Source organism: Lonchura striata, chromosome 5 (assembly GCF_050655825.1).
Source record: "Lonchura striata isolate lonStrDom1 chromosome 5, ASM5065582v1, whole genome shotgun sequence".
Taxonomy (NCBI): Eukaryota; Metazoa; Chordata; class Aves; order Passeriformes; family Estrildidae; genus Lonchura; species Lonchura striata.
Window position 1 is genome coordinate 11,787,438 of NC_140707.1, and position 51,166 is coordinate 11,838,603.

At 40.3% G+C, this 51,166-nt stretch overlaps 1 protein-coding gene and 1 long non-coding RNA gene across 6 annotated transcripts; one reads left to right on the top strand and one right to left on the bottom strand.

Annotated features, from left to right (window-relative positions):
- Positions 1-3,409: 3,409 nt before the first annotated feature.
- On the bottom strand, positions 3,410-37,880 carry FAR1 (fatty acyl-CoA reductase 1). Of its 5 annotated transcripts, none has more exons than XM_085579705.1 (12): positions 37,830-37,880; positions 27,173-27,367; positions 23,506-23,681; positions 22,002-22,181; positions 20,143-20,320; positions 19,559-19,603; positions 19,337-19,455; positions 18,801-18,868; positions 17,098-17,269; positions 10,482-10,611; positions 9,099-9,226; positions 3,410-6,377 (listed from the first exon to the last, which is right to left on the bottom strand). In XM_085579705.1, exons 2-12 carry the CDS (start codon positions 27,359-27,361, stop codon positions 6,215-6,217), a joined length of 1,548 nt encoding a protein of 515 aa, XP_085435831.1. In that variant the 5' UTR covers positions 27,362-27,367; positions 37,830-37,880; the 3' UTR covers positions 3,410-6,214. The 5 variants fall into 5 exon arrangements, with proteins under 5 accessions (XP_085435831.1, XP_085435832.1, XP_021383238.1 ...); XM_085579706.1 differs by having other exon boundaries at positions 37,814-37,880; XM_021527563.3 differs by having other exon boundaries at positions 37,798-37,880.
- Positions 32,625-50,572, top strand: LOC146767237 (uncharacterized). The gene is made up of 3 exons (XR_014955336.1): positions 32,625-33,506; positions 41,590-41,724; positions 43,378-50,572. It is a non-coding gene; the product is annotated as an uncharacterized LOC146767237 (long non-coding RNA).
- Positions 50,573-51,166: the final 594 nt, after the last annotated feature.

Here is a 51,166-nt window from a genome sequence, read left to right on the forward strand (position 1 = left end):
CCTGCTCTTTAAACTCCTATACTGATGCTAAGCATCCACTGAAATGCAGGAACCACGTGGAATGCAGGAACCAGCAAAGCAGCAGCTGCTCTGTGCAGAAGGTGACTTACTGGGCTAAGTGCAGCACATTCCTATTAAAAATGGATAGACTTGGTTTTCAATTAGAATCACCAAGAGTGGGAGTTACCTTGCATGCTTTTCTTTCCAAATCAAATATTTATCAGAGGAAAACCACAGGTGTCACTGACAAGGAGAGATTAGCTGTGACTTAAAACCACACACCTGGATTGAAAAGTGGTGAGACATGCTCTGCTTGCTAAGTAACCTTAAAAGTGGATGTGTTAGCCCAGGCAAATTAGAAGCCTTTCATTTGTGTCCAAGAAGTAGAATTTAGTAGTATTAAAACTCCAAAGTGGCATTTTCCCTACAGTGCCTGGCATCAATGAAGTTTTTACAGCCAAAAGCATCCAATCTTTTTGTCTCAAGTCAGCTGAGTGGGTGGCAAGAGCAGAGGCACCAATGGCAGCATCTGGGTTGGGGAAGGAATACAAAGGAGCCAAGAGTTTTGAAGAGTTAGTTCATTCCATAAAATACTCCAGTATCAGAATTTACTGAAGCATATTTAAATCCAGAGTCCAGGTCTTCCTTTTTAAAAACTTTTTCAGCAAGAAGACATGGAACGCAAGGCTTGAACATGGAAGCTGCCTACTGGATTGCCACTGTTGCAAAGTGACACAGAGGAAAAAGGTGATTATTGTGAGTCCTACATTAAATCTGGCCTGAAGTTCCCTTGAACCCTTCCCCTAGTTACCAAGCACAAGATTCTGCAGGTACATGCTGTGTGCAACAAATAGCAGATTTCTGACCTAAATTGGGAGAGCCTTTATGAAACAGGAAAGGTAAGATGGGTTTGAAAGATAGAGGCAAAAAACCCCAACCAGTCTCTCTCAAAGTAAAGGTGATTTCACACAGTTGGAGAATACATGAGAAAAAATATTAGCCATACTCAGCCTCCTTCAGCCTTAATTTAACTATTTCCTTTTGTTTCCACAGGTCTCTCCCACCCCACAATGTGACTGCTTTTGCAGTCTCTGCTTATTTTAAGCATTTGCCTTATGATTCTGAATCATACTGAGAAAGCTGTATACTAGAGGAAGTCAAGTCTCCTGGCTTTAGATTCTTGAATTCCACCCAAGCAGGTGCCTAAAACAGCAAGCACAACTATTTGTGTCCTGGACATCGAGTTCTGGGATAATTTCATCAGGAATGAAGGAAAGGATGAGCAGCTGAGTTTCATAAAGATAAAAATAATTGAATTATATTATGCCATTTTGAATGTGGATTAAGGCTGACATACAAAAGTTAACAGTGTCTAAGTACTGAATCATTTTCACTGAGGTGGCAAATCAAATGCTGGCTGATGAACACAAGAATAGCACAGCTCCTTTCTGCTGCTGGTGACTGGACTGCTGTTTCTACACAGAGGACACAACAGAAACTTCTAGCATAAGGGGCAAGGGCAGTTTAAGATTTAATGCTCATTCTACACCCCAGAACATTGTAATTGACTGTGGTTTTCATTTTTTAACTTCTAGAGATCTGTGGCAAGTTTCCTTTTTTTGCATATGCTCGTTAAGAAGAAAAAGAGGCCTTGCTTCTCCACGTCAGGCCACAAATTTTCCAGAAGTGAGAGTGGCTAGAGAACCACAATCCTCAAAGGTCTAACAGTTCAATTAGAATGATATTAAAGGCTTATGGTAACAATCCCAGCATTTGAGGTTAATGCCTGTAACTGAATCAAGAATTAAAAAGTCCCATTCACCCTACCTAGGGCCCATGGCTGTGAGCATTCCAGTGCATTAATGTGTTGGAACTTGTGCCCTCCCCAATTAGTCACGGTTCCTCCTGCTTCTCATAGTAAGAATAAAAGCTGCTCAGAGCTGTCATTGTTCCATATTCCAGAAGAGACAGTTGCATAATTACTAATTACCTATCAGTGAGTCACAATAGCTGTGGAGCAGGGAAAGCCAAAGCTCCTTCACTGAAGAAAAGCACTGGGGTAACAAGAAGGAGAAAAGCATTTATAAATATCTTGGAAGTGCAGTGGGGTTAAATTTAGTTTGAGATGGCAGAGCAGCAGCTCGGTTACACAACCTTTAACTGGAAGTGCTCTGCAGGCAGAAAGGAGGCCAGAGCTGCCTGAGGGGCTCAGCAATGCTCCACAAGAGAGGAAGGAAACCTGCAACTGCAAGTGCTAAGTGAGACCTGTCAACCTGTGCTGCTACATTTATGATGGTAGGACACATCTTGAAAATCAGAGCTCACAATTGCAATCCCACTGCTTCTGGAGATTTACTCAAACACACAGCAAATGTCTCCAGGCCAGACAAAAACTGCTTGTGCTTCAGCACAAAGACTGACAAACAAAAACACACTTCAATACATTTCTCCAGAGCAGGGATTCTTTGGTGGCTTGTCTTCATTTCTGTTTTCATCTCTGCTCAACAGGCTGGGAAATATGTACAATTATGGGAAGTTTTACTTCCTAGCTCGGTGCTGGGTGCTTCTCAATCCAAGTTACCTTTACAAACCTGTTCTTTGCTTCTCAACAACACAGGATTTAATACTGTATTATGAAGAAAGGGCAAAATGTTCAACAGCACAAGACATAGGAGACAGCATCTTAAAACCTTTCTGCTCTTTGCTTCCAAGTTTGAATTTGAGACCAGCAAAAACCATCTTGGTTTGGTTTTTTAGTCATAAAGGAAAAGTTAAGTTTAAAGTTGGCAGACCTCAAACCACAGCATGCAGATCTTTAGGATTGTGTTCCTGACCAAAAAAAGGAGGAATCTGTGAAAAGTGAACATTCCATGAAATAAAAACCAAAAACTCACAGCATTTTGGTGATGCACTAACTTAATGCTACCTTTCCCTCCCTCAGCACGAAATGCAGATGCCATAAATAACTGGAGCTCCTTGAAACGTTAATCCTAAAGCTCCTGCAAAACCACAGTACCTTTTCTAAACCATATGAAAATGCAGATGGGTTCATGCTATTTAAATAAATGTGAACGCAATAGTACAAATGAAGCATTGACAGTGAGGGAAAAAGAGGTTGACACACAAAAAGCAGTCACCATGACCAGGGATACCTCACCATGTGTTCTGATATCAGTTCATGAGGGTTTAGATTCTGGGGTTTAGTGGGCTTTCTGGGGTTTATGGTTTGGTTTGTGATTGTGAAGTTTTTCTGGTTTGCTTTTTTCAAAATGCACATGAATCAGTAATGTGATTTTCAGTTTCTCACAAAGGAAAAGATCATGTTAATGTATATCAAGATGGCATTTAAATTATCAGGTTATTTTCCACAAATTAGACTAAACAACATAAAAATGAACACTAACAACACTTTCAAGGGATTTGTTTATTTTTGGTTTACAAACAAAGGCACCCAATATTTCTGTTTATGTCTTATAAAAGCTCACAGATCTAGCATTTGTTTCCAAACATCTGTTCCTACAGCAGAGAAAAACATTATAGGAAAATGTCTTTATTTTTCCTGGTCCCCAATTTAAAAACCAGTAACAGTTCAGTGATAATATTGTTTCAGTCTGCTCCTCTTCCTATTAACCAGCTGATAACCCTCCTGTAACTTGCTAATCAAAACACTGAGTCTGCCTTCCTGGACCAAAATATAGTTCCAGTATATTTCTAACCAACATCCTTTATGTGCAATCACTGGTGTGAAGAACTGCAGGAGGACAGGACTCCCATATGGAAAAAATCCAATAGTTCCAGGTAGAATTTCACAGACCGTGCACAGGAAGTGACAAAACCAGCAGAATAAATGTGACATTGACTCTACTGTCAGTTCAATAGGATGACTGATGAATTGGTGTAAAATACCAACAGGGCACAGAACAGCAGTCTCCAAAGAGGGGAAAAAATGGGTCTCTAAATTGGCAAATGTTTAGTGTAGAGGTTAAATAAGCTTATGCTTAAAGTAATCCCTCTCCTTATTATTCATCCAAAATACTAAATTTCTAAGCAGTGTCTTGGACCAGAAGTATTGGGTTCATTGGCTTCATAGTTTATCTCGGTGTTAACAAATCAGCATTAGAAGTATCATGTTAAAATGTTCATGTATTATGTTTATAGTTAGAAACAACCAAAATTCCTAAGTGGATTGTTTCACAGAACAACTTTCAGAGTATGATGTACTTATCTTTAGCAAACTTCAGCCACGTGCCAACATGGGACAAGGGGTCTCACTGGGCAGGAGGCCCCTCTGAATAAAGTCTATAATTCAAGAATGCTTAAGCATACTTTCAGGTCTAGTGAGATACTTGGGGAGGCAGCTAAAAATGTCATACACCTACTGCATCTGTTAAAGTGTAATATCTCCAAGCACAGAAGCCTTAATTGATTTCAGCCACAGTCAGAGGTCTCTCACACAAGGTGTGGTCCTAGACCATTTAGGCTTTTCAGCACTAGCTTTATATATACACCAGGAATTTTAAAAAGGAATTACAGCTGAACTACTTACTACAGAATATTTAGCTTCAACAAGGAAGCCATTATAATTTCAAAATGAGATATACACCTGCAGGAAAGGTGCTCTCTTTAAAGTAAGAGTTTTAGAAGAATAGCAAAATAAGTTCTTTACAAATTTAATTCAACAGGACAAAAAACTACCAAGGGCAAGTAAAATGTAGTTCTTGTGTAATTAAGTCATTATTTGCCTTTCCAGGCAGATTTAAGAACAAACTCATCAGTACACACTGATTTGAATGAACAAGCACTGGGCAAGAGTGCTGGTCAGTGCATGAATTAGAGGAACACTACAGTGTTTTCAAATCTGTGCAACCAAAATTTAAAGGGATCTTCATGTATTGCCTTGGATTAAAGAAATAAGGATTTAGTCTTTTCTTACAACTTGCCATTTTTACAAATGTCTTCCCTACTGAAACAAAGTAACATGCAGGAAAAAATCCAGATTTCTTCAGGTTTAAACCTAACAATTTAAGTCAAAAGACAGGTGGAAGAGCTGTTAACATCTTTTCATTTTGGAGCAAGCTGCATCTTACTCTGCTTACCCAGTGAAATGAGGCTTTACTAGGGCAGGGATGAGAAAGTGTGCTTGTGCATTGGTGTTGCCCATGCATCAAATTTAACAGCTCAGATTTTGAAAAAAATTAATTCTTGAAGTATTTGCTAACATTGCTTACAACTTCAAAACAGGTGTATCTCTTAATGAAAGTCTACAGATCTTCCAGCTACTACTACCAGCAATATAAATAGCAACCAAGCATAATAAATTCCTTTTCATTACATTTACCCTTTGAAGTCAGAAGAAGTGCTGGCTCTGTGTTCTCAATAAAAAAAAAAAATAAATCATTAAAAAGAAAACAGTCAATGCCTTTATTTACCCCTCTCTGGGTAACACTTCCTTTTATCTGCTCAATGCAAGGATCAGTTCTGCTTTCAGAGTAGCAAATTGTTCACGCCAACGCAAATGCAAGTTGGACACAGCCAGGTTCAAGCACAGAACCGAATCACAAAGTGCATTCTGAAGCCCAGATATACAAACAGCCTTTCAGTAAATAAGGAAGGTTGGTTCATTTTTTAATTTTTTTTTTTCTTTTATGCAAAGGAGGCACCATTGATGCATCCCTACTTTGAGGGCAAGGGAAGAAGTGGTAAAGCCTAAAGACAAATTACAAAAGTTCTCAATTATTTTATTTCAGGAGATCCAGAGTCATTTGTACACTTCTGCAACTTGCAAAACCCTTTGTAATTTAGAAGAACATCAAATAAATAGGTCTACAGCAACTAGTATCTACTATGCCAATATTTATCTTGCTCAATGTGGAGTAAAACTCAAAAGAAAAAAAAATAATGTTAAGGCAGATTCCAATCAAACATGTTCCAAATTGCACAGTTATGTTGGTCAGTGGTCTAATATGTCTTCCCCACGTCAAAGAGTTAAAGTTATCTAAATGCTTTTCTAAGCCAATTCAGCATGGCACTTGCTCTTTAGATTTGCTCCATTTCCAGAAGATACACAGCTAACGTTACCAATACCATCCCGCTTATTTCTCACCTCAGTTAAAAATGAAATGATGCTTCACGAAATGTGAGATGATTACAAGTTAAAGGGTTTGTGCAGTTAGACCACCATATGCATAGATGTCCTAATGCTAAATCCTCTTCCTCAGTATCTCATTGTGCTGGAGGCTCTGAAGTAGGAGAGGAACTTGTAGCACAGACTAACCACGAAGTACCAGATGTTTCTGGCCATCTGAGACCTTGCAATGAAGACGCGCCAGATCAGGATCACGAGGATCGTGTTGAAGCCGTAGCGAATGTTCCTTAACCTGGGCAAAAACAAAAGCAATCACTAAGTGTCAACATACAAAGAACACTAAAAATTAACTTCTGGAGTAGAACACAATTTATTTATTCATCTCGCAATACCTTATGAGTAATGACAAAAGTGAGTAACAAACAGAGAAGACGTTTTGCTGGAGCTCACCCCTAGGTCAGGGGTGGCTCCGTGTGGTGGAAAAAACTTCTCCTCCAGCCCGTGCTTCCAAAGAAAGGCTCAGCAGTCTCTGTTGTCTGGTCTCAAGGCAGTTTATTGCAAGTTATCTAAAAGATTTTCTTCTGGGGCTGCTGTGGTTTGCTCACAGCTCAGGCAGAGGCACACACACACCCTGACATCCTCTCTGACTCCCGACTGCTTCTTCTCTCCCCGCCCAGGGCTGCTGCTGTCTTTTATATGGGACATTGCATGTTCCATGGTTACAGTTTTTCCCAATGCCTATTACCTATATTAAATGGTGCTTTTCTACTTTAAACCAATCTGTGAGTGCCAACATCACCAAGAACATGAAGGTGAGGAAGAAGAGAGAGGAAGGACAGGACAGGCACAAATCCCAAATCCATCTTAAAACCTCTGACCCCCATGTACAAAACCAAAACCCCCCTGTACAGCACTCAAAAATTCTTCCCTTTACTTTGTAACTACTTCTACTTTAATATCTAAAGTTTTGTGACTTCTTGTTATTCCTGCAAGGTTGGTAAATCGTTCCATGGTTCAAACCCAAAATCACAGCTGTTTCCAGCTGCCTGCCAGGGTCTCAAATGCTTCTGACCTGGACCTGGAACATCCAAAAATGTCTGAGGGACGTTTTGAGTTCCGACAGCTTTTCACTGCTGAAAAGCAGAATGAAAAACCAAGGAGCAGAGTCAGCCCTGTTGCTCAGCACATGTACTTCTGCTTTAGAGCTGCTTGATGGAAACGTCCTCAAGCCAACAACACAGTGATAACTTACCTATAGGAGGCTGCCAACCAGAAAATATTTAACACTGAACTTCCCTTCTCCCCACCATATATTTAAAACTTCTTAAATACGTCAAAGTAACTCTAACTGCCACTGATGACAGTAACAAGGAAAAAAACCAAACCACCTCACCCTATCGTAAGAACTCATTAGATTTTCCAGACATTTCCAGCCAAGGAACCCAGCCTCTTCACTGCAATTTTAAGCTCCTTCCTTCTCAAGGAACTGTATTTAAAGTGCAGGATAAACTAAGTGACCTTTTAGAGCAACTGTGCTTTTTAACAATCTTCTGGCATGTAGAGATGGAAATGTTAAGAAAAACAACAAGAATTTTCTCTGATTTCTTAGAAACAGAGCAATCTTTTTGCCTCAGTAGATTGTGACAATTTATATTTTAAAGGCAGCTCTTTTTAGGGAACTACTGCCTTTATCTTGTTTACAGGTAAGGCTGTACAAATCTTATTTGCAGAGAAAAACAGTTTAAATGTGTGCGTTACAAAAGCAATACTTTTTTATACACTTGAGGAACAAATCTACCCAGTGGTTCCCTAGAGAAAAATGTCCCCTGGGCTGCCAAATCTGGGTAATACTAAGGCAGTGGACTCCAAGTTCAGATTAGAGTTAAGAACTAGATGGTAATAAAAGAGACCAAATTAATACCTCAGAGTAAATGTAAGTCAGAATCTAAACCTCTTGCTGAACAATCCACTTACAAACTTTAGAGCTGGGGCAACTAAGGCTGCTCCAATACAAGATTATTTCTTGAGTCATTTTCATTATGAACCTTTACACAAAGAATAGCAACTATGTGATCATTTCTATTCACTTTTTAATGGCATCTAAATAGAAATTTAAAAAAACACCCCAACAAGACAACCCTGAAGGGATACTTGTTTAGCTATTTCTACAATTATCATTTAGAAAAACACCCCAACAAAACAACCCTGAAGGGACACTTGTTTAGCTTTTTCTACAATTGTCACAGATACCATCTCTCAAAAATGTGTTTGTCATTTCAATATATACCAAACCCCTCCACAGCTGCAAATCCTTTTCTTTAGAAGGACAACACAAGTCACAACTTGGATTGTTTCTCTTTGCACTATCAGGATTGAAGATATGATGTAGCATTGCAGAAAAAGACAATTTTTATTTCACTATTAAAAGAGACAAATCAGAAAGTCTACAGTTGCCTTGATGAATCAGCCAAGAACAAAACAAGGGCAACTGTGCTAATAAAATTTTAGACAGTACCAGTCCATCCAAATGGCAGGAATTAAGAGAATTAAGAGAAAAAGCTAAAGGAGGTCATCCTAGAGCACCAACATCAAAGTGTCCTGCTCTGAAGTGCAGAGCCTCTGCTTATTTACCTGCCTCAGAAGCTCACATTCCCAGAGCAGCTATTGTTCTCATAAACCTCCCAAAGAAACCATTATGACCTGTGTAGCCACTTACCTCTGACCTTCCAAAAGACACTTGGCTAAAATCAAAAACCTGGATTACAGTATGCACACTAGTGATCCCAGACTGAAACTGTAACTATTAATTCTTGGGGCAACTCAGGAACAACAACTACTTTAGAAAATGCTTCAGACCACTGGATTGGAACAGAATTGTGGAGAACCTAAACAGTTGCTATTAAAAACAATTTAGTCATTACATGGAAAAGCAAAAGCAAAATGAACAAATGCAGAGCATAGAAAATATAAAATTACACATAAAATAAATTTAAAAAATTAAGATTATACTTACTTATTTAAGTGTTTCCTAGCTGCAGGGAGGCCTGACATTTCTTCATTCAGCACATATTTCTTCGTCCCCAGGCAGTAATTTTCCATATATTCTGCCCAGTGTAGTTGTCGAACATCAAAATTAAATGTCTGCATAAGAAAAAGCTTTCACTGTTAGTTTCCTAAAAATTCACCTCTATATATTTAAATGAAAATAAATGTCTTTATTCCAGATAAATCCAATTTGCCTTTGACACAAGAAGGTTATCCTATCCTTAATCCTAGAAACAGTCCAGATTAAGGTTCAATTTCTGATTCAACCACCTGCTCGTGACATAATCTCTTCCAAATTCCAGTCACTTCATGCCTTATTTTCCCTCCTCAGCAGTAATACTCTCTTCTCCACTTCTCAGTTTTCCCACTTCAACTGTCTGTAAGGAATTCTGTTCTAAAAATAACTATTTTCTAGTATGTTATTTATTTTTAAGCAACAAAATAATTCTAATATGCTCTAAAATAAACACTGCTCTGTGCCAAGTACAGTTTGGCAAGTGCAGGTTGCTGTTAGCTGTGCTTGGAGTTGTACATTTATATTTTAAGTACAATCATCTGAATGCCTTCTGCAGGAGAGAAGATCACTATAATGAACTTGATGCACAAGTTTTTTACTGATGTATTGATTTCCTCATCTCAAGATTCTACAGTGACAGTGTTTAAATCCCAACAAAAAGCAGCAATTTGAAAATACTAACATTCAGACTGTCTGGCATTTTGTTTTTCAAGTTATTCCTGAACTTAAGTTGCTAGGGAGGCAAGAGGACAGGAAGGGGTGGAAATACCATCCACACAAAAATCACCAGAAGTTATTTTATTTCCTACATTTAGACAGCTTATTTAGGAATTTGGCAGATTTTCTAGAATGTAACTACTGAACTGATTCTGGAAAACACTTCAGTAGCAAAGACATCTTAAGAATGACAAAGCTGTTCCAAAGGAATAAGGGAATCTGAGTTTTTAGAACTGTAACTGTTAATTTTTATTCTGCTGAATACTAACCAAAGTCATAGCAGAAGGGAAGTTTAAATTCAATTGGGGCACCTGAGTCATTATTGGTGGAAGAGGTAGGGAAAATTTGGAGTAAAGTTAAACCTGGGAAGAAACAACTTTTCTTTCTCTGTCAACAAACTGTCATCCTTGTTTCACTTCTCCCTGCCCTTCTTCATCTCCTCACGTCCCTGATGTAGCTTTTCACACAGCCCTGGCCCATCTGAAAGCATCTCCCAGGAGCCTGCAGTGCTGAGCTCCTCCTAGCTTAGCTGCACATTGGATCAGGTCCTTATTCTATCTTGAATTGCTGAGCTGCTGCTCCCCTCAGTCTCCATGGCCACAACACAGAGCCACTTGCCTTTTTGTCTTCAGGGGTTAGCTGGTTCATCAGCATGGTCATGTTCTCAGTGCTCCAGGTCCAAGAATTGCTGGTAAAGTACTCTAAAAACATCATGGACTTATGAAGACGTGTTATTGTCTTCATCATCCTGCAATCCAAGGCATGGAATGGACAGGTACAGGGATAAAGATTAGTTCAAATGAGTGAAATAGACAATAACATTTTTTACCCTCCAACCCCCTACCACCCTCTCCAAAAATCCCATCTTGTTCTGTACCTAAAGCATATTATATTACATCAATAGGATATTTCTGCATAGTATTGAAGTGAACTTTGGCTATCTGATCTCTGCATAAACCAGAAATTATCACAGTCCTTTTTTTTCCTAATCCTACTTCCTGGTGGAATTGTAAATTACCATTTTTTCTTTTATATTAGGGGGAACAATATGTTGTCTTCTGTTGGTAACTCTTAGTTTGGGACAGGAAGATGGAACCCTTTTCCCTTCAGCATGCTGGAATATTCACTTGATACTCAAGAGTCTGACTTGACAGAAGTCACAAATTGCACACAGCAGAATGTCTGTGCAGAACCTCCCCTTAAACAAGGGAGGAAGTTGCCCTGATCTTCCTGCACATTGTGCAAGACCAGATCTCTGTGATAAAACAGAAGTTTTCATCATGCTTACTAAGAGATCAAGGCTTAAAACCACTAGCAACAAAAGCCAGAAAAATATCTAAGGGCACAGACAGATCATAACATATCATGTTCTATGCTGCTTCAAAATATGCAGAAATACCTTCCATCATCCTTTATTATGCAGAGGAAAAAACTATATAAAATCACCACTTGGAATACAGAGAAATTATGTTATAAGGATCAATTTGGGCAAGTTTCTTTTTGATCATACCATCCAAAGTGGCCCAAAAAATAAAAGTATGAGTCATCCAGCCTCTCAGATGCAAAGCTTCCACATTTGTGACAAGCAAATTGTTTCCAGTGTCTCAGTGCTAGAGATGGCCACTCAATTTCAGTAAGTACTAACTAGTACCACATGGCCTAATGCTATTAAATTCCTACTTTGGGTGCTCAAGGTATTTCCATCTCACAGAAATGGAAAACTGCTTCCAATTTGATCCTTATAGCAGGACACTGATAATTTCAAGCACAATGACAAGGGGGAAGGCAAAGAAAGCAGAACCCAGTACTACCAGGAAATGGTCTGAAGGTAAATTTTGCCAAGAAATATCACAGAATCAATAAAAACAAACTTATTTTTCTCCAAAAGCTGTAATGCATTTGAATGCATCTTGATGCCCTCATACTTGTAGAAGGGATATAGTACATTGTCCCAGCAACGCTTCTAAAGAAAGTATTTTGCATTACATTAGCGTCCTTTACTAGCAGCTAGCATCTTAGTATCTAAAACATTAAAATTTCCTCTTTTTCTTCTCACAGAATGGAGCAACACAAACCACAGAGACCACTGAAAAATGTAATTTCTAAAGCACAAAAAACATAAATATTTTTTCTTAAACCTCATAGGAATATATCTACTAATTCAGAACTGACTTCAAATGTTAGACCAGCAGCTGATTTTATTACTAAGCACTCTAGGAGCTTTCAAACATCTGTTTAGAGTTTCACCAGTTGGGCAAGGTGAGGGCTGAGTTGAACTGGAGCTCCTCTGATGCAGAAATAATTGGGAATATAGATTCTGCATCCAAAACATATCCTGTGCAACAAGACTAAACTGAACTGAAAAAAAATGGATGTTAGTTATGTCAAAACATTAGGAAAATAACTCCAAACTTGGAAAGTAAAGATCTCACTGGTTAGACAAGCCAAAAAGACCCCAGAGCTAAAACGCCTGAATAAAATTAGTGGCAAAGAGCATTTAAGCCTTTTTGCAGAGCTCTGTCCACTGACAGTCTGAAGATTATTTAACCTGACTTGCCCTTTTGAACCTTTCCAGTCTGTGTCCTTATGCTAAGCTGGAAAAGCAGATGAATTTTACAGTGCTTTGACTGCTACAGTTTAAAACCCTTATGCCTCTGCAAAACACTAACTGAGCAAATGAATATCGGATCAGATAAGTGTATATTTTGAACTTGTTTCTGGACACTGACATTGGTTTTCATTCTTTTCTAAAAAAGAAACAAACTAAATTTAAACTAATGCAAAGACTCTGCTGGGATTCTTTTTGTCTCTGCTTATGGATATGATTTTGGAGCTTAGCTAAGCTGATTACAGAAAAAAAAAAAAGCTGAAAAGAGGGTTTTTTCCCTCCCTCCAACTCAAATTGGATTTAGCAGCTGATCACAGAACCAGCTGATTCAACTCATCAAGGGTTGTTTTTCTTTGTAGGGTTAGTTTCTTTCTCTACCAGCCCAAAGAATCCAATTCTCCACATTATCTCAGCTGCTCGATCCATGACAGAGTTGGCAGAAGTGGAGCAAGTTTTTCTGTGACACTTTGCTGGTTTGCACTGAATCAACAGGAAACTGCACTTCTCTTTGAGGGGAGGAAAAAGCAGCCTGGTGACATTGAGAGATGTCAGGATTGAGTGTCCTTTTGTGGACACTGGTGTAGCTATGGCAGACTAACCCTTAACTTCAAGTGAAGTTAAGTGAAGTTTTGAAGGTTAGTTATTCCAAAGACAGCCATTGGCTATGAGTCAGAAATACCAACACCAAATATAACTTGTCAGTACAAGACCAAGCGTGGCATCACACCTTCCTCATCAGAAGACAGAAAAAGGCCAGCCCTGCTGAGCATCTCCCAGACCTGAGCATTAGTGGCAGCCAGCCAGCCTGGGTGACTTTCACCCAGATTCAAGGTAGAATTTTGTCTCCTGCTTTTGCACTCCTAACTGTCATCAAGACCAAGCACATTACAACAGTTTGAGAAGCACATAACAGGAATTAAAGTTTAAAAAAGTTAATTAAATTATCAATAAGTTAGGTGGGCTTGTTTCTATACCAGGCAATTGAAAGTGACCTGGCTTAAGGCTGTAACTGCAATTTGAAGAAGTTTTACACACAACCTATTGTCTCCAGCTTAAAAACAGTCCTAATGCCAAATACGGACTGATCCCTCAGTGGATCTATAGGCTGCCAGTCTGCAAGTCTCTGCAGAAGCATTACAGATAATTACTTTTTTTCTAAAGACTCCTCTAAAAAACACAGAACAAGCTTTTAGATTTTTCTTTGTTCAGATTTTCATCTGGCTGTAAGTTTTGGACTATAAAACACAGTACTGAATTCTTTTCTTTCCAGCAGCTCTGTGGTTGCTTTAAGAACACAATTTAAGCACTGTGAAGATATAAAAATGTATTGATCTATTTAACATGATTATGCTCCTAATTCATTTCTGATTTGTAAGACAGTAACTACATGAAAGGTGCTTCCAGTTTTAAGATTTAAATTGAAATGACAGATGTAGAAGACCTAATTTCATACCTCCCTCCATACATCAGCCACACCTTTCCCTTAGCTTTCTAAGAAGCAGTAACAGAAGAATTGCTGCAGAAATCTCTGAACTACAACTTGAAATATTTCATGTCACATGCTATTTTCTCAGAGCAACTGGGAAGATCTGCTTGGTGTGCACTTTTAAAGGCTTTAACATTTCAAATATACCAAACGGTTTTTAAATAACACACACTTCTGTCATGCTAAGCACTATGCAAAGTTACAGGAGCAAACTATGCCTTGTATTAAAGATAATGAGACAACTAATAAGCTTTGCTATGCAACAAGGTATATATGGCAAGCTACCAACAACACTACCTTTAAACTTGAATGCTAAGGTTTATCATCACTATTTACGTAATTGCACAATGCTAGAGCATTATTTAGTATAAAACATTAAATCTTCATTATGCCAGTCCTTTTTGTACATGTTCTTTCTGTACAAATTTGGAAGAAATATTATATAGGTTATTTCTTCCTTCCCTTTCCTTACCTTTTAATACTATCAGAGAATCGTTAAATTCAAGAACCTTCAACTAGATGCAAAAATAGCAAAAAGATTTCCATTTTATCAAAAGCATTGCTTCCACAAGTGAGGTGCAAAAATATGACTTCCCATTGCAGAAAGATTACAACAGATAAGTGCTTGGAAAATAGGAAATTTTTTTGGTTTAATTTTTATTAACATAATAATTTCATTCTGAAGGATCACAGACCTCATCTATTTCTAGTTTCTTCCTTTTCTTCTACTTGATAAAAATTTTCATTCAATTGCAGCACAATATCCAGATGAGTGCAGTTAAACCTGCACAGTGATTACTTATTTTTCTTGTACAGACTTCAGTGTACTCAGCACAGAGAGGGCAAGCACCCAGCTATATTAGCAGAGTATTTGTATTTTCTTGTGCTGATTTTATTATGTTTTTACTATACTGTTGTTCTGCTAAATCACAGTGGAAAAGGTCACATGTTTAATTATGCCAGCCCTTCTTCACTCAGAACAGTGTTATATTGAGTTTAAGACTATCCAATAGTGTTTCCATGTCTTTAGTAGTTTCTGAGTACATGCTACCTGGTAATTAATAACATTCTATCAACTGACAGAATGACCACAGCAACAGCAGTACACACCTCCAGCCCATCAGTTAAAGCAGCTTCAAAGTACTTGAAAAAAGTGCAAGAGCAAAGATCTGTCTCAAAATTCTTGTATTATTAAACACTAGCTTGTTCCATTAGGATTTAACACTGCGTATCTTCCTTGCATCTAGGTATTCATTTGCTTTTACTGCTTCTCTTGCAGGCCCCCATTTTTAAATTATTTACAAAAAGAGAGGAATGCTGTCTAATGAAAGCTGCATTCCTGTAAGTGAGCTGTGTAGCCAACTTAGAAGCTGTGACTGAACAATAGCTCGTTTAGGTTTAGTTCAATCTGCCATCTTTTCTCCAAACTGGAATCTTGTGCATCATAGGAAACCCATATCAGTAAATATTTCTTTTCTATTCTGTAAAGTATTCATGTCACCAATTATACCAGTACTGATAAAAGTCCCAAATTCCATCTTTCACCATCAAGTGAGAACTCCAGGAAAAGCAATAACAAGATTCAACAATCCCAGTGTTAGAATATAAAACTAAATTAAATATTCTAAACTGCATGATTATTCAGAGCCTCATTTTACTTCCACTGGTCAAATACTCAGCAGACCAGCTGCCTTTCAAAGCCTGACAAGATTCTGGCAGCACTCCTTCCCAACCATGTGGAAGACAGGACGTTGGCATTTATAGTGTAACTATTTTAGTGAGGGATGAAAGTCTTCGTACCTGTCAGGGAATTTCTATCAATTTTTATTAAAAATAACTTGAAAAATGCAAGAGAACCTAGAAGCTAGGAAGTTTCATGTACAACATCTTCTTTAGAGTTGATAATCTTAAAACATTTCAATGTGGGAGGATTATTACACAGGCACAGCCAAGTGCACTGCTGCTACTCTAAGTATTACACTCTTGCAGCTGAGAGGTTTTCCCCTACAAACCATTTACACAGCCCCTTTCTACTCATCCACTGCTGTGTTACAGAGCTTCTACCCTCCTTTTAAGACAGACCTGGACTATAAAACAATATATGAATACCATTTGTGTCAATACACTGTCACCACAGTGGAGGTTTTATAATCTGAAGGCAAATGCTTGTGAAAATGTAACATAAGCAATGAATTAAGGCCACACGGCTTGGCAAGTCTGACACAAATTGAAGTGTTGGCTTATATACCTTCTACATGATTTAGTTTAGCCTATTATTTTCACCACTTAGTTAGCCAAATACTATATCCTAAATATTATAAACTGAATGGAATGTTGAGATGATACAAACCAGCATACCAGGAATTTGTATCATCTACAGGAACAATCTGCAATTAAAAGCTCAGTCCCCCATTCCATTTTCAGTTTATAAAAGCAACAACCTTAACACAAGCCACTTCTGAGAGTTTAATGACTGATTAGGATTCTAATCCAAGACATCCCTTGGGCAGCATTGTTAGGCCAGTCATTAAACTCTTCAAAATGCAGCCACTGGATTCTTATTGCTCAGTTAGTAACCTAGATAGTGCCCATGCCATGTCTTCTTTACAAGTCTCCACCACCTTATGGGCAAGATATTTTCAGCCCTTCCCTCTTACCATGGTTTCCGACCTGTCAATATGAGCAAAACATCAAGGAAGAAAAACACTAAAAAGGCCTCTGCACACCGACAGTAATACAAGAGGAGGTTGTAGAACTTAAACTCAGGTATTCTTGCTAGATTTTCTAATGGATATATCCTGTAAATATTCACGCAGTATTCTGTAGGAAAAAGTAAGGATCAACATATTTTTAGTATTTATTACCAAAGAACAAACATAACTTCTTCTATATCATTTAATTCTCCTGACTACTAAAAGCCCCAAACTATCCAACATAAAACATCCTCATTTTTGCTAGAATGTTCAGAGTCACTTTGAATTTGAGGACCTGTTCTCAGGAAAAAACATTAGAGTTTTAGTCACAAAACATTCAGGGAAAGAAAAAAATACCAAAAACTTAAAATCAACATACATCACAGTGTAAGCATAGCTTCATTTAAAAGTCAGAGGAACAAACAAGGCAGAGGCAGACACCATTACCTTGGGCTTCTTCCAGTAATCCTGAGGTAGGTATCATACAGGAATGCTGGGGCCTTATGGCTTACAGCAATCCAGTAATGATATAAAAGGTGATTGGAAGTTAGATTTACATTGGGCCGTCTGAAGGCCTGTTCGAGAGGGTTTCTCTTGAAAGTGGAAATTACATGGTATTCTGGGAAAGAAAAGTTGCACAACAGCTTCAATAATCACCATGTAAAATGGAATGCTTTTCAAAATACATTACAGGGTACAGCATCAACAGCAATGTTTTTTTTAAATAACCACCCTAACTCTTCTACAATGCAAAGAAACTAAACCAGTTGTAAGTTTTTAACTTAAAATACTGTTGAACTGGTTCTTATTATTATAATCAAGAGGTGGTTTATGCCTTCATCATTTTATTGCAGCTTCTCTTTCGATTCTCTACCTTAGAAGTTGGTGGTTTTAAACACTGACAGCAATTGCAGTTTATAAAGCAAGTAAAGCTATTTAAATAGTCATCTATATTTCATGAAGAGGGTTATTCCGCTCACTTGTGTGAAGAACTTTAGAACAGACTGAGGACTCTGCAGTCATCTGAAGTGATTTTAGATTTTATTTTCAAATAATTTATCCATATTTAGGCTTTAAGAAAAAAGCAAGTAGAGAGGGACTCCATGAAAAATTCTTGGTAACACCTGTAAATTCAATACGTAACAGATATTACAGGATCAGGAACTTTAGAAGTTATGCAGAAATTCACCTCTACTTTTAACCTTCTCTTATAACTTTAGGCTGTTGTTTATAGACAGTACTTAAATACCCTGATTCAAACTGGGATATAAGTGAAGTCAGCAATTTTCTAAGTTTAATTGAAGCAATAATGTTTGCAACTACAAATCCACGTAAAATGGGCAAAAGCAAGTAAAATAGATTTAAGCACTGAGGTTAACTGAAAGAAAAAAAAAAAATCTGAGTTTCAGGACTCGATTTCTAAAAAAACTGAAAACTAATAAATGGTTTTACTCTGCCAAACAGCTTGTATTGTTCTTCACATTAACTATTACAAAGCTGTTGGCCTGTGGGTTACCTCCTAGGCAGGCTATCTCAGAGTTGAAAATATGCAGTCAGATTTCCTTAAAGGCTACTCTTCCCTGTACATGAATTGTTCAAGTGTCATGCAACAATCTGAATATTAAAAACACCACCTCAACCAAGAATCAGCTTAAACCAAACACAAAGAGCTACAAAAGGGCAAAAGTATTACCAGACTTCTCAATTATGCAGAAGTACACAATATTTAATTGTGGGCTGCTTATTCATATGTTTTTTCTTATGTATTTGATGTTGGCATTACACTCAGCATCACCACTGCTCCTCTGAGCAACACTTCTCTCCACACACTACCTACACTGTGTATTATGTCATGCCAGCAGCAAACAGAAAAATCAGCTCTCTCACAGTTTAAGTTAATAATGGAATAAGAGTAACAAAAAAAAAAAATACCAATAAGAATCAAACGAGATTGAAGCAATGTTGCAGAGGAAGGGGGAGGGAGAGAATTAACAGTGGAAGCTAATGAGAATGCACAATTCACTGCAAAATTGAGAGGTGTGGCTAAAATACCAGTTTCAAAAATAGAAATGCATTATGGTTTACCGATTATAAGCTGTTTGATTTTCTTTTTGTATTAAGGCTAATGAGAAAAAAGAAACATGGCATACCAACTTCACTCCAGTGGAAAGGATTGGTGCCACCTGTTGTACAGTTATACACCATGACTTTTCTTGGTCTGAGAGAAAAAAAGTCAACAGAGCAAGTTAGAAGAAAAACAGCCTTTTAAAAACACAAACAACAGAAGAGATGCCCAAAGTTATTCTTTCCCTCAACAGCATAATTTATATAAAGCATCAGTCCCATGGTCAGTGTTTTTCTTTAGCAACTTTCAGATTTTTCTCCTTTTTTAATTATCTTTTTTTTTTATTATTTTAGAGAAGTCATCACCCACACTACTGGAGGTTGTATTGATTACAAACAAGACCCAGGAAAGAATTTGCTGACATAGCTTCACAATATCAGTAGGTGATGTCTTCCTCTGGCATAAGCAAGTTACTCTTTGAGACCAACCTGCCAGAACCTTAGATTCCTTTGTCCTGAAGGAACAGCAGGACACTGATGAGGATTTCAATACAAGACTGGTTTACTAAATACACAATATCATTTCCAAATATTCAGTACTCTCTTTTGTCACTATTTATACCTATTAATTGCAGAATACCAGGCTGCAGCAAGTGTGGTATTGACAACAACATCTATTGGGACAAGATCTGCTAACGCATCGTTGGAAGCTCTCATTGTTCGAAGAATTCCTTTTCCTGCCTTGAAGAACAAAACAACAGAGACAGAAGACCCAGCAGTGAAACATATGAAGCTTTTCTGCCTCCCAAAAGGAGGGGGCAAATTAAGTATATTCATTACTTACAGCAATGAAGATACCACTAGGTCCATTGAAGTTATCAATCCAGCCCTGTTAGGAAGGGGAAGAGGGAAAGGATTTGGTTAGAGCATACTGAAGTCAGCAGCTTCAAGAGAAAATCTGAGCAGTTTTTACATATGTAATGGGTGGAGGAAAAGGAGACCTAAGAGGAGAAGGATTTTTAACTCCATGTTGCTAAATAAAGTTTTGGTGATGTAACAAGCTCCTATGACTCAGACAAGATATCTACACATAGGACACCATGGTTCTTCAGAGAGAGAGGTTTATTTATTTCTTAGTGAATGAATTGCAATTATCCACAAAAATATTTTATGCTCAAAGTATTCAGGTTTACAAGTATTTTTAGGCTAGGAACTTAGGTGTTTTTCATTTTTCAACCAAAATATATTCTTGCTCAGCTTTGATGACAGTATTTAGACTCTATATACTGTTATCAGTCATCCAGAAGCAACCAAGACACAACTTCATGGTGCAAGACATTTTCTTCTACAAAGGTCACTTGATAAAGAGGCTCACAGCAAGTACTACAGTCTACAGCAAGATGGTCAGGTGACAGCTCAGGGACTTACAGGAAAAGGCTCCTTCCAGCTGGCACCAATGATGGACGGCCTTACAATGGCAATGTTTAAATTTGCACCCTCCTGCTGCACCACAGATTCAGCTAAGGCTTTCGTGTATGTGTAAGTATTAGGTCTTTTGCCTAACAGTTTAGGAGTAATATCATTCACTAGATCATCATCCATCCACCTAAAGAAACAAAACAAAAAGCAAGTGTAAATTACTGCATGCTGTTTCACTGGGTGGGGGGGAGGGTGAGGTGTGAAATGATGAAGTTACCATGACTATTTTTTTCTCATTTAAAGAAAAAGGGATACACACCTAAACAAAAACAAGTTCCTCAGAAAAACAAAGGATTGCACGTTCGGTGTCCATCAAACAAAGCATTTATTTTTTGCCCTGGTAATTCATTGATAACACGCCATTTACAATAATTCAAATTCTGCCAACCAAGTTCTCAAAGATGGAGTGCAGACACAGCAAATTAGTCTTTGGAACACGGGTTCCCTGCATTATGATCTACAAAGTGATACCACTGTAATGGAGTCACAGCTATATTACTAGCATCCCCTCCACCTTTGTGGTGGTGAGCAATCACATACCACCCCTGAAGCAAGCAGGTCACAGTGTTTCTCCCTTTAAATTAGTTAAATCTTGCCATTTTGTCTTGCTTCTCAATTCATATTAAAAATGTAATAACCTTTAGGCATAGCACACTAGTAAGAAAGATGTGGCTCTTCAACTGTTGCTACTTTGGTATTTTCACTGCAAAAAAGGACTTGAATTTTATTTGCTTTGGTCTCTTAGTCACAAAAAAAGAATTTATTGTTTTTCACCAATGTCATGTTACAAAGCGGACACTTATCAGACTCCTTTCATGATATGAACAGGGTAGGAAGAAGGGTAGTGAAGGCTAGAGATCACTCTTTTGTAACTTAACAAAAGCCTCCCCTCAGGAGTTCGAAAGTACACACAGCTGTCTCAGCCCATACCAAACAGTTTAAGTTACATTTGTCTCTCCACAAGTCAGATATTCAAAAATATGTTTTGCAATCTCTCATTTTTTAAGTGTACTTGAAGTCAATGCTATAAAAAAGGCTGGCTCAATGTGCATTCTAGGTGGTAGCTCACTTGGTTTTAATGTTCACACTCTTCCACATAAAATAACAAGTTAAAGTAGGTATTTTACTTTTCAATTAGTTTTTTTCTGTTTCATATTTCTCTTCCAAGAAGAGAAGAAGGCAAGAAGGAAGAGAGATTGATGATGAATTGTCAGCAGTTTCAGAGTTTGACAGCTACTAAATAAAACCTCAGGGCAATTAATATACACCAAAAAAATACAAAATGTAAGTCATTTTTCCAACCCATAATGCCCAATTCAAGACTTAAAGCTACAGAAAACAGATTTTTAATGTCTGGGCACTCAGGATACATAACAGAACCAGTAAGTAGCATTTAAGCATCTCAGTCTCATCTTGCAATGGCATTTAGGTGGATGTAGTAGAGGCAGCTGTTCAAGGCACCTCAGTTTTATCCTCTCCTTCACAGTGCTAGTAGCAGCACAAGTTAGCAGCATCTCCTGCTTCAGCCAGTCGTACAGCTGAAAGACTGGCACTCTCAGCACAGATGAGGCATCATGAGTAGATGTAAGCATCCCTGTCCTTCAGTACCCCTCCACTTAGCTCAACTCAGCTTAAGGGAAGCATAAACCTTAACCCTCTGTCCCTTATAGAGAAGGGGAGTGTCAGTTGTGCTGTCAGACCTATGGGACAGCGTAAGATAATGCCTCATCTTTACAGCTCCTAACCTCAACAGCAGGAAGAAAAAGGATACAGATTACCCAAGTAAATTCATAAAACATAACACGTACTCAAGGGAATCTATCAGTTTCTTGGGATCCACGGGAGGTGGGTACACCACTTCCTCAATCTGTTTCCGATTGCAATATGCATAGGCGGTGGAAACGTGCATGAACACCTCCAGATTCTTCATTCGCTGTGCCAAGGAGAGGAGCTGTTGTGTGGCAACCACATTCAACTGCACAGCATCTCTATTGATTAAACAGAAATGTCATTAGTAGAAAGCAAGACAAAAACAAGAAATTTATTCCTAAATGCCTCAGTGCTGGGTATATAAAGTATCCCTGAATTCTCCACCCTACCCAAAAAAAGCAGCATGGAGACTGCCCTAATTTTCTGCTTAGAATAATATACCACAGTCCTAATCTAGAACATCTCTCAATGTTCAGGATAATTCTCCCTTTCTTATCAGCATCCTTTGATTTCTTCTAGATCCCAATTATACGCTTTCCATAACACAGAAAGGAAATAATGCAACACAACACCAAGCTTTCATAAGATGCACCTCTGAACTTCCAAGTACAAGCTGAGTTAGGTCAACAACTTGGAAGCTTAGTGGGCCAGTAACTTGGAGACTGGCATCTTCTTGTAGGAAAGCAAAAAGGCTCCATAAAGGATGGAAGGAAGGGGGAAAAAAAGGCAAACCACCAAGAACCACACCTCCACTCCAGGTTCACTGCTGCTCATTACCATGTTTAAGGACACTATAGCAGAGTAGGTGTCTATCTACAGCTCACAGCAGGTAACAGCTTGCTGACTAACTCCTATGATTATTTTATAGTTTACATCTTCTCTCCAGCCTACAGGCTTGCTGTGGGCACCAGTTTCCTTGTACAGAGTGTACTATCAAGTTTCAAGAGTACAGCTAAGCAGCACTTCTTTGTAATAAAAGTGTTACATTAACAACAACAACATCAGCATCCCCCAAACAATTACTAAGTTCCAGAATGCTTTATCTCACATTATTACTGAAGTGGGGGACAGGAAAGGGGAGCATTACCCCAAAGCAATTAACATCAATGGTAACTAATTAGTTTGCTACCTCCTTCAACAAGTCAAAGGAGATGATAATCCCAGCTGCATGCACCACTTCTTCCACTTCTTGTTTTCATCTCTCTCCCAATGCATCTACTTCTCCCCACTTCCACTGCAAACCTCCTTTATTAATAAGGGACTTTTAAAAGACAAGAAGAAAAGCTGAGCCATATTTCATCTCCTGTTTTTCTTATCAGGTAAGAGAGCAAGCACTAGAGCCTCTCACACCCAACTTTTCTCACAAAACTCTATCCTCTGAAAATGCACATTCCCTTTCTAGGCAGGCCAAAGGACTAGTTTGCACTGCCCTTTGTACACCAGGATAAAAATCAGCATTACTAGGGAGCACAATAGGTGTAGCTACAGCTTATTTGTAGTCTTTCTACCCATATTTGCAGTATTGGGCAGACACCTGATTCACCCCCTCCCTTTGAGCACCATTGCTTTACCAGACTAGGGTCAAAAAAAATTTAGACTCACCTTAGTGTTTCATTGAATCTGACTGTAGCAGCACAATGAAATATAATATTAATGCATTCTATAAGTTCTTCCTTGATTGGTTTACTAAGGTTCAGTTCAGGCTGTGTAAGTTCGCTCACAACTACTATTATTTTTTCTTTGAAGTCTGGTTGTTCTTCTCTCAATCTGTCAAAGAGCTGTCAAAAATAACAGGATTATAAACTCAGTGAAGGTAAGAGAAACATTTCACTTAAGTGAAGAAAAATCTCACATTCTTTGTCTATATCTTTTACCTTCTCAAGATCATCAGCAAGTTAGGACAGTGCATTAGCAATACCATAAGAATGTGTTACAGACTTCCCAAGAAGTAAACTATATTTTTTCCAACATAAGGAAACAGTTTACCCACTTCCCAAGCTTGATAACAGCTATTCAAATTATTATAAAAGTCATGCTAGATTTTAAGTTTAGAAATCTTGCATTAAGATTCACAAATTTCCAGTAATTTAAAAAATACTATCCTCAAATTATGTTAGTCTTGGAGAACATCCAGATTATTAAAAAAATAAATAGTTTATCTGGCTAGTTAAACAAAAAAAGGCATACGACATTAGAACATCTGATTAAGTTTTATCAAATTGGTGTTCAACAGTTCCCCCCAAAAAAGATCTCACCAAAATTATATTTTATCACAAATTCTCCTCATAAATAGCTGGGTTCTAACCAGGTTGCTTAACACACAGATCAAAATTCTTACCTCATCTTATTTACACTCATTAGTATGCAAGCTTTCCTGAGCCACACAGTACTGTGGCAATAAAACACCCTTGAAAATTGCAGAAGAGCAGACACTTCTTTACTGTCCAGAGGACAATATCTTTCAACTGCTTCAATACCAGTCAGTATAATTGAAAATCACAGCAGTACTTTCTTTTACTCACACAAGCATGAGGTTATACCAAACACAAATAGTCAAAAGACATTCCCTTACAGAATGACAATTAATTTTAAACTATAAATTAAGTCATCTAAAGGTGCAGTTTCACAACACTTCAGGCAATCTAAGTTTATATTTCTACCACAGAGACTGGTCCTTCTAATTTCTTCATTCCTGTTGCTTCTCTGACACTGGAAGAGCAAGAAGCCCCAGAGCTGTGTGAGCAGCTGCTCAGTCCAGCTCCTTTTTTAGAGATGTTTTTTCAGCCCAAACATGAGCTAATGCAGCTCATTGTGTGGCCACCCAAAGTACCAGTGCTAACTCCACAGTGAGAACACAGGACATCTCCACTCCACTCAACTGGACTTTGCAAGCATAAAGCTTCACCTTATAAGACAAAGCTGCCAAGACAGCATTTAAAGCCTCTGCAACTTTTCTGGGTACAGCAAACAGTTCTTACCTAATGGCAGAAACTCTGTATGATTTTTAAAAATAAGCCTGCTATGTTTTTAGTTGGAATGATGGCACCTTCCTCCAGGGAGCTGAAGCAACTACCTGTTAACCATATTAATGTGTGATATTACATTGTAACAGAAAAGCAGGACCGTGGACGAGCTCTTAAAGAGACAATTTTTATTTTTCATGCATCTATTACATCTGTTATATCCCTTTTCACATCCATAGTCATGCACTATTCCTACACACCTCTCACTAGCACTGACTCCAGTACTAAGGAGAAGAAATACCTAGACTGTATGCAATACATATGGCAAATCAGCAGAGGAATTAGATATCTGAAGTCCAAAGAAAGTAGGAAACTCAACACTGTTTTGCTATTTGTAGCCCAGTTTATTTCACATTTATTTTACTTATTACCATATTCACCCATTTAGATTTCAAACATTTCAAGAAACAGAATGTTGAAACATCTGCAGAACACTTAATGAGTCCACCTAAATTGTGAAGAATTACTGGCAGTGGCCTTGCAACTCGACAGCTTAAGACAGTAGATCTTGTAGAAATTTTCATAGACTTTCAGAAGAATCTTGATGACATTAAAGCCATTTAAACAATAACTTTCAATCTCTTCTAATCATTTGATGAAGACAGAACAAACATCTGTCCCTATTCTATCATCTCTACATACATGAGCAACTCCATCCCTGCAGGTTCCTGCCTCAAGCAATAACTCTGCTTACCAGGACTTCTGCTGTAAACCTGCTCCAGCAATAAGTGCTCACCAAGATTCAAATCACATCAGATTTTTATCTCAACGGGAGCTGGTACAGACTACAAGCAGACTTTGACTCAAATTTAAAAGCCTTTTATAACAGGTTTCCTAAAAGCCATACTGAGCCTTACAGCTTACCAAAGTTTAAGTCCACACCAGGGCTACTTCTCTGCCCAAACACTCCCCACCTTTCTTTGGGTAATGCTGTATATAAAAAGTGGATTGAGAATTTTTTCCTTTTGCATCTCAGAGCTTAGTCTAGACAGAGATATTTTCCTTGTTTCAGGGCAGTGATCAACTGAAGGTTTTATGTAGAGAGAATGTGCAACTGAATTTTAAGATAAAACCCCACTGTAACTCATTCTGTTGTGTTTTATGACATTGCACAAGACTACAGGAAGATGATTTTGAGGAACGAGACAGTTTTTTGACTGGTTACAGAAAATAATTAACTAGGGAACAGCCATCCTCACATCTGCTATAATCCCAGCTAGCCAGAGTTGTAGAAATCCATTGCTGTACTTTTAACAACCTAGCCCTAAGTGCATTCATAGTTCCTTATTGATTCCCCTTCAGCTCCTTCTAAGAACACCCTTTGTACAGACTACATTGTATCTCATTGTAATAGAAAATTATAGTGCTGATACCTGTGTTTCATAAGGGAAAGGCCTAGATAGAAATAAACAAACTCTGCTTTAACAAAGTTCAAGTGATTTCTAATCACTCCTCATCCTGTTCATCCTTCCCATTATCAACAGGATACTCTCCAAGGAGAAAGGTGGGCAACAGAGATGGATGATTCTACACTTAGAAGGGCCAGCATAGCTCACCAGAATATCAAGGTAATGAGTCTTTTCAGGAGCAAAGTATTCGACCCAGCTTGCACTGAAAATCATTTAGAGAGCCACTTGGATAACTCCACAGCACAGACCTTCAGTGCCTTTCTAGCTGTCACAGGCTGACCAACAGAAATCTGTAACAATCTGCTTAGCCAAACATTTCTGTTCCACTTACAAATGTAAGTTTCTGTTGAGATGACACATTCTTATTTACTGCTTAATTACAGCACATTCCAGAAAAAAACAGAAGGCACAAGGTGAAAGAGTGACTTGTTTGAGATCTTTAAGAGTCTCAATCCATCTTATAAGTCCCAGTCCACTACCTCTTGCACTTGATTTTATATTCTCTTAACAAGCTCTAAAATAGATTTTTACTTCTCATTTCTGCATTACAGCTGAACATCCTCCTCCTGAGGAGGATTCTGAATTATATACAGGAATTATATATTATTCTGAATTATATACAGGATAATTTTCAACTACTGGCCTTGCTAGAGACTAACATCTTGAAGCAGCTATAGAAGCACTGCCAGGTCTTAGATTTTGTATTTCTGTTAGAATTAAAAAGAAGAAAAATTAACAACAGCATTTTGCTTTAGACAAACTGAAGCTGTTCTCAAAATGAAATGAGAGCATCGTAATGAAGGACAAAAATGAACTTTGTGAGCATATGACACATACCTTAGAGCTGGTAATTTCTTCTATTCGTGCTTCAGGTGTCTGCTTTGCTTTTTTCCTTACCAGCACATACACTGCTTTCACTTTAGGACAGGATCTAAGCAGCTTTTCCAAAAGCACTTTTCCCACAAATCCTGTAGCTCCTGTCAGGAGGATGTTTTTTCCTTCGTAGAATTCAGGAATGGAAACCATTGTGACCTTTATGAAAGATAAAAACAAAAAGTATGCTAAAGAACTTACTAAGGAGTGCAGATTTGCAGAAGATTAAATAATTATATCTGTGCTGTTTATACCCGAAAGAAATGCTTAATAGGTTTTTTCACCATAACCAGCTTTTTTCACAACATTCTGAAAGACTGCTGTGGGTCACTACAATCATTCCAGATCTTTTTCTAAACTGCCCCTCTTCACAGTGTTTTAAAGACTGAGACATCCACTCAGACAGGAAAATAACCCAACTTCAGTCTGTTTTTGCCTCTGTGTGCATGGTCCTTTACCACTCCAAGGGACTGCTCCATGTAAACTACAGGTTGCATCATTAAAATATACTCACAAGTGGATTCTTCAAACCCACTGACAGAAGTCAGGGAGCCAAGCATCCCAATTGCTGGTCCTGGAATTTAGACTGTGCCAGCAGAGCCCCCTGTCACTGTTAGGATGAGCCTCCCTACCAATTAAACTAAACCAGAGAGAAGGCTGAGTCAGTTGTTTGGAATGGGATCTAATAGTTTTACATTTACTACAAAAAACCCATTTAGATCCACAGATAAAAGAGTTTTCCAACTTCTTCATCCATTAAGTCATTTGGCAGGAAAAAAAAACAAAGTCATTAGAATTCTCAACAAACCAAGATGCTCCATTACAAATACACCTCCTAATAAAATGAAGGGTAAGGGATTATTACTCAAATTAAGCACAAAGCTAGAAAGTGCTTTAGCTTTTGCTTCAGTTAGTAAAGTTAACCTTGAGAATCATGATTCTTTCCACTCCCTTCATCAACCTCTTGGAAATGATGTCATTCTTGCTAAGAGAAACTGAAACTCTTTTTAAAGACAAATGTGGTATGTCTCATAATAAAGTGAGAACCTGGCCTTTAGAATCCCTAGGACTCAACCACAGTGCTGCCATTCTTTTAAGTCAGCTATAGCAACATCTTTACTGTGACCCTTTAACCAGCTGACTTTCACTAGATAAGAATGTAGCATTATGGACACACTTCCACATTTTACCAATCTCTTTGATTAAACTCATAAAAATCCTGAGCTGATGTAGTGGATATCTAATTACAGTCCTCTACGACAGTTCCACACAAACTGCTACAAACAAAACACTCCCAAAAAGGGACCACAGAGTCACAGAACATTCTGAGTTGGAAGGGACCCACAAGAATCATCCAGCTCTCAAGTGAATGGCCCTTAAGGGGATTGACAAGCCTTGGTGTTATCAGCACCATGCTCTGACCAACTGAGCTCATCTCAGGGATAGAATCATAAAACTACAGTAATAAAAAAACCCCGACATAACTGAGAATCTTTAAACACAGATGGAATGCTATTTAGGCAAATATGGATTACAACACTGAACACCTTAACAGGGTGGGAACCTTTCTTCACCTGCCACCCAGGAATAAAGGTGCAACTTCTAAATATGCTCAGTTCTTTCAAGACAGCAAGATACTGCAAGCAAGCACTTAGCAGGGGATGCACAGAAGGTATGTTAGGAGTGAACAGCTAATTTGTCCTTTTTGCCTGAAAAATTCCAAATGTTTTTGGAACACCTATTTGTCAGATACCCACCATATCAAAGCATTGTGCTGTTTTTCATGCACTCATATCTCAACTGTCTCTGAACAAGTTCCAAATGATTACTCACTAAAAAGGAGTTACTATTTGCACAAGTCCTGTTTTCACAAGTCTGGGTACCAAGTATTACATCAGATACTCCAAATCCTTATTTTGACTCCCCTCTTTGAGAAGGGAAGCATCTAACAACAGACAGTAGGATACAGCAGCAAGTTTAGAGCAGAACAAGCACAACTATTTCCACTGGCCACAGTACATCATCTGGAATTGTTTCTTTGAAGGTCAAGAGAAAAAGCTATTGACATTACTCCACTTTCACCACACAGTTAAGAGACTCTAATGCAAATTTGAAAGCACAGCTCCTGCCATGAAGCATGGAGTGCAAGACACAGCATGCTTGTGAGTCATTTTTCCCTGTTCAGTTAAGATACAGGCCTGTTGTTTTTACCATGGCTCAAAGTCACAGTTAATGCTCTTCAGGTATGTCTTCCTCATAACTTTTGTTTTCCTGGTCTTTGTGTACACCATTCACCTCCTCCTAAAGATCTGCATGATCACTCCCATATTTAGGACAGCATTTCAGTTCCCTCAAAGAGGGAGGCAAAACTCTTGCAATCATTAGTTCTGCAATTTTGTCACCAAGATTCAGGTGTGTCATGGTTCCTACATACCCTTCTTACTAATTTACCTAAGTAGCCATAATTTCTACTTTTCATGCTTTGAGACTCTATAAGAGTATCTAATACTATCCATTCATCTGTCCTTCCTCAAAGAAAGGTTTAATCCTGCTTCTGACACAATGCCACAACCTCAGCATGCAAACCTGCTAACACGGGCAGAGTCTTTGGATACAACCACACAGGAGCCTTGGACAACATCCAATACATGGCTATGGTCCAACATCTGTTTCTGAAAGCTAAAGCACTGAAAAGTTATGCTGTCAGTGGAAATACCTGTGTTGCTGTAGTCCAGCTTTTTAAGTGACTGCAAAATCTGACCATATTTAGGCTCATGTGGTGTAAAGAAAACTGGCACAAAATAGATCAAAGTTTCCTGCCTCAGACATTTCTGACCATATTCCTTTGTGCAACAGGCTGAAATCAGAATTCCAGACCTACAAAACATCGACATCCAGAGCTATGATGAACCATAATGATTAAATGGGTTCAATTAAAAAGCCAGAACATCCACAAATACTCACATTCACACTTAGGAGGCAGCAACACTTATATGTTTGCAGGCTAATTTTATTTATTTAGTTAATTATTTTTAGGACTGATAAATGTTTCCTTTAAGAAACTCTCAATCCAATTTCTCTTTACCCTGTTCTCCAAAAACCAGACTTTAGTAGACTTTATTCATAGCAACTTCCCACACTGAGATTGTCTTCTACTTCCATTACTCTGGGAAGATTCCAGCTCGAAAACATAATTGGTGACTTTTTCAGAAGCACACATTGCTATCAACATTTCAGCAAGAAACACAGGGATTGTGAGGGAACTGCCTAAGAGCACCAAATTAGATTTAAAGGGTAAAAACCATGTATGGAATCTAGGTGTGAATGATCAAAGTCTGAATCCAGCAGCCTATGCTTTGCTCTGCTAGAAAGAAAGGCTGTCTCAAGCACAGGGAAAGGAAAGAATGTTCCCATTCTCCACCTACCTTTCCCTGCCTTCTCCAAGAATGCATCTCCACATGCCAGTTAGCATAGCACTGCTGGCAACTCCTCATCTCAAACTCAGAAGGGTCTTCCCTCACAGATATAATATATTACTTTTTAAAGTTGTTTACAGCAGCAAATTACTGAAGAATCACAGAATTTATAGGTTGGAAGAACTATTTTATAATTCTGTTTGTAAATAAAACTATCAAGAAATACACATAGTTCCTATCAGAAATTTAGTTTAGTCTCTAACACATAACAAGCTGGTGCAGGTGCAAAAAAAATCTACCTTGCAAGACACCACAGCAAAACCAAATTGAACATGTTAAGGTTGTTAAGTGTCAGCAATCACTTTATCTTGTATGTTTACAATAGCTGTTAACCAGCAATACATAATTGTCACCATTATCCAATCATCTGTCACCAGCTACCTCTTCAAACACACACAGAGAACTCCTCCCAAACACAAAGTTGTCTAATGCACACTGTGGGATATCTAAAACCCTGTATCAGACACCTTTTTGAGCTAAAAAGCAAAAACAGCCTAGAATAAAGAAATCTGACACTTGAAAGGCTTAATAAGAATTCTGTAAAGAACTCTCTAGAACAGAAATATTCAAAATTCCCACATTACCCATAGGTACAAACAGCCTTTGCTAGGGGAATCTTACGTGAAGCTGCTGCTGGGATCCTTCTGAATTCACAGGCTCAGGGCTAAGCCCACGGTGATGCTTCGCAGAGATGCTTGTGCAAAGGGTGCTGTCCTCTGGTAAGCCAAGAGTTCATAAGCACTTCAGGAAAAAAAAGAAAAACCACCACCAAGCCAACACTCCAGGATCCTAGCCAACATTCCCCATCTTGTAAAAAATTCTCGTGTCCGAGGCTGAGCAAGTGCTATTATGGAGCAAACAACAGCAGCTCTGTTTGCCTCCAGAGCTACTGCAGCAATATTTAACTCACTGCTTCAGAGGGCTCTGACTCTCAAAACAAGGACAATTCTGTTTTTAACAGGAAAATTATCAGTTCCCAGATTTGTCCAAACACAGATCAAGATGCTTAAAGATGTGCTTTCCAAGTGCCAGGAAAGCCTGCTGCAGCTCTATTGAATGTTTAAATGCTAAATCCAGCAACTAGAGTGTGTGCATGTGTGTCCTTGCTAGAGATTAAATGCTCTGTCTTCTAGTTATCACTGACAAACATTAGGTCAACAGCACACTCCCTCCAAATTCAATCCTATCAAGATTATCGCTCATCACAGGAAATGGAAAATGTGCATTTCCCAACCTCTCAAACACCAGCAGCAAGCCACAAAGTTGTGCAAAAACACAGCCCAACAAATTAATTTCCTCCTTCCCTCTGACAGCTTGAGCCCAGCACTAGCAGGAGAAAAAAGCAGAAAAAGGTGGTAGGAGCATTTTGTTTCAGTATATTCAGACAATGAAATTTGTCCAGACATCAAATCTGAGTGCACCAAGAGTCTTGAAACACCACACACACTCCCCACTGCATCCACACCTGACAAAAAATCATTACATAAGTCACTCATACAGGGCTCAAATTGCCACATTGCAAGGACACCATCACAAGCTCAAAAAAAAAAAAAAAAAAAAAAAATATCTGGGAACTGGAGAGATTAGAGAGACTCAGCAACAAAGGAAGTAATATTTAACTCACCTAAACAAGGTTATTGCCAGAAAGACAAGTCTGGGTCATGTCATATTATATCATATCATCATGTCTCATTTAATCTGTGCCTTGTTTCCACAAAAGCAAATCAATGAATGCTATCAGCAGAATGCCCACATTTTCAAGCACCACAAGGGCCAATGACCTACCCTATGTGGCCAACACCTAGCCAGCATATCTCCAAAGGATACAGTCTGTTTGCTTTTGTGGTCCAAGGTTATAGCCATTGGGAAACCTTATCTGTGAAAGATACTGCTTCAAAAGATGAGTAGAGACTGTAAACTGCTTTGGGTGCAAGTTAACCTTAAAGCATATCTACTCCAAACTTCCCAGTCATGTGGAAGATTTGGGATTCTTCCCTCAGATCGCAAAAACAGGCATATCCATGTTTTAGACTTCACCAGCATTCTTATCTACTCTCTGCAAGTTCATTTTCTTTACTAGATGTAAGCCAGGGACCAAGAAAATGTAACACACCTCCAGGAGCTGAAAAACATACTGGCAGGCTTGGAAGCTAATTAGAACAACTAAGTTTTGAAGACTCATCAAAATGGGCCCGCTAATCCAACATCAACTAGCCAGTCTCTGGCTTGGCCCTGGTAATATGCCAGACCTCAAGTTTCTCACTACACTTTCCACACAATAGTGGGGATGGACTCAGGGTAATACTGTGTTCTCTACACGTGAAATACAACAAAACTAAATCAATCTGAAGGACCAGGCCCGAGTCACAGCTGCAGCATAGGTAAATGCTACCAGAAGACCCAAAACTCTATGGCAAAGAACATGGCAAACTTGTGGCTGACCCTCAGTGATTTAAGAGACTTTCTGAAAAATAACAAGGCATTTCAAATTAGTTTAACATCTTCAGGACTGAAGATTAGAAAAAAAACTTCCCAACTACCAATGAAGAGATTTGTCCTCTTTAAATCATTTACCTAATGAAACACAATACCAGTTCAAGTAACCAATCTAGTTAGGTCAAAGTTTACATAGCTGAGTGTATAGCTCTGTGTACAAAAATAAAGTAGACCTGCTTTTCAAACAGTTCTCCTCACTATTCTTAATCACTGAAATATGCTAGATACTGAAAGCCTGCCCTCGAGTGTGTGCTCCTCAAGCTCCTGGATATATTCTGGATCTCCTCCTGGATATATTACTACTGCTGGCAGCACATGCATTCAAGGTAAGGAGCATTATTAAATTGATTTAGGTGAGACTTAGCTAATACTGCATATCATCTCTTTAACAGCACTAGATCACATTAATATCAAAATTCAGGTTGATACCAGACATGGAAATTGTTCTGTCACTTTCTTTTAGATGACAATGACAAAACCCAAGTCCAGTATTCACTCAATTGCTTTGGGAAGATGGTGAATTGGGTCCAACTAACCCATGTCTACCCAATAACTTATTAGCAGAATTCAGCCTAACTCATCAACTACTTCACCAAAGACACTCTTGTGAAATAAGATACTCTGAAGTGAGGGCTGTGCTCACAATCATGGAGTATTTAACCTCTTTGAATCCTTTAGTCTTACGGAGCAAAACCTGATTTTAATGAGGGCCACTGTTGAGTTGATCTCAGCAGAACTCCATCATCAGAGCTATTCAATGCTTGTGGTTACACACGTATTTCTTTAGCATGTGTTCACACACCTTCCTTCAGCCAAAGTTCTGATTTTACTACAAATTTCCACTTACTTGTGCTTCTACTCAGAGGGATTCTGTACCAGATGACTTTGTAATTACTTCTTAGTAAGTAATCTGTTCACAAAGCACATACTAGGGAAGTCCCTTGCTTTTCTGTAAATATGTTTCTTTTACAGTCCTTCCTCCAAAAATGAATTGGAACAAACTAGGAGGTTTTTACAATCCCTTTATAATTAAGTTATAAGTTGATGTTTTTCTAAATTGTTTGCTGTTTAAGCCTAGTCATCAAGTGCACAGTGGAGGGGGGGAAAAAAAAAGTCTCTTTTGGTATAGTTAAACTCATTTCTCAAAATTGCATAGAAGGCAAAGATCAGGTCAGAAATTAAGATATTCCATATAAGAACATTTACTGTATTCCATCTCCAGTTAACATGAAAACATGTTTAACACACATGCAAGGGGAATTTTAAACAAGTTCTAGGAAATCAAGAGGTAGGCAGATTCAAGATTTGCTGAACAGAAGCTGAATTCCAGATCATTTTATCTAATTTAATTGGAAGTCTGTATTAGAAATCTCATTTGCACTTTTGGTTATGAAAGGATTACAAGATAAAGCCTCACTGTTTATCAGGGTAGTTGCATAAATCAGGGCTCTTACTTTGCATAAGTCATTACTCTTGAGTTAACCCTGAAAGGAGAACAGAATCTGTCTGAAGGACACATCTACAAGACAATGAGCAGAGCAGCACTCACAGCTGACTCTCCATCACTAGCTACTCACTTAGTAGTGGCCTTAGGAAAACAGGCCAAAGGCATCACTTCAGCATTCACTTCAGCCTGCTGATATTCAGCCCTGGTTATCACTAGAGAGAGCTTTAGCAGCAGCAGGATTGTTGCTGCAGTTGCTACTTGATACTGTCATTTTGCTGGGAGGGAAAAGACAAAAATCAAGGGAACACACAATATTCAAGCGTTCATCAGTTTGTCAAGTTTCAGTAATAAGATACTTTCAGTCTTTAAGCTTCAGGGTTAACTCCTTAATCTTGGTAATTAAAACCCAGATTCACCTTTTTCATATTGATCAAACAAGACAAGGATAACTACCCAAAAACTGCACCTGTAATTATTATCTATTTAAACTTATTATTCACAAAGCAATTACAACTGGAATACTTAATCAAGAACAAAAGGCTTGGCTCTTATTCTTCTCATGTTTTAAATTATATAGAAGGCCTGAATCACGTTTTACAATAGACATTACACGATGAATTTAAAGTCCTAGGAATCAATACTTCAGACTCCTCCCATACTTTCCCAAATCTCTTACAGTTAAATGGTATTTTCTCTTCTATTACGCTCCTGCAAGAATCCACAATAATTCTTTTGAAACCTAAAAATTACTCATTTATCTGAACACTCCACCAAGTCATATTTGAAACATTATCACCTCCTAAAAGAAAAAAAAAAAAAAACACACTAGTTTACCTTTCCTTTCTTCCAATACACGTGGAACAAACTACAACCGAAAAAATAAAAGCCCATTTCCACAATTTTCTTATCTTTAGAAGTGACTTAAACAGATATTCAAAGCAAGTTGTACCAAGGGATTGCCTACCTGTCTCCCAGACAGGGTGCTGGCAGCCTCCCTCCTCCTCCTCAGGAGAAAAGCTCTTTTCTCAGGGCGATAGGATCGTCTGCAGTGCCAGAGCTCCAATCTTAACTCCTATTTATGCTAATGGATGTCCTCTCCGGATCTAGCAGCTACACCTCTTGCACAAGGAGCTCCACAAATGTACAAATACCAATGGCATGGAAAGGCTGAGCTCCTGCGCACACACAGACACCAACACCTGCTAAAAGCAGGACCTTTGTCAACACACCGTGGTCACAGAGTGACAGGGGACATCCCTATGGTCCCTACTGCAGATCCTGCGTGGGAAACACTCAGAAGACAAAAAAAAATGGGAATACCTAGTTTGTCCTGATAAGACAGGATTTGCTACTACAGTTTGCAGCTTCCAAACCGTGCAAGTATCGACTTATTACTGCAAAGCTTGGAATCAGCAACAGGGAGAAACACCTGTTTCCCATGCACATCATGCATGGATGTACACGATGGTACCAACTATGCCCAGACAGCCAATGTTTACATAATGCAAGTGCTCCACAACAAGTACCAAATTAGACAAGCACAATTTTTGCTGATATTGGCTCCTTTCCAGAATTTTTACCTTGCCACTCTGCAGCTCTGCTTTCTGCAGACAAGTAACAAGCAAACTACATGAAACATCCTCAAACACTAAATATTTTGTGACAAAAAACTGAACACACACAGATTCTGGCTGAAGAAGCCAGCCAAGCCTGCAGTCACTGTAACAATTTATGTCTTCAACAACATCCAGGACCTTCTGAGGCACTCACTTAAACCTTCCAAATGGCTGTATAACCATTTTAATTTGTTCTGCATCCCCTTCCAAGCACCAGAAACAACAACCCTTATGAGGAACTGGGAGCTCCTCCAAGAGCTAGAACTCAGAAGCAGGAAGATGACAGAGAACCCTTCACTTCGTAGCAGCCAGAGGAGATTCAGTTTGGCCTTTCAGGAGCTAAGAGGGGTAGGGATGGTTACACTTTTGCTTCAATGTTAAATTTTATCAACGAGTATCAGCTGCTAGAGATGAAAAGGATGTGGTCAGGCTGGGTTATTCTGGAACTGTAAGGAAAAAAAACATTTATCTGTCCAAAACCTACAGCCACAGTTAATTTAGAACAACTCCCCCAACATGCTTTCACTTCTTTATATCTACAGCACAGCAATAAAGCCAAGTACTTGCAGTAAAAAAGTTAGAGATCTTGATTTGTCGTTATTTTATAGCTCTGCAACAGGTAGAGGTAAAAAAAAAAACCTATAAAACCATAAGACATAAAATTAACCTTTCCTATCCATCTATAGGTTTGTGATGGGGAAATGGCTGAATTTTAAGGCACCTATATGTGAGTGAAGGGCAAAAAACAGGGTAGAGGAGCTGAAGGGTGAAGATCCTAGAAATCTACCTTATACCTATAATATAATTTCCAAAATGTTGAAATAATGGTCTCTCAGTTAAGAAGCACAGACAGGATATACAAATTGGGGATCAAGAAATTCTAGCCTGCTGCAGTACAGATGGATGCCACAGACAGCAAAACTCCTAACATGCTCCACTTCTTAATTATTATCAAAAGAGTTATCAAAATATTTTAAAAAATAAACTTTCGATTGCTAAAGCCTTGAAGTAGGTCAGATGAAATTAAAGGTCTCTATTTTCATGGGAATCAAGCTGGTTTCGATTACAAGCTCACTACCAACCACTGTACCCCTGCAATCAGCCGCACTTTAAACTTCACTGGGGGAAGTGCTCCGGAGGACCGCGAGCCTCCCGCAGGGCACGGGCGGAGGAAGGGCTCTCGTCTCCTGCCGCACGGACGCGGGGCTGGGGCACGGCCCAGCCCGGCTCTCCGCAGACACGAGAGGGACTCGTGGCCTTCGCTGCCAGCCCGTTCGGGCAGGGCAGGGCCCCGCCGCTCGCCGCAGGCCCGCCCAGCCCGAGGGGGATGGTGGTACCCAGGCCCGGGCCCCGCGGCGGGGGCGCCCGGCCTCGCCCACGCTCCCCGCCTCGCCGAGCATCCACCGCGGCCGCCGCGCTCCGCCGGCCCGCCCGCCGCCACGACGCGCCCTCCATCCTTCCCCCCCCACCCCGGAAAGGCGCGGCCGCCCCCTCCCGCAAGGCCCCCCGTCCCGGTGCCCGGGCGAACCGGGCGCGGGGTGCCGGCGGCGGTACCTGCTGCGGGCGGTACCTGCTGCGGGCGGTACCTGCTGCGGGCGCTGCCCGGCCCGGCCGTGCCGCCCGGCGCTCGCCGCCCCGAGGGTCCCGCACGGCGGCCCCGCACGGCCGCTCCCGTTGGCCGCTGCGCGCGCGCTCCCCGCCCGCCCATTGGCCGCCCGCGCCGCCGCTCGCGGGACGAGGGCGGCGCGGATTGGCTGGGCGCCCGCCGGCGGCCCCGCCCCCGCCGGCGGCGCGCGGGGGGCCGCGCCCTCCCCCCACACCCACACGGAGAGGGACAGACAGAGGGACGGACGGACAGACAGACAGAGGGACACACGGACAGACAGAGCTCCCCCCTCACAGCCACACACTGAGGGACAGACAGAGGGACGGACGGACAGACAGACAGAGGGACACACGGACAGACAGAGCTCCCCCTTACACCCACACACTGAGGGACAGACAGAGGGACGGACGGACAGACAGACAGAGGGACACACGGACAGACAGAGCTCCCCCCTCACAGCCACACACTGAGGGACAGACAGAGGGACGGACGGACAGACAGAGCTCCCCTTAAACACCCACACACTGAGGGACAGACAGAGGGACGGACGGACAGACAGACAGAGGGACACACGGACAGACAGAGCTCCCCCTCACACCCACACGGAGAGGGACAGACAGAGGGACGGACGGACACACACACATACAGAGGGACAGACAGACAGACAGAGCTCCCCCCTCACACCCACACACACAGTCACACACACACACACACACAGAAGGACACACAGACAGGGGGACAGACACACAGCCACACACACAGAGGGTCATACTCACAGACAGGTACACAGACACACACACAACGGGTCACACACAGACAGACACACAGTGCACACACAGACGGACACATGCTGCACACACAGACACACAGTGCACACAGACACACACAGAGGGTCACACACATTGCACACACACAGACACACACACAACGGGTCACACACAGACAGACACACAGTGCACACAGACACACACAGAGGGTCATACACATTGCACACACACAGTGCACACACACAGACACACACAGAGCACACACATTGCACACACAGTGCACACACACACAGAGGGTCACACACAATGCACACACAGACACAGTGCACACAGACACAGAGTGCATGCATACTCACAGAGGGTCACACACGCAGACACACACAACAGAGGGTCTCACACACAGACACACACACACAGTGCACATACAGACACACACAGAGGGTCATACGCACAGAGTGCACACAGACACACACAGAGGGTCACACACACACACAGAGTGCACTCACAGACTGCACACAGACACACACAGTGCACTTACAGACACACAGTGCACACAGACACACACACAGAGGGTCACACACACACAGTGCACTTACAGACACAATGTACACACAGACACACACACAGAGGGTTACACACAGTGCACATACAGACACAACAGAGGGTCTCACACACACACAGACACGCACACAGTGCATTCACAGACTCAGTGCACACACAGACACACAGTGCACACACAGACACACAACAGAGGGTCACACACACAAAAACAGGGTCACACACACAGACACAGTGCACACAGACATGCACACAGTGCACACACAGACACACAACAGAGGGTCTCACACAGACACACACACACACCGTGCACTCACAGACACGGTGCACACACAGAGGGTCTCACACACAGACACAGTGCACACAGAAACACACACCCCCTCACACATACACAAACTGGCACACACACACCCTGTCACTCACACAACGCACACACAAACTCACACACAGACACTCACAGAGGGTTTCGCACACTCTCACATGCACACACTCCCACATTCACACTCACACACACACTCACACACTCTGCACCCCAGCACGGCTGCAAGGGGCGGAGGAGCTGCTCCGTGAGGGGCCGGGAGCGTCCCCGCAGTGTCGCCACAGTGTCCCCTGGCTGTCCCTGTGTGTGTCCGTGTCCCAAACACTGTGCTGCCATCACAAACCAGCGCGGGTCCAAACCCACTCCGAAGCTCCAACCACAGAGCTCCAGCCCTGGCTGAGGCTCTGGGCAAAGCCACCCTGGCCCTCAGAGCACGGAGCCACCGGGCCACAGCAGCAGCTCCACGGCTCTCGGAGCAGCCTGAGCCATGGGACAAAGGCAGCAGGACCCCGTGCCACTGGCAGAGAATCACGGAGTCGTGGAACCACCAAGCCTGGAAGAGGCCTTTGAGACCATCAAGCCCAGCCATCAACCCTGCACTGCCGCTGCAACCTCCAAAGTGCTCAAAAAATCTCAATTGTGAGATCATCAGATTGCTATCGATAGGCGCCGTATTTGTGTGCAAAAGCCACTGCGCTCCACTTGCCTCACCGTTTGTACCAGACAGGCAACACGCTGTCCTGCCGCTGTGCTGCCGTCATGCCGTGCCCTGCCACCATATGCCACTGGTTTCACAACTAAATATTGCACAGATGGACATGCATCAACTGAATACAAAAAAAGAAGGGGCATTTGAAAGTTAGGAAACACCCTATCTAAACTTGTGCAACCTGTACTATCCAGATTACTGTATAAATAAGGTATTATACGAGAATTGTTGTAAGCACAGTCTTGGCTTGTGCAAGGGCAGGTTGGTTTTTCAGAATGGTTTGTGCTTGACCCGGGCCATGAGAATGAGAGCTCTGCTTACATCCTCCACAGTAGCTCAGTGATTATTTTAGACTTATTTTTAGAAGTGTGTTCTCATTATTTTTTCACTACGTAGTTGTCCTATGTACTTCCTGACAGAGTACTTAGAATCACCTAACGGTAAACTCCGTATTATAACAGTCTGGTGGACATTTTTTCACAGATTATCCCTTGGAAAACACCTGCTCACTGAAGCTGGGACATCATCCAATCATTCAGCCATACAGGAAAACTAACTAAGGCAGACAAAGACTGGAGTCTGAATCTCCCACAGTCCCGATGAAAAGTTTTGCCATTTTGTTGTACCCTGCTGCACACCAAGGGTTCCTTTCTTTTGTTGTATTGAAACCCTCACCTGTGGTAGGTAGCCCTACAGACTGTGGGAGGAGGCTTTTCCATTTCAGAGTACCAAGGAAAGATGAGTCCATTGCAGCACAGACACACAACTGCAGTCAGTGCACATGAACTCTTAAGAAAAAATATATTTTTTAAAAATCTCTAGTTGGTATATGCAAATCGAAGTTTCTCAGATTACTACAGCAGTTAAATTTAGGTACATTTTTCAGAAGTCGCTCAGTAAAATGTGTCTGTGACACCAAACCAAAGTCACAGGGAATATCCCAGCAGTATTTCAGTGTGAGAACAAGTGTCATTTGTCCAGTCTGGTTTTTGAAAACAGCTAAAAAATGGTGATGGTTTAAACTTTGTCTCTAATAAATACTTCTGATCATTGTAGTCCATTGATAAATTATAATGCAGTGACAGCAGATTAACTGATGCTTTCAGTATAAATGATCAATAATATTAATAATAATAATAATAATAATAATAATAATAATAATAATAAAGAAGCAAATCCTATTTTAATAGGATTTTAACACTAAATAATTTTTAAAAATTAATTTTAACAATTAATTTATCCCTTCAAAATTATTTATCATTAGGAAAACATCATAGTGACATTGTATCATGATGCATTTGCATTTCAATGTAGTGACAAATGGTTACTTCTTGAAGATCCTACCAAACTGGTTATTCAAAGTAGCATTGTGAATTTTTCATTGCAGGAAAGAGAAGATATCAACACCAATGTGACCTGGACTGGGAACGCTGGATAAATTATTAAAAAAAACCCCAACTGTATTTGAAACCCTATTACCCAGCTCAGAGATAGCGTGACACAAGGCTGTGGGAATCCATAGGTAAGTAACTGCAAGTGCTTGCAAGGCAAAATCTTGGTTTGTTACCCATGAGGGTGAGGCAAACACCTAAATAATCACTACTGGGGGATACAAAGAGATTCAAATTGCATCTTTAAATTGATCTACTTCTCTAAGCAATGCTAGCGAGTTACTTTAATTCACAGGAACCTTTTAGATCTTTCCAGACTGCTTCATTATACCTCTCCAATTTTAAACGAGGTCAACAAAATTTTGTGTCCTTTATTGAGCAGCTCATAGAAATGTTTAATTTCTCACCCCTGTCTGGACAAGGTTCCCCAGTCTCCCTGCTTTAGAGACTGGGAGAGGTGTGAGAGGATGAGTGCCAGGCACAAGCCACCAAGTATCAGCAGGAGTTACAGCCATGCTACAGGAGCTCAGTGTTCATCTGGAAACTTTGTTTCTCCAGGCATAACTTCACTTCTTACAAATATCTACATTAAGTACCCATACATACACTGTACACCTCAGGAGCAGAGCTGGTTTATGCAAACTGCGGTCATGTTTCTTTGTTTCAGTCACCTGTGTGACTGGCCCCATGAAGTGTGTTGCTTAAACCAAGGCACGACCATGGCCTAGCCCCTTGTGAAGGCTGTAGAGATGCTCACTTCAATTCCTTGCTAAACGCAACCCATTTAATTAAAAGATTAGTCAAGAGGAATGTCTTCTGTGCTGCCAGAAGAAAGGACACAGGCAGTTTCTGTTCAGTGAGCTTAGACTCCTATAATATTTCATTTGTGCTCATGCTAAGGGGCTAACAGCCTCATGGAAAGAAGGGGTTTATAAAGGATGCATTTGTGATGTAATGAGCATTAACAGCTCTTGTCCTCAAACTGCAGTGCGTTCCAGGCACAGGAATATAGGCTAGAATTAGAAAATTTACTGCTGTGCACCGTGCAGTGAGAAAGAACAGCCCTACAGAAACTCAGAACCTGCTTCAGTATGAGCAGTAACTAACACAGTTAAAGCTTGTTTGTTTTCTAATTTGAGGTACTATGGTTCAAAGATAAGGGTCTGAGCAAAACTAGTTAAACCAGTTTAGGAACAGTGCAGGAACTTATTTTTAGCTGTGGATTAAAGCTAGTTAGTGCATTTAAAGATATCTTTGGTTTCAAAACAGGAGAGACGAAATTTGTGATTTTACTCTCCAGAGTTAAGTTTTCTGTCAAGTGCCTCTTTTGTCTTTTACTAAATAATTAACTGATTTAGGATATTTATTTAGCGATCTGTGTTTTTAATCCAACCCTGAATATACTTCTTATTAGATATCAGTGTAAAAACAGGATGGGTAACAAATATATTGTTTGTAATCAAATGCATTCTGCTACCTTTTCTATGTTTTCCATCCCAATGTGCTAATTCTTTGGGGTTTGGGAGCAGCTGTTAGGATTAATATGTATATTCACTAAAGATTACTGAATCAGAATGGAATGGACCTCTGCAGATTGTCTAGTCCACCCTCCCTGCCTGCCTAGAGCAGGTTCATCAGACCTGTGTCCAGCTGGGCATTGAGCATCCAAGGACAGAAACTCTACACCCACTCTGGGCAGCCTGTGCCAGTGTTTGATCCCCTTTGCAATAATAAAAAAGTTTTTTTCTTGTGTTTGACTGGAAATTCTGTATTTCTCTTTGTAGCCTCCTATTCTGTCACTGGACACTACCGAGAAAAGCGTGTCTCTGCTGTCCCCTGCCCAGGTGTTTACCCACACAGCTCACACTCAGTGTGGTGGCCATCTGCATCCCCAGGACCCTTCCCACAAAGCTACTTTCCACCCACTTCATCCCCAGTCTGTACTGGTGCATTGGGGTTTTCCTGCCCAGTGCAGGGCTTTGCATTTCCTTTGTTGAATTTATAAGTTTCCTGTTGGCTGATTGTTATCTTTTCCTGCATGACTAAACACAAACATTGATTCTACATCTGCGTCCTTGCCACGTCGCTTAAAAGCAGCAGAAATACCTGCCGTGAGGTCTGAATATGAAACTTCATTTCATTCTTCTTATTTTGAAAAAACTAATGAAAACACCTCTTAACTCTACTGGCCACTGTGCCAAGCCCTGCCAGCTTAATATGAATTATATATTTGTTTGATATTTTTTGTTTGATATGTGTTTGATATTTTCTCTCTTCTTTTTCATTGCCTTTTGGCATATCAATACACTTAATTATAGTTTAGTACACTTGAGTATATTGATAAATGTGTGGGTGATAGAAACAGTTGCTAGGAAAGGCTGACATCCATCAGGAGTGTTGCAGGGGGAAGGGATCCTTCAGAGGAATGATGGAGATTTAGTTATAACTTTATTGTGTGAGGCTTGGCTCATCAATCCGTTAAAAAAATGGGGCTCTTTGGACCATATGACTAAAATAAAACAGCTTATAAAGAACAGATTTTTGACAGGATAGACTTCTTGAAAGAGTCTTCAGAGGTATTGAAGATGAGAAAGTTGTTGCTCAATTATTTTCACCAGGCTGGCTAAAAAAAAATATTGTCCAGGTATCTCTGGATACGGGAGGAGCAGAGGATTAAGGGGAGCTCGTGGTGCCCAGCTGTCCCAGGCATGGGCTTACAGAAGCCCCTTTGGAAAACAGCTGTGTGATTTTTAACACAGCTGTGCTTTGCTTCCTCCAACCTTCTTTTAATTGTCCTTCCGTTTGCAATCTGAATGTTTTTGCCAATACACACCTTTGTTTCCATGCCAGCACTTGCCTTTTTGGCCAACAAACCACTCCTGCAGTGATACATTTGTATGGAGCAATCTTATCCCATTTCAGATTTCATTTAACAGGGCTAAAAGAACCGTGATATGCAAGTTTTCTCTTGTGTAGAGAATCTCTTTCTTATGTATTCCAGGTACCCATCTTTGCATGTTTTTCAGATTAAATTTGTAATTTTATATAATATTCCAGATAAAGTTTCACCGAGATCTCACATGGCAAAAAATATTTTCATACCTCTACTGAAATCAGATCTCTTGATGGCAACTTGGGCTTATATTTGTTTTTGGCATAGCTGCCTCATGCCAGCAGTTCATAAAAAGTGTGATTTTGAAGAGTATATTTTGAGTTCCTCTTCTGTCATGCCAAACTGAGGTTCTAGCATATAGTGGTGCTATTTGTTCCCAAGCACAAAACTACACATTTGTATATAAATAAAATTTCTTCTCATTTCTAGCAGTCTAGGCTATAGGCTCTTTAAGTATTAATTCTAATTGGTAGTCATTAATTATTTGTGTTATAAGTGTTTCTTCACTTTATCAGTGAATTTTCATTATAATGTATTCAACACCTACATTATTTGTAGCTATTTCCTTTTATGTCAGCTCATTTAATGCTTCACTTTGCCTCTTTATTCTATTTATTAGTTTTCCATATCAAAATGTTGGAAGCTGCTTCTTTCTTATGCTTAATAACTACATAATATACCCCAAGTTCTGATACTTTTGAATTTATGGTTAGTTCTTCCTTCTATTTCTGTTTTAGTTACCCTTTTCTTGCATAAGCTGCATGATTTATCCTCCAGCACTGATGATACACAATCACATCTGGCTCCCAAAAACAAGGGTGATCATTTCTCCCTCTGGGCAACCACATAAACTTTACAAGCTTGTTATTGCTCATGAATGATTGCTTTGCAATTTTTTCTGTTGTTCTATTAAACAGTTTAATAATACACTTTCATATAAGCAGAGCATCCTGCCTGAATGGTGTTCTCTCCAAAGACTTTCTCTTAAGCTGTCTGATTTTGTAGGTTCAGACTTTATTAATGTATTTCTCATGTTTGCTGTGTTCAAAGGAAACCATTTCATGCTTTCACCTGTGAAACAATCCCTTCTTCGGACATAATCATGGTTTCAAAAGATTGCAGTTTGGCAGTGGCTATTGTACCATTTATCCTTTTGGTGATGTTGCATTATATTCATTGTAACTTGGTGTGACAGGGGCAGATAAGAAAAGCCTGAGGCAGTCAGTGATGAGGGCCCTCCTCACCAAAGGAAGAGGCACAAGTGAGAGCAGGGCATTGTTCTGTTGCCTGGGGTCTCTGTCCCCACAGTGGCCATGCTCTTGAGGATGGGTAGCAGTACTGGAAGAACTGGGACAGAGTTATGTGTGCCTTGATCAGACGAGCGATGGGTGAAGCCAGATTCTGAAGATGATGATCCATGTCACAGTGATAACTTACCTTCATGTCAGGGCTGGCACAGTGACCCAAGAGACTGCTGAGAAGCCTCCTGTGGATGCCTGTAGCTGAGCAATCCAGAAGATGAGACACCAGCAAAGGAGAAAGAGAGTAGAAAATTGGGATAATTTTTTTTTTTTTGTAGCCTGCATTGAATGAAAAGTGGGTGAAGGGAAACTCCTGCTTGTTCAGCTGACCCCAGGGACAGACTGGGTGAGGCCTTTGAGTGCAGAAAAAGTGTATTGTGACTGCTGGCCACCAGTTTGCTCATGAAATGCTACTGCCTGTGCAAACACTACCTCAGAGAACTGTTCCTTTGTCATCAGGAACGTTACTTCTCCACAGCCTTGAACTAATTGCTGTTTGTTTGCCCCATGCTTTCCACTCTAGAGTAAACACCAAAAGTGCCACACTTATTTTGGTTTTACTCAGGTTATACTAGGAACCGCTGATCCTGGTTGTGGTGAGGAGAAGGTTAAAGACAAATCCCTTGCAGAATTTTCTGTGGTTTTCTGTTTTCTGAACTTGGAAAGATAGCTCAACACGGCAAAATCAAGTAGATAAAAAGCCAAGAAAGAAAAGTAGTTAAAGAAAGAGAGGGGGAAAGGCAACAGAAAGTAGGGCAGAGAAGGATTTCAAACACAAAGATGTGTAGGTGGATGAGGAAGAGCTGAAGATTAGCCATCAACAGCAAATGGAGTTGTAAAAATGACACTTGACTTCAAATAATTTGTGATGTGCCTTTGACTTTTTGGACTGTGGAGAAAGAGAAGGTGTTCAGAAAACCCATCAGATATGGAAATGGAGAATCATGTAAACTTTCCTTTATTTTAAGTGTGAATCCTTGAATGGATAAGGCAAAAAAAATACATCTTCTCTCATAGCTGCACTGTCAACACTCAGCTGATGTAGTTAACTACAGAATAGACTTTTGTTATTCTTCATCAAGGTTTCCAGGCTGCCATAGCACAAAGAGCCCCTAAGAAACAGCCTCAGACTCATGGCAAATGGCAGCTTCATAGATGAGCAAGAACAAGACCCCTGCTGCAGGCACCTGGTTGTAATACACGTTGAAGTATGGAAAACTGCAAACCCTACCTTAGGAAATACACCATGATAAAGCAAGGGTTGTGCTGAAGTGATTCCTATTGTGCCTGTGGAGGGGTTACTCTGCCAGCATCTCTGGCCAGAGCCTGGAAACTGGCCCTAAAAATCTGCAGCAGATATAGGAGCCCAAAAAAGAAAGGATCAGTCTGGTGAATGCTTATCTTCTGTCTTTTAGGCCCAGTCCTAGGACCCATTTTGAGATTTTTTTTTCTTGATTTACTTTATTTATTATCTAGAATCTAATGTGAGCCATTGAGTGATATAATCTGGGATGTGGTTTGAAATTTAAAATCAGTAAAATAGTTGTAGAAGTAGGAGAAAGACCACACTCAGAAACTGTGGAACTTCATCTAAGTAACTTATAAAGAGACCCACTAGTCAGCAAGAGCAAAATAAAATAGTGAAGGCCCACAATCAGGATTAGTATCTGTAATTAACTCATCTGTGGCATATTATTTTGTCTGCATTTTACTTTAGGCCATTGCCATACAGAGCAGGGATCACACATGGTTTAAGATGCTAATGCAGTTCCAATAAATATTTGACATTGATTTAGAGCCATCAACCTGCCATTTGCAGTTTCCAGATAATTTGTTGATGACATGCACTGGAAGACAGAAGTTGAATATCAAGGAGAGCTTCACCCTGTCTTTGTTTCTTACACTCTGCTTCCTTAAACCTCTGCTATTGGCCACACTTAGGGCAGCATTGAGAAAAGAAAATATTGGCTCCTTTGGCAGTCATCATCTTCACTAATATCACTGAGCAGATCTACAAAGGTTGAGCAATGTACTCTGCTTATGGGGCATGGTTGGAAGATGCTGCTGATGTCAAGACACCCCTGATAAGATTAATATCTTATCAACCCATGAACTATATGAATTCCAACACTGAAAAATCTTGTTCAGATAGGTTACACTCAGCTGAATCACTATTAGAGAGCTGCTTAAATTCACCTTAGAATTATCCCTATTAGAACAGAAAATAATATTCTTGGCCACACAGTAAATTTAAACTCTGCCAAGTGAACTGTTGTAATACTCACTGACTGAAATTATTTCTTTTTAAGACACTTGAATTTACAGTCTGATTTAATAGCAGCTGAAATATCACTACAATATTGCTGCAACCTCTAATGAGGCTTGATAACTAAGGCAGAGTAATCAGGTCTTCAGGATCCTGAGGATACAGCTTTTTGGGGCAGAATTTAAGGACATATTGGATATCTGCCAAGTGCTTCTGAGCCCGTCATTCAGTCCTAAGCAGACAGCAGGGTGCTCAGAAATCCCAAATCTGTAACAAACCCACAGTAGCTGTGGCACTTCCCAGAAGGGTCAAATCTAACATGCTTTCACTGTGGCTATCACTTGCAAATGCGCAACAACCCAGCAAATTCCATGTGCTGGAGCTAGAAAAATGCCTGGTTTGCCCATGAAGAATCCACAGAGGTTGTCTACTGCAGCCTGAGTGTGTCAGACTCACTGTTTAAGCACCAGTTCAGTGGTTATATGCCAGCACCCAAAGATCCCCCACCTAAAATATCAGCCTAAATGCAATGGCCCTTACTCCAACAGAAGGATTCAGCAGTAACTCTGAGCTATGATCTCATTTTGGAGCAGCCTAAATATCCAGTAATCTGGCAATTAAGGTGCCAACAGTGGTGCTGACAGACCTGATTTCAGTCCTCAGTCGGGTTGATGAGTGGCTCTAGTGCTAGTTCTTTGTCCCATTGTCCATGAGAGTGACCTTGACAGCAGGCTGCCACACACCCAGAATGCCAGGCTTCTGGAACCTCTTACTGCACTGCTTGGCTCTGTATAATAAATGCTTCAGAGCAGGGATGTGGGTGAGGGCAGAATGTGGATTAGAAAACACTTCTCTCCTTCTAACTAGGATTCCCCTAGGGGAGAAAACCAATCCCATTCTCCTAAGGAGAGAAGCACCTTTCTGCTCTTTGGGGTGTCAATTACATTTATCTCTGTTCTTGGCAGGCCCAGCCAGTGGGATTAAAGTTGAATGCATTGCTTAGAGAGGCAGGGTTTGCAATCAGGAGCTGAGGCAGGCAGACGCCAGAAAGAGAACACTTCTGTAACCTCATTCAGATCGATTTGGTGAGCTTTGAGGCTCAGCAGCAGAAGAAATCAAACCGGGCATTTCTTCTGCGAGACACTTTAATAGCTGCTCTTATTCAACAGTGGGTCAGGATCTCTGGTCTTTGACCATACTGGTCATGCTTTTTTCTTTTCCCTTATTGCTGCTTAACTCAGGACAGCTTTCTTCCAAAATTATTATGGCATAAAATATTATTTTGTACTTGAGTTTTTTCTGTCAAATCCTGGTTTCCGTGACATGATGTAAGCTGCAATTAGCTTAATTATTTCCTTTAGCTAAACATCTTCATATTTCTTGGAGTTTCATGGAAATGAAAGCTGTAACACTTGGTTCACTGACTTTACCTTAAGGACAGCAGTCCATTTCATAGATTGTGAAATAAATGAAGTCTGCATATTTTCTTAAAAAGGCTGAAGTTTGTTTTTTTTTTTTTTTCTTTCCTTCAGGTCTCATTTCTATTCATTCATTCCCTTATCTTCTCTTTGTCTTACTAAATTGGGTACTTCAACCTCTTGGAATCTTCTAAAATCACAGAGAAAATTTGGTTGGAAGGAACCTGGTCTGGTCTGACCCCCCACAGAAAGCAGAAGTGACCCCAGGGCTTGACCAACTTAAAAAAATCTGTTTTCTCTGGCTGCAATCCCCCGCTCCTTCTGCTACCCTGATTTACACTGATCCCATCTATTGTTTCTGTAAATGTTAATGTAAGATAAAGGTGCTGTAGTTGTTTGGGAATTAACTAGACACACTGCAAGCACAGTGCCTGAGTGTTTTGTTTTGTTCTGCGCCTCGGTGTGTAGGTGGTGAGTTCTGATGAGCTTCTGTGAGCTCAGGTTCACGTACAACCACATCACTGTGGGCAATGGAATTTCTAAGTCCTATGTTACAATGCAGGTAAGAGCATGCAGCACTGATTTAGGGCAAAATATATTACAGAGATATTGAAGTGAATACTCAATCCAAGCATTACAAAACAAGAAAGCTCAGAAAAATAGAGAAACAAACTATGTCAGGATGGAACAACACAGCTCTGGCTGTCAGTGGTGGCACCAGGCAGAAATCAGAGTGGCAGTGAAGACACTTCAGGGCTTCAGGGCTGTGATCTCTGGTTAAGCTCCACGGTGAAGTATGAAATTCCTCTGCCTGTTACATCCCTGGTGGGAGGAAGATAAGGCTGCAGACTGTTCTCAAAGCATGGCAGCAGCACTGACCTGGTGGCTTTTTTGCCAAGATCAAATGCTTGTCAGAGGTAGGGCACCATCAGCCTGCTGAGTGGGGAGCCTCAGGCAGAGCAATGCCCACTTGTTCCCCTTAAGAATGTCACTAAATGGAACTGTGCCTCCAGTCTGGGGCTCAGGCAGAGTTGTGCTCTTCTTGCCCTCTCTCTCAGAGCCCTTTGCCCACTGTCCCTGTCCCTGTCCCTGTCCCTGTGGTGCCTGCTCATGGCTGGCAGCAGGCAGCACACAGAGAGCTCTGAGCAGGCTCCAGCAGGGGAAAATACTCAGGGGACAGTAGAGCAGAGCAGAGCAGCTCAAGCTGCAATATATCCTAGACTACCTGGCAAGCTGCAGAAGCCCCATCTCTCATCACCCAGCTAATTAGTTTGAGTGCAGAGCCATGAGGGTGCAGCGACACCGACTCCCATCCCGGGGTTAGCACAGCTGGCTGGGCTATCTGATAACTCACACTCTGCAGCACACACAGGCCACACACCTTCTAAAGGATGCTGGCCTAATTATCTCTCCTCACAGTTTTTAACTCAGAGGAGCACCTTTATTCTGGAAGTTTGAAAAACTTTAGTCTGTCTTTTAACTGTAAATGCTGCAGCAGAAACAAGCAAGAGTTGAACACCCGAAAGCCTGTGCTCTGCCAAAATTGCGTTTTCTCTTCAATATGACAGAACCTTAAAAAAAAAAATCAGGTAACAAGAGTTTAGTCATACTGGAGCTATGGAACAGTGCTAGGCTTTCCCCACTGACCAAACTGCTGGAGGGCTTGGCTGATCCTCAGTATTCCCATCCATGTGT

Bases quoted from the DNA above. Each gene is read 5' to 3' on its own strand.
- FAR1 (XM_085579705.1), bottom strand. From the start codon at position 27,361: ATGGTTTCCATTCCTGAATTCTACGAAGGAAAAAACATCCTCCTGACA. The intron at 9,227-10,481 runs GCAAGTGGCTCT...TTTCTTATGCAG, and splicing joins TAACCCCTGAAGACAAAAAG to ACATTTAATTTTGATGTTCG. The intron at 6,378-9,098 runs GTAAGTATAATC...GTTTTTGCCCAG, and splicing joins GCTAGGAAACACTTAAATAA to GTTAAGGAACATTCGCTACG.